This window comes from Eucalyptus grandis, chromosome 10 (genome assembly GCF_016545825.1).
Source record: "Eucalyptus grandis isolate ANBG69807.140 chromosome 10, ASM1654582v1, whole genome shotgun sequence".
Taxonomy (NCBI): Eukaryota; Viridiplantae; Streptophyta; class Magnoliopsida; order Myrtales; family Myrtaceae; genus Eucalyptus; species Eucalyptus grandis.
Genome location: NC_052621.1, coordinates 10296633 through 10368721, shown reverse-complemented (window position 1 = coordinate 10368721; position 72089 = coordinate 10296633). Strand labels below are relative to the sequence as shown.

The following is a 72089-nucleotide window of genomic DNA, read 5'->3' as shown; positions in this document are numbered from 1 at the left end:
ATGGCAAACCCTAACCTTCCTCTCTCACTAAGAGAGGTGCATGATGGATTGTCTTAGCCTGTGTAATCTTCTCCCTTGACAAGTGTAGGTCCTTTGAAAATGAGTGAGGTAAGTCTCGATTGACCTTCATGCTTCATGCAGGGTTAACAGCCATGTATTTTGCAATTCAAGTACAAAAAATTTGACCCGAAAAAAGGTACAAAGAAATGGATTTCCTACAGGTTATCTAAAAAAAAATCAAAAGTGATAAATGATGAAAGACAAGATAAACATTTAATGCTCTCTAGGGTTCTTGTTTGGTTTACATTAGGGTTAAGGGTTGCATTACTGAAATGATCCATCATTTAGATCTACATATTGATTCTACAAATGTTATACAGATTGGAACATCTATCATGTTAAAATATATTTTTGTTGTCTAAGTGTGTGTAGATTTAATTGTTTATACACTTTGTGAAACTAACGAATTATTGTTGATTGAATTTTACATTGTATAATATGTCTGAAATATTCTTAAATCTTTTGTTGACAAATAGCAAATTACATATATATGTATTTATATATGTTTATATCTTTTTTGTATGAATGGGCATGTAGAATAATAAATGTATGGGTACAAGAATATGATTTCGAGGACGACAAAATTTAAATTGCTTATAGGTTTCTAATAAACATTGGAAATAGAGATAACATTGTTCGAGGGTTGAGGGGTTTGGATGTATTGCTTTTTACATAGATCAATGCATGAATAGTTATTTGTTGGACAATAAAACTAACGGGGTTGTATGAAATGGTAAAATCATTATTAACTTTTATAGGTAATCAAACCGTTAATGTTATTATGGTGAGCACTATCAATATGTACAAAATGTTCATTTCTTTGATATCATGAATATAGTTGAAGATCCTATTTGGTGGCATACATGTTTTCTCTTTTTCTAATCAGTTGGAAGCATTTAATGATGAATATGATCGTCTATGTATAATTATTCTCTTTACTCATGTCTTTCCTTCTCTCTCTCTTTCATCTTTGTAGATCAATAGGTCACCCTCAACTCTAGACAACTCTCATGTTTTAACGGCAGTGAATGAACCGTGTGGTTTGAAGAAGCTAGACATTCCTAATGAAGGACATCATGATCGATTGTATACATCACTTAATGCACAAGTAATTGTAAGTTAAGTTGCTATTATGTTTCTTAAGACATATAAAGCCAATACCAGTTTTATGTCATTTGAAACTTGGTGAGGTAGATCATGACATAAACTCAATTTACCATTGTATAGTATAGTTTACATCACTAAGAATGATAGTCAATGTAATGCAAATTAACTCTTTGTCAAGTTTACCTCGATAGATGTAATTGATGTAATTGTTTTGTAATATTTCGTGAGATAGATCATGACATAAATAAAATTTTACCATTATAGATTAATTCACTTTTGTGAGGTTCAACCCTTAGTTTTCGGACTTTGGTATTTTCATGAGAAGATTGATAGAAACACATAAGATGAATGATCCACAAAATTGCATTGTGAGGCACTCGATTTCGTTGTTTCGATTCTTGAAGCATATTTAATAAGCTTGAATGTATATATAAAGTACTACTAAACTTCATCTATAAGGTGTTACACTACACAAGCGATATATAAATAGAATACATATATTCCTAATTCTTTTGATTTTGACAATAATTTAGAATAATCCATGCTTTAATTATAAGGCATATTAGCATTGATAATTTGCGATTGCAAAAACTTTTTTTTCAATTGAGAAAAAGTATTTTAGATCGTATGCTAGACTTGGATCCAATATTATATCGATTACCTCAAAATAATGCAAGGAGAAATGCCTCAAACTTTAAGGTAATATTTTTCAATGATTTATTTGTACACTGTCCATATATGCATTCCGGAAAACATTTCTTGAGTTAAAGTGTATGGTGATTAACAGTCAAAATTTCATATTTTATTCTTATTAATGCATAAATTTTATAAGTAAGAATTTGTAACCAATGCTCACTACAAATGACAAATGATCAAATTTTAAGCAGAGACAAACCCATCTTTATTAGTGGAAGTCAAGACTAAGGGCCAAAACTACACTTCTAGGGGAAGAAACAATATCTTTCGTATTCCCCCAAAATTGTCTAGCAGACTTGGATAATGTGGCTTCTTGAATTTCTTCTTTTTACTTTTATGTTGAATGCAAATAAATATTGCATTATGTACATCTAATTGTCTAATAGTTTTCACTTATATGGTGTGACTATTATTTATTGATTGTAGAACATCCACCATCAATCTTCATTGGAAGAGAGGCTCTGAGGGTAGCATATTGCATGCAAGCAACGTGTAAATAAAAAAATTGGACATGGTAACTGTATATTCAAGAAACTTCATTGCTACTGTTTTCCTTAATAAGATCGACAATTTGAAAGAAGTCATGCAAATTCAACTAATTTGATTTCTATAAATATTACAAGAAGATGAAATGGATCATAGTGATGTATATTAGCCGAAAGGAGTAATAAAAACTTAGTTTCACCTTATTGGCTATTTTATTATTAAGTGCAATGAAATTTTTTTACAACTATGGATGAGTAAAGCTTTGCACATGATTAAAATTGTTAGATGGTAATGAAGACAATCAAAATCTATTATCTTTGCAAAATTATCATCATGGACAGTCAAGAAGGATGTTTCGTTCTACTGTCGAGATTGTTGAGTTTATAATGGAGGTTTTGATTTGGAGTAATTCTCTACATGTAAGTTATAAAAACTCTAAATAAGTAAATGTGAATTAAAGTTATTTTTACTTTGCGCTTAGTGTGTAACTTCATTGGGGTGATAATTTAGGAGTAAGGTCTTGCTACTGCAAAGAAAGGTTCATGGAAAAGAAAGAGATCTTCTAGAAAGAAAGAAACATTTCCTCCATGCAAGTCGTTCAAAATATTTGTTGTAGAGAAAATCGCCATTGAACATTTTTTTGGAGGAATCGTATAACAATCTCAACAATATTTGTGGTAGCGGATGGGTGGCACAAGGTTTTTTCTTTTGAAACAAACTTTATAGCTTAAATATAAACATGAGCTCTTAATATCTAATTTATTTATTTGATTGTCTTTAAAGAAAGTGAAGAACGAAAGAAATATTTGAAGCTAAGTAGTGAGAATGAGGAATCAGACATTAGGCCTTTTTGTCAGCCCAGTAATGAAGAAAGTAGAGAAGTACTATCTTTATTGTTTTTCCTTTTATTGTTGGCAACTTATAAATTTATATGCATGTATATATTTATATGTCTTTTGTGCCTGCACATTTGTTTATAAAAATTCCTTAAAATGGCATGGATCTATGCGGGTTTGTGAAGACTCCTTAAAATGGTATGTTTCCTAAGTGAAAATTCAGCACATAAATTGGTCCATGGTGCGGTGTAGCTAAATATGCATTAACCATGCTAAAATTTGGGCCGAGATAATTTAGGATGACTATGCAACAGAAAAAAAAAAATCAACTCCACCCGTTTTTTAAGCTCGGATTTTATGCGAGGGGAGCCTCAGATTGAATCACAAAAAAACATATACATTCATGTCCTACAAGGGTCAAGTATAAGTGGGAACCCTAATGGAACAGCCCGTCAATACCCTTAGACTAATTAAAGCGATGTGATACATGGATCGGCACATGAGTTATTGGATTTTTAGGTATCTAACTAGATGAGTAAGATTGTTTTGGAAAAAGTTGAAGATTATTTATTCAATCCCCAAAGAGTGATTGAATTGTTAAGCTCTTGATTTAGATATGACAAATCCCGCATTTAGATCATAAGGTCGCATACGTAAAGAAACTTGGGTGCTACACATGTCATTCAATTGATGGAGCCTTACCTGATGTACATGGATATGGTGATTAGCAAACATTTGTAGTAATTAATTTGACTGAAAATGTCCGTATAACAATTTATTTGTTCCTCCTAGGTACATATTAACAGCATGCCTACTTATTAGCATTTCTAGATATGTATATGCCAGATCTTGCAGAAGCAAGCGCCTGTTCCTTTTCTTGCGCTACGGGAGGAGTTATTTGCATTTTATTATAAGATGTTATGGCTAAGTGAATGAAATAATCAAGCTAAATCGATAATTCAATATGGTTAATGTAATCAGGTTGTATTAAATGATGCCTCAAAATAAACAAAACCCATTCAGGGTAGTCTAATACTCAAAATCTGGCATTTAATGCTATAGGGTAATGAGCATTTAATTTTTGGATTGAATTTACCTAAGAGATAAGGATCAATTCATTTCCTAAAACCCATTTATATTTTAATAGGTACATCTATAAAATTGTTAATCCCTTGATTGTTATCCTGTTTATAGTATTTCTAATCACACATCATCCTATTTGACATATAAGTTGTCCGCCTAAATGGTATTGGTGCTAGCTAACATTCCTTAAGTTTGATTGGAATTCATTATTTTCCTTTTTTAGTATAAAAGCAGAATCCTCTACTAGTCTTAGGTAATTGTATATTGCGCAAAAGTGCATCATTTGTTTTTCTAAATTTCACTTGCCACAACTTATTTCAAGTTTCCTTTGTAATATTAACATACCTAAGGTTCAGTACTCAATGATTTTATGGGCTTTTTACATTTATGGAAAAATATATATATTCTAATTGTGTTAGATTCTTTTTAGCTTTTACAAAAAAAATAAAAATGGAAGGCTAATTAGCTCTTTTCATTACCAACCTAGATTATCAAAGTACAAGAGACTTGCAATGATGTACGCGTATCGGTCCAAGACAATAAATGGGCAAAATTATTTGGCTTTATTTCACCGTGTTGTTTCAAATATGCACCATTTTCTTCTCTTTAGACACCATCTTCTCTCTTTCAATTGACATACCACATATCTTTCGGCTTCTAATAAGCGTAAGCTCTCGAAGGGATCTTTGAAGCGGCAAACCCTATGATGCAAACTCTTCCTCCCTCTCCAAAAGAGAAATCGCAGGACGAATCTTCTCAACTTGTGCTGTCATCTCCTTCAACAGGTGCTCCTCCCCCAAAAATGAGTGAGGTAAGTCTCGATCAACCTTCGTGCTGGGTCATTGGCCATATATTTTGTGCTTCAACCACAAAGAAATGGATTTTTTTCTAAGGCATTTTTGCAATAGAAAAATCAAAAGTGATGAATGGTGAAAGATAAAGAATTCCAATGCTCTCTCGGGTTCTCTTTTGGTTTACATTGAGGTTAAGAGTTGAGTTGGTACAAATGATCTATCATCTAGATCTGTGCATTGATTTGACAAATTTTATATAGATTAGGACTTCTGTCATGTTAAAATCTAATTTTCTTATCTAAGGTGTGCAGATCTAATTGTTTGTACACTTAGTGAAACTAACGAGTAATTGTTAGTTGAATTTTACCATGAAAAATGTCTAAACTATTCTAAATATTTTGTTGACAAAGAACGAATTACATTTATAATTATTTCAATATATATGTTAACATTTTTTTTGTATCCATATCTGTTTTATGGGTATACAGATTGTATATGTATGTGTACAAGAATATGATTTTTAAGGATGACAAAATTGAAATTGCCAATAGGTTTTTCTAATATGTATTGGAAGAATAGATAATATATTCGTGGCTGGAAGGTTTGGGTGTATTGCATTTTACATTGATCAATGCATAAATCGTTATTCGTTACACAATAAAACGAATGGTAGTTGTTTGAAATGGCAAAACCGTTATTAACTTTTATAAGTAATCATACCGTTAGTGCTATAACGGTAAACATCATCAATACCTACGGAACTCATTTCCCTTAATTGATATTCATACTATGCAGAGTTCGCTGCTATATTGTAAGTTGATAAGCAATAAATATTGTAGCTGAGACCAAAGAATTGATTGAGAACTTGCACATTCTTTAAGATCAATGATTAAGAAAATCTACCATCATTTGGCATCAAAGAATAATGTGTAGCTAAAGTATAACTATTTAGAGAATGAACAACTTTCCAAATCGAACAAGAGAAGAAGGTGATAAGCTTTTACATATAAAGTGAAATGAGTTTCCACCATTCCAATTCATTTGTTATGCTTTGAAACTGTGGCTCCTTCATATATTTTCCCTTTTCTTGTGCCTGTCATTCTGGAGATGTTGTTTCTCTTCATTTTATGCCACTGTTGTTATTTCTTGAATGAGTTATAGGTACTTGATATTCTCTTTCTCTCTCTTCTTCCTCTCGAAACCTAGAGGTTCCATGGAATCATTTTGGACAAAATCATGCTTTCCACATAATATGATTTGATATTCTTTTTCTTTCAGAATATGGCACTATATCTTTCTACTCATCTAGTCCTTTATCATTTTTACCGTATCTAATGAGTTTGAATTCTTGATAGAAGGAGCGGGTTCTTAAACTTTATCGAATGTGGTTGGTTTAGTGGTTTTACTTTTATTATTGAACTGTCAAGCATGAGTTGCTTAACATCTTGATAATAGTTTAACAAATGTTTGATTTCTTTGACATAATGAATATAGTTGAAGATCCTATTTCATGACATATATGTTTTACCACTTTGAACTGTTAGGCTGCTTTTAATGCTCAGTATAATCGTATATGTTTATTTATTTGCTTTACTCATGCTTTGTCTTTCTCTATCTTTCTCATCCGTGTAGGTCAATAGGTCACTCTCAGCTCCAGATAACGCTCCTATTTCAAAGGGATCGAATGAATCACGTGGTTCGGAAAAGCTTGACATTCCTAATCAAGGACCAAGAGATCAACTATATGCATCACTTAAGGCAGTAGTACATGTAAGTTAACTTTCTATTGAGTTTTTTAACATATAGATATTCAGTGCGAGTTTTATATTGTCCTTTGAAACTTTGTGATGTAGTCCATGACATTAACTCAATTATAAAATTATATAGAATGGTTTACATTAGTAACAATGATAGTGGATGTAATGTAAATTAACTTTTTGTTAAGTCTTTTTGGATACAAGTAGTAGATGTAATTGTTTTGTGATATTTTGGGAGATAGACCATGACATAAACACAATTTTACAATTATAGAGTGTGGTGTTTTCCAATTCACTTCTAAGAGGTTCAACACTTAGCTTTTGAATGCCAATATCTTCATGAAAAGATTGATAGAACACATGAGATAGAATGATCCACAAAATACACTGCAAGGCACTCAAAATTTCTTCATCTTGATTCTTGAAGCATATTTGATAAGCTTGATATAGTTGTGAAGGACACTCCAAAGCTTCATTTGTAAAAAGTTATAGCTACACAAGTTATGTATGAATAGAATACATATATTCCCAATTCTTTGATTTAGACAATAATTCAGAATTGTCCATGCCTTAATGATAAGATATACTAGCATTGATAATTTTTTATTGCAGAAAGTTGTATCTCAATTGAGAAGAAGTATTTTAGATCATTTGCTCAACAAGGATCCAATATCGTATCCATTATCTCAAGATAACATGGGGATAAATGTCTCAACCTTTAAGGTAATATTATTTCAATAATTTCTTTGTACATTGTTCGCATATGCATTCTTGAAGATTTGAAACAAACATTTCTTGAGTTCAAGTGCATGGTGATCAATAATCAATATATCATATTTTACTCATATTAATGCACACTTTTTATTTGTAAGAATTTGTAACCAATGCTCACAACAAATGACAAATGAGTATATCCTAAACACAGACAAATCCATCTTCATCGGAGAAAGCAAGAACTCGAGGCAAAAGCACATTAGTAGGGGAAGAGATAGTATCTTTCTTTCTCCCTCCGGATTGTCTAATTGGCACAGAATTGGACAAGGTGGTTGCTTGAACTTCTTCTTTATGTTTTTGCGTAAATGCATATAAATATCTCAATCTATATATCTAATTGTCTAACTATTTTCATTTTTATGATGCGATTATTATTTATTGATTGCAGAACATCCAACATCGGTCTTCATTTGAAGAGAGGCTGCAAGGTTGGCATATTGCATGCAGACAACGAGTAGATGGAAAATTAGACATGGTAATTATATATTAATAAAAATTCATTGTTACTGCTTTCCTTAATGCATTGATGATTAAAAAGAAGTAACGTGTATTTGATTAATTTATATGTTATCCAAAAGGATTAATAAAAAGTTAGTTTTTACGTTATCGTGCATTTTATTATTGAGTGTATTGAAATCTTTTCACTACCTCTTATGAGTAATAGCTTTGCACACGACTATCTTGAAATTTCTGATGGTAATCAAGATATCTTCAATCTATTATCTTTGTAGAGCTATCGTCATGGACAATTAAAAAGATTGTTCCGCTCAACTGTCGAGGTTGTCCAGTATATAATGGAAGCAATGACAGATAAGAAGACGCCAGGGAGTAATTTTCTACAGGTGAGTTACAAAAACCCTAAATAAATAAAATGCAAAATAAAGTTATATTTACTTAATGCTTAGGGTGTGATTTCATTTGGGTGACAATTTAGGAGCAAGGTCTTGCCACTACAGCGAAAGGTTTTTTGAAGAGAACGAGATCTTCTGATAAGAAAGAAAAATTCCTCCAACCAAGTCATTAAAGATCTCTAGTGCAAAGAAAATTACTCTCGAGCCTATTTCGGAGGAATTGGACAACAACCTAAAGAACATCTGCAGTAGCAGTTCGGAGGCAACAGGTTTTTCCTTCTGAAGCAAATCTTACGGCATAAATATAAACATGAGTTCCTTATATCTGCTTATTTATTTGATTGTCTTTATAGAAAGCGAAGATTGGAAGAAATATTTGAAGTTCAGCAGTGATACCGAGGATGATGCATTTAGCGGTAAAAAGACTCAGTGAAAGTATCCGACAGCCAACTCAAGCATCCATAGTTGAAGAGAAGAGCCTAAAATGACATCCACAAGTTCAGATGTTTCTTTTCGAAGATCTGATTTGATTTCATGTTAGAAATCCAAGAAAGCATACTGAGTTTATTTTCGTTCATTTCATCTGAATCGTTGGGCGATTTCGAAACTTTTGTCGTTTGAACTATGAAACCTCAAGCCTTTTCTTTTTTGGGTCGAACATCAAGGTTTGTTTGCCTGCCGGGAATGGAGAAAGTGGAATGGTACTCGAGCCTTTATTTTCTTTACTTTTGTTACTGGCGACTTTTAATAGGTATTGAGAATAATTATCAGGCATGGTAATCAACGCAGGAGGCGGTGAATCTGACTAAAAATGAATTTATATGATTTCAATATAGTGATATTATAACCGAAGGGTATAAAAGGTTCATGTTTTGCAGAAGCTTTCCAGCAACACTCGATTTTTCGAAACTGAATGACTCGATTGCTGGATATTGTGCCTTTTAACCATCCGACCTTTAGGATGTCAAGAAATTGTGATTTTCTTGGATCAAGCGATAAATTCACTGGGATGTAGTCACAAGCTTTTGGGTACCTTCAGGAACGTATCGATAGAGTTTTAACATGATATTGCAACTTTTCACATCAACTGTTCGTTGGCCCCGATTTGAGGGTAGCAGCGATCCCAACACTTTTATTGAAAATCAGAGTGCATTTTAATGAAGTTCAATTCACGAGCATTTGCAATGATTTAAGGACATTTTTCAATTATTCTCCATTTTTAAGCTCATAGCCTTCACAATAGCTTTATCAATGTCACTTACCAGATAAACGCTCGTTCAAGAAGACTATCTAAGTTTTCAGGAAATGATCAATTTAAACTCTCTAATTGTTTATGCTGGATCAGCATACGAGAATAGGTAGATACAAAGGTTGTGACAAGAAATGCTCATTGTTTGTTAATTATGACATGAGAGATCTCTAGCTTTGCAGCCCGAACATAAAACCGTGCTCACGGTACAGTGCTGCTGGACGTTGAGAAGCCTCGAGGGTTGTTGGTGGCTGAAGTGTTTGAATGCTTTGGTAGGTGTCAATCTCTTGCATTTCATCCATCCAAAAGTCATTGCTCGGTTCCGATGCGCGTGAGGCGTCGGAGGAACATTGCAATGCATATATAAGTTTATCAGCAATGCTAAAAGCAAGATGGGAACACAGATTCCTTTATCTAATCCTTCTATGTCCTCTTGAAGAACTTGTTTTTAGGTGACTGCAAACTAGTTCCACGCGGACTTTCATATAAGAAAATCCGAATGTAACAAAGAAAGAAAATCTGCCTACATCAATTGAGAGGGACCTCAGCAAGTCCACGCTCCATAATGTCTATCATGTTGATGATGAATTGCGTTTCAATATGAATAAAGGATGAAAATCTTCTATTTATTTTAGTTGACTTAAGGGTCAAATTTTTGTTTCTCATAGCTGGCGTCTACCTCAACCAAGTTATGATTTCAGGGTAATTTAAGGTTGCTGCAGAGGGATAGCAACATCGATAGGAACATGATATGTTTAGAAGTCACCGTCAACCATAGCCTCACTTTTTTATGGAATCACGTCATTATGAACAGATTTTTTTTTTTTTTGGTCGAAATTATGAGCAGATTAATATACGTCAAAAGAGAGAAACAAAAGTGCAAAAAGAAATGTTTTTCTGATTGTTCTCGAGTATCCGAGGGAACCGAGAGGATGGTTGCCAATGAAGATGAATAAAATTATTTTGTCCCCTTAAAAGATCAACAAGAGGAATCCCATCATTTTATGTCCCTGTAGCATAGGGTAGTTCCAAATAGACTAAAAACATGCATCCTCAACCTTTAGCAGTAGATAGAACTAGGAAATGCAGGACATGCGAAAAAATCAACTTTTAAACACAAATGAATCATGGAAATGTTAGTGCTGTTCCTTCAGGTCCAGAACACAACTTTTCTCTCAAAGACCAGGCAACTCTTCAACTAAGAATTGTTCCGGCCTGTCATATTTCTCGGTCACTTCCCATTAATTTGAGTTGTCAAACTGTGTTCAAGTGCTACCGGGGGCTCTAGGGAAGTCAGATGTTGGAGATTTTCTATTAGGAAAGTGACACCAGGGGTTGAAAATTATTCAAATCGCCACCCATTGTCCTCATTCTCTAGATATATCAACTTTCCATGAGCAGATGAGTATGTCCAATTGTTATGTAGAAAATCTGCATCTGTATGTAAGAAAAGAGAGAAGAAGGCTCCCTTTTGGAACTGCTCATCAAGTTCTTAAGAAAGCATAAAATACAGTAAGAGAGCTTCAGAATCAAGACTAGACGACACAGCTTTTGCCGATACAGCAATGAGGTGCCCACATGGCTTTCTCTGGAGAAGAACAGGACTTCATGTCTGCTTATTCAATCCGTAGTCGGATAGCATGAGGACAACCTGATGCATTTGAAGATGCAAATCAGAAAGTTCCTTAACACTTTGTTTTCATTCTACTAATTACTCGAGTGACGTCTTTTGGAAATTATGTCCGTTCATGACAAAATCATCATTTGGACGAGAGATCTTTGTAAAGAGTAGTAATTATGAACTATAAAAATCCAAATGAAAGAGCGTAGAGTTCATATGGGTGGGTGAAACAGTGTTGTCTTTTTCTGTATCCTTCACTAGGTTGAAGAAAAATGCCAATACTTTTTTCAAACTCTACCATACTTGTCAACTATGAAGCATAGGGGTAAGCTTGATCCGAATTGGGTCGATCTAGCACTTAACCCAGGGATCAACCCGTATAATATTGGTCCCTAGTTTTTGGGATCAAGAACCGACCCTATTGAGCTTGGGTCCAGTTCCAAGGTCAACTCGAAACTAACCAATTATTTTTTGTTTCATTTTTTGTATTCCTTGAAAGGACAAATGTATTATTGCAAATTACATATTAATTAAAAATACGACATTAAGTAACCAAACTATTAATATCATTACCTATCAAATACAAATATAAGATAAGGTAACAAAAGAAATTTCACATTTGCAAAAAGTAACAAACCATAAAAACGAACACGTGAGGTGAGTGGCAAGGCAAGCGAACTGAGGTGAGCGAGGCCTAGGTAAGTGAAGAGGGTTTTTATTTTTTATTTTGGCCGCATTAGAGCTTAATTTCTTTCTACTTTTTAATTTACACGGCAAATTGAATTGTTAAAAGGAAGTCAAAAATGCAAAATCTGGCATTTAATGCTTTAGTCTAATGAGCATTTGGGGTTTGAATTTGAAATGCATAAGAGATAAGGATCAATGCGTGTCCTGAGACCTCTTTACATTTGACCACTTACATCCCTAAAATTTGGTAATCTCTTAAATGTTAATTATGATTATAGTATTTCTAATCACATCAACTGGTGCTAGTTTACATTCCTAAAATTCCTTTGGCTCTCTCTCTCTCTCTCTCTCTCTCTCGCAAAAGCGCCTAAATAATTTCAAATAATCGTATTTTCCTCTCAATTAAAAGTCACGAAAGTGGATATGTTTTTCCAAGTTTCACTTGCCCCAACTCATTTGAAGTTTCCTTTGTAATAAGCAATACACATAAGTTAGGTAAGTGACCACTTACATCCCTAAAATTTGGTAATCTCTTAAATGTTAATTATGATTATAGTATTTCTAATCACACATCAACTGGTGCTAGTTTACATTCCTAAATTCCTTTCTCTTTCTCTCTCTCTCTCTCTCTCTCTCTCTCTCTCTGTGCCGCAAAAGCGCCTAAATAATTTCAAATAATCGTATTTTCCATAAATCAATTAAAAGTCACGAAAGTGGATATGTTTTTCCAAGTTTCACTTGCCCCAACTCATTTGAAGTTTCCTTTGTAATAAGCAATACACATAAGTTAGGTAAGTGTACCTAATGATTATATTTGGCTTTGCATTTATGAAAAAGGTTATAATTTAGTAGGGTTAGATTCAATTTAGCTTTTATGCGAATATGAGAGGCTAATTAGCTCTTTTTGACTGCCAACTTAAGTAAATTAAATTTCATGAGATTGCATTGATGTCCATGTACTAGTGCAATGTCCATGTACTAGTGTAATAAATAGGCAAAATTGTTTGGCTCTATTTAACTGCGTTCTTTGAAATATTGACCATTTTATTCTCTACATCTATTGTCTCCTCTCTTTCAAATGGAAGACCCTAAAATGCCAACCCCACCTACCTCACCGCAAGAGCAATTCCAAGATGGATTATCTGGGGTATCATCTCCAAAGACAAGTGCAGATCAATCGAAAATGATTGAGGTATGTCTCAATTGACCTTTGTACTAGGTTATTGACCAGGTATTCGTTTTTCAAATACAAAGAAATGGATTTTTTTTTATGGAAAAGTAAACCAAATTTTATGATTGATAATAGATAATAAAAAAATAATTCCTATGCTCTCAAGCAACCTCATTTAGTTTATGATAGAGTTAAGATTTAATTGACCACAACTCCATCATCTAGATCTATGAATTGATTCTATAAACTTAACTTCTATCAAGTTAGAATCTAATTCTATTTTTCAAGTGCATGCAAATCTAAATATTTATTCTAACGATTAATTTTTGGTTGAATTTTATTTTGGAAAATTGTCCAAAAAGTCCTAAACCTATTATATGATGGCTAGTTCAGTTATAAACTTTTCAATTTTTTTCAATTTAGTCCTAAATCTTTTGAGGATTTGCAAGTCCTTCTGGCCAATTTTGGCCGAAAATTGTTTATGTGGATGATTTTTCCTTTTTATTTTAAAATTTCTGAATTTTTTTCTGAAATTTCCTTTGCTTTTTTGTTCTTTTTTTTCTTCCTTCATTGAATTTCTACTTTACGGGGTTGTTAGCCATAGGCAAGGGCATCATGATCCTCGCCTATTTGATGTTGCCGGGCCCCTAATTAGCTAGTGAAGGAAAAAAGAAAAGAAAAGAAAAATGTAGAAATTTTTCAAAAAAAAATTGCAAAAGTTGTTTACGTCAGCATTAGCTGAGTCATGTAGGATGGCGGTGTTTATGTCAGTGATTTCTACCTAAAATTGATTGGAAAAATGACAATAGCATATTGTCAAAATGTTTCTGACTAAATTGGCAAAATTTAAAGGTTTATGATTGAATCGACCGTTGGATTTGAGACTTTTTGGACAATTTTTCAATTTTGTTATTGTATAAACTATCTAAAAAATGTTTAAATCTTTTATTGACAAAAAAAAATTAAATATATATTTATATGTATCAATATGTTCATATGTCTTTGGTGCGTCCATATTTTTTTTTTAATGAGTATGCAGATTTATAAAATGCATGTATACCGGAATATGATTTTGCGGATGATAGAATTAAAATGGCCAATAGGTTGCTTTTGCTTATATACATTGGAAGGATAGATAATCTTGTTCTAGGGTTGGTGGTTTGAATGTACTACCCTTTACCGACCAAAAAAAAAAAAAGAAAAAGAATGTACTACCCTTTAAATAGTTCAATTAATAAATCGTTATCTGTTATTCGTTATTTGTTGGACAATAACAAAAATGACAGTTCTTTGAAATGCCAAATCTTTATTAGATTTTGTAATTAATCACATCGTAAAATTTGTCATGGTAAACATTATTAATATAGAAGGAATAATACCGGTTAAAGGAAATGAGTTCCATAAACATTAATAATGTGTACAGTCAAACCAGCACCTTGAACATTAGTGTCTATTCTTCTAGTGCATAGAAATTTAGTCTCATCATATAGAAAGATATCTAAATGCATAAGTACAATTAGATGATAATGCTCAAATAGTGAGAATCATATATTAGGGTAATATAATGAATATAGTTCAAGATCCTATTTTTTTCCGTTTCGAATCATTGGGTAGCATTTAATGATTAACATAGTTTATATGCTTTGATAATTTTTTTACTCATATCCTATACTTTTCTACCTCTTTCATCCTTGTAGGTTAATTGGTTAGTCTCCACTATAAACAAGTCTCGTGTTATGATTGGATCGAATGAAGCATGTGGTTCAAAGAAACAAGACATTCCGAATCAAGGAGGAGAACCCGACCGAGTGTATACATCACTTAGAGCAATAGTCAATGTAAGTTATAACTTTCTATAAAGTTATTTTTTGGATATGAATATCTTGTAAGGTTTATTTTGTTCTTTGATATTTTGTGAGATAGACTATGACACAAATACAATTTTTTTCTATTATAGAGTATGGCTTTTTCAATTTTTCTTTTATGAGGTTCAATACTTAGTTTTTGAATGCGGAAGTCTTCACAAAAAGATTGACATAGTATAGCATTGTGATGCACATGCCTCCTTCATCTTGATTTTTGAAGTATATTTGATAAACTTGGATGTATATATGAAGTGTGCAACTAGATTTCATTTGGAAAAAGTTACAACTACATGATCTATGTATAAATATAGTGCATATGTTCACAATTGTTTGACTTTGACTATAAGTCATAAATATTCCATTCTCTAATAATAAGGTATAATACTGATGATTCGTGATTGTAGGAAGTTGCTTCACAATTGAGAAAAAATTCAGATGAGGTGCTTGATCCGGATCCGATATCGTATTGTATACCGGAACATTATGGCGGGATAAATGCATCGAATATCGAGGTAATTTTTATTTCGATGATTTTTTTATACATTGTTCACATATGCGTTGTGAAGATTTGAACAACATTTCTGAGTTGGAGTGAATATTGATTGATAAATGACATATGATTAAATCCTAGGCACAATCAAGTCCATCTTCAGCCAAAGCCAAAACTAGGGCTAAAAGCACGCTAGTTGGGGAAGAGATTGTATCTTTTGTACTACCCCTGGATTGTCAAATTGGGACAGACTCGAGCAAGGTGGCTTCTAGAATTTCTTCTCTATGTTTTTACATTTAAATTCACATCAATATCTCAATTTATATATCTATATTTTTTAGAGTTCATTCATTTTTGTGATGTTGCTATTAACTATTGGTTGCAGAATATCCAACATCAATCTTCATGTGAAGAGAGGCTTCAAGAGTGGCATATTGAATGCAGATGACGTGCAAATGGAAAATTAGATTTGGTAATTGCATATTCAAAACTTTTGTTGATTCTGCTTTCCTTAATAGTATCAAAGTTTCGAAAGAAGTACTGTATATTCGAGTGATTTGTTATCTTTTAGACATTGCAAGGAGATCAAATGAATTATCTAGCAATGTATGTTGGCATAAAGGATTGAGAAATATCTTACTTTTACTTTGTCGCGACCAATTTTTTCGGGTGTGAACCACCTAGGGTTTGGCTAATGGATTGTTAAGCCTAGACTTAACTCGGGCTCTCCCAAACCCATACCAATTCGCGACTTTCGGTTCAAGTTCTTAACATGCAAATTTTTTAATTAGGAGTCGCCACTAATCTATTTTTGGTGGGTTGATTAGAAACCCAAGTAAAGTAACGGGAGATTTACTTTACTCCTACGAACCAGAGATTTATGAATTTGGGGACTTGGTTACGCTAGAATTCTCTAACGCCCTTTCGGTACCTTTCTTTTTATTTTGAAAAATGTTTGGCAAGCAGTTTGGATTGATTTTAAATCTATTTCTCTAACATGTGAGGTGATCATACGGGTACGTAAACCACCAATTTAACACCCAAATAAACAATAAATAAATTGCAAAAACTTACCTCCAAGCAACGAAAGCATCTGCAATGTTAAATTAAAATCAACATCAACAACCCTAGATATGGTTTCTAATTAACACGCAATTTTGTTTTGTTTTCACTTAATTAATGAAAATCATGCAATATTAACTAAATGACCTAATTCTAATTACATGTAATTTTTAATTAAATGGGCCTAGCAAAAATACTAAATGACATGCATCTCAATGAATCTAACCCTAATGACGTGCATATGACAATTTTTTCCTAAAAGAATGCATTTTATCCTAAATAATAAAACTAATTTAACCTATGACACTTTTTTTGTATTTTTCAAGAAATTCGAAATTAGGTGAAATGTGAAAATTACCTAATTAGATTAAGATCCTATTTAATTTATATTAGGAATTAGGTTGAGCCAAATCCTAATTTAAACTAAAATATTCTCTTAACCTAGATAATGCTAAAATGCAATCTATTTAATAAAATACCTAAACCTATGGTAAATTAAGAAAAACATCATCTAAAATTAAACTAAATGCAATTTTTCCCTAATATGCTATGACGTGCAAAAGATGCCCTATTTTTACATGACATATGCATAATGACTTTTTTTGTGTTTTTCCCTTTTTCCCCTTTTTTTTAAATTTCGAAATTAATAATTGCCAAATAATTAAACATGCAATCCAAGTTTTAAAGAAAACTAGCAACCTAAATTAATTGATTTGATTTTTTTTTTGAAAATTCGAAATAAAATGCCTATTATGAGCATGCAAACCCTAAAACTACATTTTTTGATTTTTTTTTAAAGAAACTAATTTAAGTAACACCACAGCAAATCAAGCCATATTGATACCCAAATCGATGAACCATATCTCGCGCATGAGATCGGGTTGGCCAATTTCACATAAATCACGAATCGAATCTCAAGCGGGAGATCGGATTGGCAATTTTTTTAAGTAATTGCGAGTCGGATTTCGAGCTTGAAAATCGGACTGACAATCACTAATTTCAAGGCAATTTCATATCATGGAATTTCAATTTCACATTAAAGGAATAATTACACTAAAAAGATAAAATAAAATAGCAAAAATAATAAAACAAAAATAAGATAAAGAAAATACCTAAATTTTCTTTTGCTTTTTTTTTTTTTTTTCTTTTCTTTTTTTTTCTGAAAAAGAAAAAGAAAAATAAATCTGGTGGCTGGTCCGAGGGAGATCGCCGGCTAGGGTTCCGGCGAGGCTCCGGAGGATGGCGTGACGGCGGCGCGGCACTAGGAGCTTCGGGGATCGCGCGGCGGCATCGGGTCCGGGCGGGTGCGGGCGTCGCGGGCGAGGCAGCAGGGAGCGCGCGGGCGGCACGGCGGGATCGGCGAGCAGCGTCGCGGGCGGAGCAGAGGTTCGGATCTCCCGGCGTCGGTCACGAGCGGGACGGGTCAACCCCGGGTCAAGTCGCTGGATCCGTGGTGTCGGGTCAGCATAGCGAAACCGGCGGGCGGCGTCGCGGGTGGAGCAGGGGCGTCGTCGGATCTGAGTGTGGGCGGAAAGGGCCGTGCGGCGAGGAGTTCCGGCGGCGAAGCTCGGGGGTCGGCGCTCGGATCTGGGCCGGCTACCGTCAAGGGCCGCGAGCAGTGAATGAGGAGGCGGGGCCGCGAGCCGACTCGGGATCTCGCTGGGTCACTAGTTGCAGGCGCAGATCGAGGGGGTGAGATCGGCAGCGGAGCAGCAGATCGGGGAGCTGGGGCGCTGCAAATCGGCGACGGCGAAGGTGGTGTCGGGGCGACGCGAGCTTCGAGCATCGGGGCTGCAGAGGCTGAGCGACGACAGCGGGGGCGGGGGCGCCGGCGTTCACGGACGGAGGCCGGCGGCGGTGAGCAGCGCGGCGCCGGCTACTCTTCGGGGAAGATGAACAGTAGCCGATTAGGGTTTCGGCTATTTTTTTTTTTTTTTTTTTTTTTATAGAAAAATCTCTCTCAGCTTTTCGAAATTTCACTCTAAAAAAATCTACCTTTCACCTATTTTGCTCTCAAAATTTGCCCGAAAAATCCCCCTCTTTCCGTACATCATCACACCTTTTATAGGGTGAAAAATTGAATCCTTATTGCATATTTCGTTTCCAATTTTGCTCGTGCAATATTCTCTTTTGCTTTTTCCGCATATTCCATCCAAAAAGTTCCCTTTTTGCACGAAATACACCCCTAGTGTATATTACTTAAAAATATGAAAAGCTTGAACGGAATATGTGAAAAATCTTCCCTTCACCGGCAGCCTAAAATAAAATAAAACAAAAAATGAAAATAAAATGTTTCTAAACTATATGCCATGTGTTTTTTTTTTTTTTATTTAGCAAAAATTAACCCCAAAAATTTAGGTGTCAACATACTTTATCACCTATTTTATTATTAAGTGTACTCAAACGTTCTTTACACCTTTTGATGAGTAATAGCTTTGCCCATGATTTTTGGGAATTTATCCGATAATGAAGCTAACAAAATCTACTATCTTTGCAGTTCTATCATCATGGACAGTCAAGTAGGATGTTTCGCTCAACTATTGAGGTTGTTGAGTTTATAATGGAGGCTTTCATTGCTAAGGAGACATCAGGGAATCATTCTGTACAAGTGAGTTATCAAAACCCTAAATAAGTAAAATGTGAACTAGTTATTTTTTATTTAGTGACACTTCAATTGGGTGCCAATTCAGGAGCAAGGTCCTAGTACTTCATCAAAAGGTTCATCGAAGAGAAATATGTCTTCCAAGAAAGAAGAAATTCCTCCATCCAAGTTATTTAAGATCTTTAATGCAGAGAAGTTTCCGAATGCTCAACTTGACACTAGCAGAAGTGTTGACTATACCAGTGTTGAAAACACAAATTCAGAAACCAACATTAAATGTTTTTTGGAGGAATCGCACAACAACCTCACAAACTTCTTATGTAGTGGATCAGGGGCACAAGGTTATTCCTTTGAAGCAAATCTTACAACTTAAGAGAAAAAATGAGCTCCTTATATATGCTAATTATTTGATTATTTGATTATTTGATTTTTTTTTATAGAAAGCGAACTTGGAGGGGAGAAATCCTTGAAGTCAAGCAGTGAGAACAAAGATGATGCATTTAGTGATGAAGAGACTCCTACAAGAGGCAAATCTGCTTGGGGGGAAGATTGCTTTGATTAGTTGAGAAAGAGAGCCATCACTTTCCACCAGCTCATGCATCCATGATTTAAGGAAGAGCATAAAATGACATGCATTAGTTCGAATGTTTCTTCACAAATATCTGACTTGGTTTATCCAATCGTGCAACCGAGTTTATTTACATTTCATACAGCAAACTTGTTGGATGATATCTGTTCTTGAAACTTTTGTAAATTGAACTATGAATCATGAAGCCTTGTTTGTGAGCCGGGGATAGAGAAAGTGGAATGGGAATAAAGCCTATGTTTTCTTTCCATTTTTTTGGTGGCTTATAATCTTAATTGAGAATAAAGACTCTCTTCAAATTGTTGTCATCAGTATAGGAGCTGGTGAGTCGAAATAACGAAATTGGGAACGTAATGGGGGCATTTATCTCCCACTATTCAAGTATCCGCTGCCATATTTTCCTAGAATTGTCACATTAGAAAACAAACCATTTCTGGATTCATTTTCTGTGACATAGAACTCGGCTAGGTGATTAGGTTGAGTATCTCAAATAACAGCTTAAATTCCCATCGGGTTCTCATTTGGTACGAGACCATGCCCAATAAGAGCCGCGGACATCTCGCTAACCTTGGCATGGAGGCTTAGACCAGCATCATAGGCTATTCTTTTAGGATACTGATCAGAAGAGACAGCCATATGGGTGTCAGTTATCGTGCCAAAGGCACGCTTATTGGCCATTACCAATCGAGCATCCAACACGAGGCTTAAGAAGAGGCCTAACTTACAATATCTTTCTCAAACTGTAGGCACTATTACCAGTTATATTCACTTCTAGGTAATTAATTAGCTTTTGTAATTATTTAGATGGTTGATTCTATATGACTAACATTATCAATGTACAAGGAACTTATTTCTTTTAATTGGTATCGTTACTTTTCGCAGTTCACTATTTCATTATCAAATGATAAACTATAAATATCGTCGTGGATATTTTTTGACTTTTTGGAATTGACATTCGTATGGACAACTTCACGAGTCATTCTTGTTTAATACTTTCTAAAACAACTAAGAATATGCATCTAGCCTTTCCTCATTATAATTATTACCTTTTACCCAAAAAAAAAAAAAAAAAAAAAGAATATAGATATGGCAATATAACTTTCTTTCAAATGAATTGAGAAAGAATGATCATGGGGAGAATTACCAAAAAGTCCTAAATCAATTGCAATTGTGCCAATTTAGTCATAATTTTTTTGGCCAATTTAGTCCTAAACCTTTTATAACCGTGCCAATTCAGTTCATCCGGCCAAAATTGGCCGGTCGGTGCTAACGTGGACGCCGGTGGGGGACAACTAGCCGGCGATCACGAATGTGGCAATTTTTAAATATTTTTAAATATTTTTTTCGAATTTTTTAATATATATTTTTCAATTTTTTAATTCTTTTTTTTTCTTTTTTTCTTTTCTCACCTTCTTCTTCCTTTGGCTGGCCGGCACCAGCCAAAGGCGAGGGCCGGGGAGGCTCGCCCCTGCCGGCCGGAGGCAAGAGCCAACGAGGGCAAGGCCCTGCGAGATCTGGCGAGGGCGAGGCCCCGCTAGATCCGGCGAGCTCAACCCTCGCCAAGGTTGGGCAAGGCTGCCATCGCCAAGGGCTGGCGAGAGGTGGGGAGGGAGAGGATGAGGAGGAGGAGGATGAGGTGGCGGAGTGGCTGCGGAGATGCGAAGAGGGGCGCGCCCCGCTGGATCCGGCGGGCCGAGCCTCACCAGATCCGGCAGGGCCTCACCCAACCATGGCGAGGTCCCTCTTTGCATCTCCGTAGCTGCTCCACCGCCTCCTCCTCCTCCTCCTCCTCCTCCTCATCCTCTCCCTCCATGCCTCCGCCGCAGCCCTTTGCGACAACAGCCTCGCCCAACCTTGGCGAGGGCCAAGCTCATCGAATATGGCGAGGCCTCGCCCTTGCCAGTGGCTGGCGAGGCTGACCTCGCCAGATTTGGCGAGGCCTCACCCTTACTAGTGGCTAGTGAGGTTGACCTCTTCAACCCTCGCCTCCGGCCAGCGGGGGTGAGCCTCGCCGGCCGGCCAGAGGAAGTAGAAGGTCCCCACCTGCTCTAGGCTTTCAACATTTCAAAGGCAAGCATTTGGCCAAGGAGACCTCCAAATGTTGAACCAAACACCAAAATTTTTTCCAAGGGGCTTTGGGGGCTCAAAGCCCCTTAGAAATGCTGAACCAAACAAGGCCTAGGTTTAGGACTTTTTAGACAATTATCCCAATATTAACAAGATACATACTAGCTTTTCAAGCGAACATGTGATCTCCTTCACTCTTATCAAGCCTATAATAAAATTTTATTCCAAACTTGTAGGAGTAAGGGTATGTTCCTTTCGTCGCACCGAAAATGGAGTTCATTTGCTAATAAGATGTGGCTAGATATTTGAAACGATCGGGCTAAATTCATCGTTCATTGTAGTTAACGTGATATGATTACGGTTTTAATGATCCCTATAAAAGGCCAAGGCCATTCATGGAAGTCAAAAATGCAAAATCTGGCATTTAATTCTTTAGTCTAATGAGCATTCGAGGTTTGAATTTCAAATGCATAAGAGATAAGGATCAATGCGTGTCCTGAGACCTCTTTACATTTGACCACTTACATCCATAAAATTTGGTAATCTCTTAAATGTTAATTCTGATTATAGTATTTCTAATCACACATCAACTGGTGCTAGTTTACATTCCTAAAATTCCTTTGGCTCTCTCTCTCTCTCTCTCTCTCTCTCTCTCTCTCTCTCTGCCGCAAAAGCGCCTAAATAATTTCAAATAATCGTATTTTCCATAAATCAATTAAAAGTCACGAAAGTGGATATGTTTTTCCAAGTTTCACTTGCCCCAACTCATTTGAAGTTTCCTTTGTAATAAGCAATACACATAACGTAGGTTCGTGTACCTAATGATTATATTTGGCTTTGCATTTATGAAAAAGGTTATAATTTAGTAGGGTCAGATTCAATTTAGCTTTTATGATCTTTTTGACTGCCAATTTAGGTAAATTAAATTTCATGAGATTGCATTGATGTAAATGTACTAGTTCAACATAATAAATAGGCAAAATTATTTGGCTCTATTTAACTGCGTTCTTTGAAATATTGACCATTTTATTCTCTACATCTACTGTCTCCTCTCTTTCAAATGGAAGACCCTAAAATTTCAACCCCACCTACCTCACCGCAAGAGAAATTCCAAGATGGATTATCTGGGGTATCATCTCCAAAGACAAGTGCAGATCAATCGAAAATGATTGAGGTATGTCCCAATTGACCTTTGTACTAGGTTATTGACCAGGTATTCGTTTTTCAAATACAAAGAAATGGATTTTTTTTTTTATGAAAAATAAACCAAATTTTATGATTGATAATAGATAATAAAAAAATAATTCCTATGCTCTCAAGCAACCTCATTTGGTTTATGATAGAGTTAAGATTTGATTGACCACAACTCCATCATCTAGATCTGTGAATTGATTCTACAAACTTAACTTCTATCAAGTTAGAATCTAATTCTATTTTTAAGTGCATGCAAATCTAAATATTTATTCTAACGATTAATTTTTGGTTGAATTTTATTTTGAAAAATTGTCCAAAAAGTCCTAAACCTATTATATGATGGCTAGTTCAGTTATAAACTTTTCAATTTTTTCAATTTAGTCCTAAATCTTTTGAGGATTTGCAAAATTGTTTATGTGGATGATTTTTCCTTTTCATTTTAAAAATTCTGATTTTTTATTTTATTTTTCCTTTGGTTTTTTGTTCTTTTTTTTTTTCCCTTCATTGAATTTCTACTTGGCGGGTTTGTTAGCCATAGGCAAGGGCATCACGATCCTTGCCTATTTGATGTTGCCGGGGCCCCAATTAGCTAGTGAAGGAAAAAAGAAAAGAAAAGAAAAAAGGAAAAAAAAATTGTAGAAATTTTTTTAAAGAATCGCAAGAGTTGTTTACATCAGTATTGGCTGAGTCACGTAAGATGGCGGTGTCCATGTCTGCGATTTCTACTTAAAATTGATTGGAAAAATTACATTAGCATATTGTCAAAATATTTCTGACTAAATTGGTAAAATTTAAAGGTTTATGATTGAATCGACCATTGGATTTGAGACATTTTGGACAATTTTTCAATTTCGTTATTGTATAAAATGTTTAAATCTTTTATTGACAAAAAAAATTACATATATATTTAAATGTATCAATATCAATATGTTCATATGTCTTTGGTGCGTCCATATTTTTTTTTTATGAGTATGCAGATTTATAAAATGCATGTATACCAGAATATGATTTTGCATATGATAGAATTAAAATGGCCAATAGGTTGCTTTTGCTTATATACATTGGAAGGATAGATAATCTTGTTCTAGGTTTTGGTGGTTTGAATGTACAACCCTTTACATAGTTCGATTAATGAATGTTATTCGTTATTCGTTGGACAATAACACAAATGACAGTTCTTTGAAATGCCAAATCTTTATTAGATTTTGTAATTAATCACACCATAAAATTTTTCATGGTAAACATTATTAATATAGAAGGAATAATACCGGTTAAAGGAAATGAGTTCCATATACATTACTAATGTGTACAGTCAAACTAGAACCTTGAACATTAGTGTCTATTCTTCTAGTGCATAGAAATTTAGTCCCATCATATAGAAAGATATCTAAATGCATAATTACAATTACATGATAATGCTCAAATAGTGAGAATCCTATATTAGGGTAATATAATGAATATAGTTCAAGATCCTATTTTGCAGCATATATTTTTTTCCGTTTTGAATCATTGGGTAGCATTTAATGATTAACATAGTTGTATATGCTTTGATAATTTTTTTACTCATATCCTATACTTTTCTACCTCTTTCATCCTTACAGTTAATTGGTCGGTCTCCACTATAAACAAGTCTCATGTTATGATTGGATCGAATGAAGCATGTGGTTCAAAGAAACAAGAAATTCCAAATCAAGGAGGAGAACATGACCGAGTATATACATCTCTTAGAGCAATAGTCAATGTAAGTTATAACTTTCTATAAAGTTATTTTTTGGATATAAATATCTTGTAAGGTTTATTTTGTTCTTTGATATTTTGTGAGATAGACTATGACACAAATGCAATATTTTTCAATACTTAGTTTTTGAATGCGGAAGTCTTCACAAAAAGATTGACATAGCATAGCATTGTGATGCACATGACTCCATCTTGATTTTTGAAGTATATTTGATAAACCCGGATGTATACATGAAGTGCGCAACTTGATTTCATTTGCAAAAAGTTACAACTACATGATCTATGTATAAATATAGTACATATGTTCACAATTGTTTGACTTTGACTATAAGTCATAAATATTCCATTCTCTGATAATAAGGTATAATACTGATGATTCATGATTGTAGGAAGTTGCTTCACAATTGAGAAAAAGTTCAGATGAGGTGCTTGACCCGGATCCAATATCATATTGTATACCGGAACATTATGGCGGGATAAATGCCTTGAATATCAAGGTAATTTTTATTTCGATGATTTTTTATACATTGTTCACATATGCATTGTGAAGATTTGAACAACATTTCTGAGTTGGAGTGAATATTGATTGATAAATGACATATGATTAAATCCTAGGCACAATCAAATCCATCTTCATCCAAAGCCAAAACTAGGGCTAAAAGCACACTAGTTGGGGAAGAGATTGTATCTTTCGTACTACCCCCAGATTGTCAAATTGGGACAGACTCGAGCAAGGTGTCTTCTAGAATTTCTTCTCTATGTTTTTACATTTAAATTCACATCAATATCTCAATTTATATATCTATAAATCTTTAGAGTTCATTCATATTTGTGATGCCACTATTAACTATTGGTTGGAGAATATCCAACATCAATCTTCATTTGAAGAGAGGCTTCAAGAGTGGCATATTGAATGTAGACGACGTGCAAATGGAAAATTAGATTTGGTAATTGCATATTCAAAACTTTTGTTGATTCTGCTTTCCTTAATAGTATCAAAGTTTCGAAAGAAGTACTGTATATTCGAGGGATTTGTTATCTTTTAGACATTGCAAGGAGATCAAATGAATTATCTAGCAATGTATGTTGGCATAAAGGATTGAAAAAAATCTTATTTTTACTTTATCACCTATTTTATTATTAAGTGTAGTAACTTTCTTTACACCTTTTGATGAGTAATAGCTTTGCAGATGATTTTTGGGAATTTATCCGATGCTAACGAAGCTAACGAAATCTACTATCTTTGCAGTTCTATCGTCATGGACAATTAAATAGGATGTTTCGCTCAACTATTGAGGTTGTTGAGTTTATAATGGAGGCTTTCATTGCTAAGGAGACATCAAGGAATCATTCTGTACAAGTGAGTTATTAAAACCCTAAATAAGTAAAAATGTGAACTAGTTATTTTTTATTTAGTGACACTTCATTTGGGTGCCAATTTAGGAGCAAGGTCCTAGTACTGAAGCAAAAGGTTCATCGAAGAGAAATATGTCTTCCAAGAAAGAAGAAATTCCTCCATCCAAGTTATTTAAGATCTCTAATGCAGAGAAGTTTCCGAATGCTCAACCTGAAATTAGCAGAACTGTTGACTATACCAGTGTTGAAAACGCAAATTTAGAAACCACCATTAAACGTTTTTTGGAGGAATCGCGCAACAACTTCACAAACTTCTTCTGTAGTGGATCAGGGGCACAAGGTTATTCCATTGAAGCAAATCTTACAACTTAAGAGAAAAAATGAGCTCCTTACATATGCTAATTATTTGATTATTTGATTTTTTTTTTATAGAAAGCGAACTTGGAGGGGAGAAATCCTTGCAGTCAAGCAGTGAGAACAAAGATGATGCATTTAGTGAGTGATGAAGAGACTCCTACAAGAGGCAAATCTGTTTGAGGGGAAGATTGCTTTGATTAGTTGATAAAGACAGCTATCACTTTGCACCAATTCATGCATCCATGATTTAACGAAGGGCATAAAATGACATGCATTAGTTCGAATGTTTCTTCACAAATATCTGACTTGGTTTATCCAATCAGTGCAACTGAGTTTATTTACATTTCATACAGCAAACTTGTTGGATGATATCTGTTCTTGAAACTTTTGTAAATTGAACTATGAATCATGAAGCCTTGTTTGTCAGCCGGGGATAGAGAAAGTGGAATGGGAATAAAGCCTATGTTTTGTTTCCATTTGTTTTTGGTGGCTTGTAATCTTTATTGAGAATAAAGACTCTTCAAATTGTTGTCATCAGTATAGGAGCCGGTGAGTCGAGATAACGAAATCGGGAACGTAATGGGGGCATTTGTCTCCCACTATTCAAGTATCTGCTGCCATATTTTCCTGGAATTGTCACATTAGAAAACAAACCATTTCTGGATTCATTTTCTGTGACATAGAACTCGGCTAGGTGATTAGGTTGAGTATCTCAAATAACAACTTAAATTCCCATCAGGTTCTCATTTGGTACGAGACCATGCCCAATTAGAGTCACGGACATATCGCCAACCTTGGCATGGAGGCTTAGACCAGCATCATAGGCTATTCTTTTAGGATACTGATCAGAAGAGACAGCCATATGAGTGTCAGTTATCGTGCCAAAGGCACGCTTATTGGCCATTACCAATCGAGCATCCAACATGAGGCTTAAGAAGAGGCCTAACTTGCAGTATCTTTCTCCAACTGTAGGCACTATTACCAGTTATATTCACTTTTAGGTAATTAATTAGCTTTTTGTAATTATTTAGATGGTTGATTCTGTAATGGTTAACATTATCAAGGTACAAGAACTTATTTCTTTTAATTGGTATCGTTACTATTCGCAGTTCACTATTTCATTATCAAATGATAAACTATAAATATCGTCGTGGATATTTTCTGGCTTTTAGAATTGACATTCGTATGGACGACTCACGAGTAATTCTTGTTTAATACTTTCTAAAACAACTAAGAATATGCATCTGGTAATATAACTATCTTTCAAATGAATCGAGAAAGAATGATCATGTCATCACATCTTATTTATATCTTTGTATATATAGTCAATGATTATTTTGATACATTTTATTTTTGAGTAAAATCCATGGTTTGTTTAATCCTTATGGAAACCACCAAAGAAGACCACGGAAATTAATAGTATCTCCTATACATTTGTATATTCATTAAAGCATGAGAATTTATTCTCTGTTGAGTTGTCAAAAATAGGAAAAAGCTGCTTTTTATTTGTGGACTCATCGATGAATATTTTTCTCTTTATTCTATGCTGTTATTGTTGAGATACATACGTAAGTTGTGTGTTAAAAAATGTCCTAAATTGGAGAATTGGTGTGATGTGATCATGTCATCACATCTTAACTATATCTTTTCATACAAGGTGATTTCTTCATACCTCATAGTGTACTCGAAGCTACCAATAAGTGGAAGATCGTATGACAAGAAATGTTACCCTAGAATCCTAGGAAGCCTTGGAAAATAGCCATCCCGACTTGTTGAGTCGAACCGTCCATAATTCCGAGTGAGGGCTCACCGGCCCCTTGTGAGGGCCGGCATGCGTAGATCTAGACGCCCTCGCCCACGCCAGGGAGGGTCGCCGGCCCTCACCTAGGGACGGCGAGCCCTCGCCCTGGTTGGGGCACGGCTGACGACTGTCACCGACCCCTCCGGCGATGGGCGGCCGGCGAATCCTGCCCTTTTCTTTTTTAAACAGTTTTTTAAAAATTGAATTTTTGTTTTTAAATATTTTTTAATTGAATACAAAATTATTTTTAAAAGCCAGCTGGAAAATAAAAAATAATTTAAAATGCCACGTCAGCATTTTCCGTTAATAAAACTAACGGCATCGATTTTAGGACTCAAATGAAACATGTCACGCCCCGATCCTCAGGCACGCACACATCCCTTACTTTTGGTCGATTTTAAAATGCGATATTCCAGGACTATGTATCGCCGACCCTTTCATTTTTTTTTATGCACATGCGGAAGCAGTTATAATTCCCCAGACAATAAAGCAATGGGATAGAAAAGCAGGCCATACATTTTTCATACTGAAAATTCACAACCACACCTTTTGACATGCATCTCATAGTATTCTACAATACTATATATACGCAACTCTGGTCTAACATCTATTCACATGCACACAAGGTCTGACAAGACAAGACGGGATCTCAGTCCTCATCCGGTTCGTACTCGGGGTTATCCCCGGGGTCCTCCTCCACGTACTCCTCTTCGGGTTCCTCAACAGGGATCTCCTCATCAGATTCATGCTCCTTAGGCTCCTCATCCAAGTCCTGAAATGGTTATTCAATAACCACTGAGACAACGTCTCAGCAAGTTCTACCTCCTAAGACCCGATTAGTAAACTAATACACCTTAGGGCTGCCTACGCACAACATGAGTCAGAGGACTTACCTTAGCCTCAGATTCCACCTGCATATTAGTACATATCGAATAGGCACACAAGCAATCACATCACAGATCGAAACATCGATCTAATCGACTTAGTCGATTTCATATCAGGAAGACCACTCACGGTCATCTCCATTCAATCATTCAATTCACAACATCAAACCAAGGCAATGAATCACATCAAGTCACACTCAGATCGAATCATCGTCCCAGTCGATTACAAGCCGTTGAATCATTTCTAGGTCATTCATCCCACACCAAGCAATTCCTTAGATTTAGTGGCTTTACGGTTCTCAAGATTTAGTGGCTTTACGGTCCCACCCGACCCTCTCAAGATTTAGTGGCTTTACGGTCCCACCCGACCTTTCCAAAATTTAGTGGCTTTATGGTCCCACCCGACCCTCTCATCATCTAGTGGCTTTACGGTCCCACCCGACCTTTCCAAGATTTAGTGGCTTTATGGTCCCACCCGACCCTTTTTACGATGCTATACTCTGTCAGCGAGCCACGTGCATTCTCTCAAAAGACATACCGAGTCTCCGAGCCACGTGCATTCTCTAAGACTACCTTTTCGCCAAGATGACATATCTAATCACCGAGCCACGTGTCTTTCCCGAGTAACATTCCAATTCACTGGGCCACGTGCATCCTCAAGGTGATTTACCAACTCACTTTTGATACTAACAACCGATACCCGACCAATTCTCAATCACAAGGCCAAAATTGCATTATTTAATAACATACTTAAAAATGCACCATTAAATCAATTCGACACGAATTAAAGCTCAAATAAATAAACGGACTGCTCCACGACAATCAGCACGAAATTCCGATCACCGGCCATCCCGGTTGAATTTCCGAAAAATAAATAATTAAATAATTAATTTCGAAAATTAAATAAATAAACATAATAATTCCAATTTAGCACAATATGAAGCTCAATTAAATAAACGGACTGCGCCACGATCATCAGCATAAAATCCCGGTCACTGGCCATCCCAGTTGAATTTCCGGAAAATAAATAATTTAAATAATTAATTTCGAAAATTAATATTTAATTCCTAAACATTCCAATTAGGCCCGAATCGCCTAATTAACACCCGATAAGGGACAGGAAAAATCCCAAGAAGCATCCAATAAATACTACAGGCAATTCTCTATCTGATTACACTAATCACACCACTAATATGCAAAGCAATTAACTAATAATCACTAATCAATTCTAATCTAACAACCTAATTACACTTAATTAACACTAATCAACCTTTAAGTATAATTAGCGCACTAAGAAGGCATTAGTGAGTAAAACTCACTCAAAACGACGGGCTCGACGCGAGGATCAACTTTCCTCAAAGCGGGCCGAGCATCGGGCTTGGGAAGGCGGCCAAAACGGGCCAAATGTCCGCTGCCATACCCATTTTCGAACTCTCTGTGCGCGGCTGGTCGGGGCAGATTCAAGGCCGGTTGAGGCAGCCAAGGGCGGCTGAGGGCGAGGCGGAGCTCTGGCGAGGCTGACGGTGGCCGGAGGAGGTCGGGCGGTGGTCGGAGGCGGCCGAACGAGACCGACCAGAGGCGAAACAGAGGCTGGACAGAGGCGGCAGCTCAACCGGACGGGGGCAGATGGCGTACGGGCTGGCGAGCGCGAGGTGAACGGCGGCAACGGTGCTCCGGCACGATAGCGACGGCAGCTCCTGCGCGACTGCAGCTCCTTTGAGCGCCGCCAGTCGCTGCTTCTACTTCTGATGTTCGGGCTTGCTCGGACCAGAAGAAGGAAGGAGAGAGAGAAAGCGGAGGGTGCGCGGGCGGCCACAGAGCAGCGGCGGCGACTCTAGCTTCGGTGGGCAACGACGGTGGCGAGAGGCGGTGACGACGAGCGGATCTGATCTTCTTCTTCTCTCGGTGCTGCTGTTCTACTTCTGATTCTGACTTTGTTCGAATGGTGAGGGGGAGAGAGAGTTTACCGAGAGAGAGAGAAGAAGAAGAGATAAGAGAGAGAGAGAGAGGATAAGTTTGAAAAGTCAAAAAGGTGGGGAAGCAAAGTTGGAACCGGCAGAGGGAGTCGGTGGGGGGTTTCGCACGAGGGGAAAGAAAAAGAGAGGGGGAGAGAGAGAAAAAGAAAAAGAAAGAAGGAAAGAGAGAGGGAAAAGAGAAAAATGAGTGTTTGGCTAAAAAGGGAAAAGAAATGGGAATATCACAAAAATAAAAGGATTTCCTCAAATAGAAAATCCTAATCCCAATTTCTTTTAAATAAGCTCATAGACTCTCAAAAGGATTTTCCAACTTAGAGTTCTTGATCCCCACTTGCATATCTCGCATCCAATTTCTCTCTTAATTTCTCTCAAATAACTCTCACAAAAATCAATTGATATCTCCATTATCAAATTGATTATTTTCTTCATCCAAGAATCCCTCATGCTTCTCAATTTCACAATCCCCGGCTTCAACTGAACGAAAACGGCCCTATTTATCCAAGTCAAAATTAGAACCCGAAAATCTGGATGTCACAACTCTTCCTCTTATAAAAATTTCGTCCTCGAAATTTAAACCTTTACCAATCCTTATACAAAAGGTGAGGGTATTGTCGTTTCATTGAGTCTCATTACTCCATGCTAATTCTTTGGTCTCGTGGTGTTGTCCGACCATTTTGACTAAGGAGATCATCTTGGTACACAAACTCTACTCCTTCTGAACCAACAACTGAACTGAACTTCTCACATAAGACACTCTGTCATCCACATCTGATCTCTTTTTCTCGACTCCTTAATAAACCTTTGAACCTCAACGATTCAAAATTTCTGACAGTTCTGAGCAGTCTTTACTCTGACACTGATCTGACAACTGCAAACACTGATTACTAAGCTGACTCTAGCCTGAAATCTTTATTCACTTTCTTTTCACCACTGAAATTCTGTACCCCCTGCTTAATAAAGAACCCTTAGAAAACTTTGCCAAATTTATAATCTCAGATCTAGATTTGAAATATAATTCATCCCCAGCACTCCATGCCTACGAGTTATCTGATGCACACACACTTCGGTATACCCATTCTGTGACAAGACAGAATCTTCAATTTCTGAAATCGAACTTAGATTGACAGTTAATTTCACTCTGACACGCTTTTAGTGTGACCTAGGCTACTGGTAGTGTTCAGAGCTTTTTAGGACAAATGACCCGTGGTCGATTTTCTTCGAGCCACAATAAACCCACTCGACCCATTGGTGACTCTCGATTGTCGTGAAAATCTCAAGGATTCAAATACGGACACAGGGCGCCAAAACGATAGAAACATCAAATTAGTGCCGGTCGATGAGAATTTTCCAATTTAGTGGAGTCACCCACGATCGGTCATTCATCTCGCCGAACCGATCTATCTCTCGATTTCAAATCGGTTTTTATACTATGCCGCAATGATCTCTAAAGATGAGCACGCTCGAGAAGTCGATCCCTGGTAGAATTCTCAAGTCTATTTGTCTTAAGGTCCTTAATAACTCACCCAGCTAGTCTAGTTATCTCATGAGTGGCCAACTCAGAGAAAAACACTGTAATCGCGTCGATGAAATGCCCAATTTATCTAATCGAAATCAGAGCCCAAAATCTGGATGTTACACACTCAAAACAAGATCTATTCGTAATGTACCAAAGTGGACCAACTCCATCTATCGATCGACTATTATCTTCAAATGGTATTAGTAATCCCTTGAATCCTTAGTAAGCCTATCACAATGTTCCATTGTGATATATTTCCATTCCCACTTGGGACTCTCAAGTGATGGCAAAAATTCTCCCGGTTCACATTACCGAGCTTCCACTTACTGACACTTCTGACACTTGCAACCTGCTCAGCGGTATCTATCTTCATATCAGTTTACTAATCTCACTGATTCCGATTCTGATTTACTTGCACCATCTGGTCAAAACTACACTACTATAGTGAACTTCCGACAAGATCTTTTTCCGGAGTGCTACACTGTCAAGTGTATTCAATCACTCATGGAACCTGAACTTTCCATTCTCATAAATCTTAAAGTCAGATTCTTTCTTACGTAGGCCGACGTCAGCCGGAGAGGATAAGATCTCAGGCGCCATCAATGCCGAGCACGCTTCGCTGGATAAGCTCGGATGGGACGCCGGTCCAGCCAAGGAGAACCACTCGGCGCGCAAAGGGGACCGGCGGTCGAAGCTCCGTCGACCGGACCTCCTCGCCTATAAATAGCGGAGCACTTCCATGTCGAAGGACACGAGCGAGCTCCGAGATCTTCCCACCGAGAGACTTCGGGGGAGGAATCGAAGAGCGAACGAGAGAGAACTCGGGTCGCGAGCTCGGCTAACCTCCCACCGAGAGACTTCGGGAGGCCGCCGGCGAGCGAGTCCGAGGAGGTTAGATCCGGCCGGTGGAGGCTCGGATCTGGCCGGAGTGAGAGAGATCCGAGCGCGAGGGGTTAGATCTGCGAAGAAGGGGGCTGAGCGAAGGGAAATTAGAAGGGGGAGGCTCGGATTTGTCCACCGCCGTGCCGTGATCCCTCCTCGACGCCGTCGTCATCGCTCGTCGCCACCGACGAAACCACCCGCGTCCACGGCCTCGACGCCGACCAGCAACGCCCCCGCGCCGTACTCCCTCTACAGACAGGTATCAGCCACCGCATGTCGTTGTTTTTCCGCTTGAAACCCTGGTCGCCGTCCCTGCCTATTGCCATAGCTTCGCCGTCACTTCCCTCTCGAGAAACCAGCAGCCGCTCGTCGTCGCCCTAGTCGTCATCGCCGTGGAAGACCGTCATCGCTGCTGTCGTCGACGCAAGCCGCCGCCTCAATTCCTCCATCGGCGCCGCGTCCAAGCAAAAAACGAGGCAGCACCGCGTCAGGTCAGGCTCAGGGCAGTAGCGGGTCGCGGCCGGGTAGGGTTCCGCAAACAGGGTCGCGGCTGTCGGCCGGGTCGGGCTGGATTGGCATCCGGGTAGGGTTTCCCTGGGTTGGGCCTTCACACGTGGACTAAATTCGCACGGGCCTAAGAGAGGTGGGTTTATTTTTGGGCCAGGCTTGTTTTCAAAAAAAAAAAGGGGAAAAACAATAAAAAATCCGAGTCGAGCCCGTCGTGGTCTCGTGGGTTGCGAACCGGGTCGGTCCCAACCCGGAACCCGACCCGGTTCGTTGTTTAAAAAATATATTAATATTTTAATAAATAAAATAAAAAATCAAAAAAATAATTTATTTTCCAAAAAATCAAAAAAATCGAAAATGTCCATATTTTCCCAAAAAAGCCAAAAAAGTCAGAAAAAGCCAAAAAAATGATTTATATTTTCAGAAAAAGATCAAAAATCCAAAAAATGCTTTTTATGTAAAAAAAAAAAAATGAGAAAAAGACCCGAAAAATATTTTTTCTTCACAAAATACATGGAAAAATCCCTTAAACATCCAAAAACCTCAGGGTTTAAACAAGATTAGGTACCGAAAGGGCATTAGTAATTAACTAGTGTAATCAAGTCCCCAATCCTAATTTCTCTGGTTGCGCAGAGTGAGTATTTCTCCCGATACTTCGCTTGGGTTTCTAATCGACCCATCCCAAATCGATTGATTAGTGGCGACTCCGTTTTAAAATTAATTTACAGGTTAAAAATTTAAACCATTAAAGTCGTGAATTGGTGGACTTGGGAGAGTCCGGGCCAACTAAATTCAGCCGAGCCATTAGCCTCCTTAGGCGCCCGTACCCGATTGCGGGCGCCGGAAAAAAGAGGTCGCGACAGCTTGGCGACTCCGCTGGGGACTTTAAGGACTTAGGCCATTTTATCTTTGTTTAAATGCTTTGCTGACTTGGTTTTTTTTTCTTTGTGCAGGGTAATAGCTTAAAGTTTTTTTTATTTATTCTGTGAAAATAAAATGTTTTGTGATGATAAACTGCTGTGCATCCTTAAATGTTTTAGCACTACACATGGCACACATAACCCGGCCGCCGGACCTGGGCCGCCATAGGATTTTTAGGATGGTGTTAAGAAAGATACAACCTCGAACGCGAGACTGCGATGTAGAGGTTGCCTTTCTTTTCCCCGAATTTCTTAGCCGAGGTTAGGAGGGTATACTGCTAACGCGAGACTGCGACGGGCGGATATCCTTTTAATCTCACCAAGCCTTCTCAGTTAGAAATCGAGCCGCACGTCCCATGCGCATGTCTATGTGATTGCCATCAATTTTCTCGTTTGAAGTAGGTTTTTATTTCGTGTACTTTGCAATTTACTTACCTTCCTGTATATATTGAGTAGTCCATGATTAGTGTAGGATCTAATATCGCGGTCATCTAAATTTGAAAGTGATTGTCATAAAGTTTTTTTTTAAAGTTTTAAAAAAAATTTGCAAAAAATTACTTTCAGTTGATGTTTTTATTCTCAAGCATGTTACAAAATTCTTTTCCGCAAGAATTTTCATTTGCCTCAAAAAAGGGGATAGAAACCTTTTTCAAAATTTGTTGCAACTCATGCTTTCTTCGCCTTTCAAATTGAATATCTTTTTAGCTCATGTTAACATGTCACGTGCCCTTTTTCAATCCATGTTTAGGAAATCCTCTACCTTTTCATGAATAAACAAAAATAGTAGGATTAGGTTGTCATCATGGACTGACTCTCTATTTACGCCTTGTATTCACACACGCTTGTTTACTCATGACTAGGTAATCACCGAACGTCAACGTTCGCCGATCCAGACTCGTTCAAAAGCAAGAGCAAGAATGGCCGAAGAAAATGTACCAAGCCGTATTGCGGTCATGGAAAGTGAAATGAAGCAAGTCTTCAATGTGCTTCAACAACTTTCAAAACAGATAGACTCCATCCACGGCAAACTCACTCCCGCCCTAGCCTCGTCGAGGTATTGTTGCCACAATCATCTACTAGGGGTGATCAAAGTGGAGATACCAACGATAACATGCCCGAATTGGAGGATGATCCACACCAAACAGCAATTGAGAAAGCGAAGTTAGACAGTTTGTCTAAAACTGAGCATGACAAACGCCTCGAAAAGCTTGAGGAGAGGCTGAAACAACTGCAAGGCCTCCAAGATCCTATTTTGACGGACCTCTCCATTTATTCCAATGTCAAAATGCCGGAAAAATTCAAAATGCTTGAGTTTGAGAAGTACGATGGCATGACTTGCCCTAGGGCTCATTTGCAAATGTACTTGGTTCGAATGACCCAATACGTTAATAATGCACCATTAATGATCCAGTTGTTCCAATCAAGTCTAATAGGCCCTGCCTTGAGGTGGTACATCACGAAGAACATGAACCTTCTCGAAACATGGAGCGAATTGAGTGAGGCGTTCCTCAAGCAGTATAAGTTCATAATGGATATTACCCCTTCTCGTGAGGATCTTGAGCGTACTGAAAAGAAAAAGCATGAATCGTTCAAAGAATATACTATTAGATGGAGGAATCTGGCTGCCCAAATCAGTCCTGAACCAACCGATTTCGAACTGAGAAAAATGTTTATCAAAACCCTTCCTTACGAGTACCGCAATTGAATGGTAACCACGATCGCCAAATCGTTTAATCAACTCATTCCAGTAGGGGAACAAATCGAGATAGGGTTGAAGGATGGTTGGTTCACTGAACCTGCACCCACGGGCAGGTTCAGCATGAAGAAAGATAAAGAACCCCTAGTAGATGTCAATGCGACCTACAATCATTCTCCAACAATTCAGACAAGTGCAAGACAGCAACAGACCATCAGCCGTCAACCGCCCCAGCACTACAACAACAGGAGACAATTCACTTCACTTCCTAGATCTCCATCACAGGTTTTGGCAATCCTCCGGAATAAGAACCTCCTCTCGACTGAGCCAAAGCGACCAAATGCCGAAAGCTTCTCCAACTATGACCCATCCAAAAAATGCAACTATCACATGGGAGAAGTGGGGCACTCGACTGATGAGTGCTTCGCCCTCAAGAGTCGAATCCAGAACCTGTTAGACACTAAAGCTTTCTCATTCCAGACCAATTCGCTCCCTGATCACACCGACAAAGTAAATGCGGTATTCAGTTCTGAAGACAGTCAGAGCAGAAATGTCGAAGCACGTACCGCTAACATTCATCAAGGGCTGGTGAAGGCCGGGTATTATTCAGGCAATGAAGTGCCACCCTTAGCAACAAAGAAAGAAGAGCCGATGACATGACCACCATGTTTGGAGACCTTTTCATGGACACCATCAATGAAGGACCATAAGGGGAAATGGGTGCAGGCCCGCTCGAGTAGAACCCTTTTTAATTTCCTTTCGTATTCCCCTACGTGGGAACTTGTACCTCTTTCTTAAGTCTGGCTGTTTTTATTTTCAACATCGGTTCCGCTTGAGGAACTAACTTTTGAAAACACTTTTCCAAAATGTAAATCCACCTATTAAATAAAGTTGAAAATATTTTGAGAGCATGAGGCGGTATCCTAAACCAGCCCGGTGATGCTATCCAACCATGAAAAATTATCATCCAAGAAGAATACCGAGGACTGGGCTTCCTCATGCTTTTTCTCCCCCGAATACATATTTTGAAAACAAAAAACACTTCATCACTAAAATCTTTCAAAAATGATGATAAATTTAATCATGTTTGTCTTTCTGACTCACTCACTTCGTGTCTCAGAATATCATCCCCTTTGACTTAGTGTGACCAAGGGACATTTGAACCTGGCACATCATGTGAACTCGCCAAGTTCAAAAGCACTCTTCCAAGAAAGCAGGGGCAAACAGAAAAGATCCCATTTCAAAATGGTAAGTCCTATTCCATGAACATAATGTCGAAAATGACGTCCTCTCTCTTCTATCTACAGGAGACAAAGGATGGGACGTAATAGGCACAGGCATACTATTGAACTTGAAGCATGCATAATATGATAGCTCAAGGCAGGATGATGTGGTTTCATCAATGAGATTTCCAGCTTTGACAAGCCAAGAAGCACAATAAATGGATCTTTTCTCTTTCTTTGAATTGGCTCATCAACAGGAGAAAATCCAAAAGTTGAAACGATCTCTAACCCCTATTCAGACAATGGCTTAGGGCTTAAAAAACTCACTTCGTGCTCCAGATGCATGCTCTCCCAAGAAGTAATTGCCATCAAAGAATTGGAGATTTTGATTGTCTATCTCAGATTCCATAGAAGCTTGAGGTACATGACTTTGCCCAATGGCCATATAGTCAAAGACAAAAGAAAAATTCCAAAGAAGGAAGCCGTTGAAGATAAATCGACAACCATCAATCATGCATACATGGCCATGAGTGAGGAAGGCCAATCGAAAGAAATGTCAAACTATGTCAAGACGAAAAGGCTGTCATCGACATTCAAATATCCCTAGGAATTAGCAAATACAAACTTTGGAGAAGAGTAATTTGGTATCGTTTCCAATACTCCCCACTCTTTGAATTCGCTTTTGACGTATTTTCCCTATTGACAGGAAACATTGGGAATCAAAACCAAACTTGATGGTCAATATTGGCCAAGTGAGGTTCATGAGAATGACCCGTATCGAATTCACCTGACTCCGTGTAAAGAAGGACATGTCATCCAGGAGCCAATTCAGAGAATAATTGACTTAACAAAGCAAGGGACATAGGACTTCGTGTCCCCATCTCACTTCAGGTTCACCCAATCGTCTGCAAACCAGTGAAGGGTAAAGTTGTATCGATTCCAGTTATTCAACTCTTGAAAGAGTTCATGACTAACACATTCCCTCTTGTTTGTTGCAGGATCACCTGATTGTCAAAAGCAAGGATAACAAATCAATGAGAAGCATGTCTTGTTGTAGGATCACTTGACTGTCAAAAACAAGGATAACAAATCAATGAGAGGCATGACAAACTCTCCTAAATGAAATGGCGTCCTGAGTAATCGCCAAAGCAAATGACAGAAAATCTTCAGGCCTCAACTCACATTTGATTTTGGCCAGACTAATTGATCTACTTGTACATCTTCTCTTCTGCAGGGGCAAAAGCAGAGATGCCCGATCAGATTCCCAGCCCCGACTGATCATTCATGTGTGATATTCCTAATCAATAGGGACAATCATCGACACCCCTTTGTGAATAGCCCTTTTGATATCCAAGATTTAACATATTTGGAAACACCATTCTGCTAATCCTTAAAGCTGTCAACAAGGTCTTTTTGAGCAAAAACCATTTTTTTTTTTTAGAGTACAAACTTTCTCATGTTTAAAATGCTGCATGTCTTTTCCAAATGGATTTTGCATGATGATTTTGTCTGTCTAAATCACTGATTCCATTGAGAATTATTAGAATAGACAGCTAAGTGAAGAATACAAGATTAATTGAGCATGCTGGATGAGGCGTGTTAGAATGATGACAGGCAAGCCATATCCTATACACAATCCCTCATCTATACACTTGTGAGATGAGTGCAGAAGATTCCATGGCTGCAGGGTAAAGAGTTCTCTCACAAATGGTACGATAACCAAAATAGTGAGAGGCACTCCATCGCTCACCCCATTGAGCCCCATACATTGGTGAAGCTTCTCTCATACTCCCGTTAAAGAACCACCCCACACTGGGGCAAGTCGAAAGCAAGTCAGCATCACAAGGTGAGAAAGGGGATAGAAATTTTCTTGCTTGCACTTGCATCAATCTTCGAGTGTCTTTATTGCATATGAACACTCGCGTTAATTTAAGTGCCCTAGAGTCATGAAGAGCAATTCTTTCTTTACGCACTTGTATTCATTGTACAACCCAAGTGAGTTTGTAGTTTTACCCTCACATCGAGACAAAGCGAAGTTATTGTCATAGCTCGAGTGCCGGTTGAAGATGAAGACTCAAGAGTCTAATAACGGTGCTTCGATTAAACTTGTCAAGATCAGCTCTCAAGCAACGAGAATAAAAAAAACATGGGCATAAAAAAGCAGTGTACCTAGTAAAAGCAAGGTCAATGCCCATAAATGAAGAACTGGAATAGAAATAGGGGCATGAAAAAGCAGTGTGCCTAGTAAAAGCAAGGCCAATGCCCCCAAGTCAAAAATGCAGCCAAGAAAATGTTGTTGTTGTGGTCCATAGAACCTCCATTTGACAGTGAGAAGAAAGACTGGTGACAAATGCCAAGGCAATCACCAGCTCTCACCCTTTTACACACGAATCAAGCCTACATTGCATCCCATTGTAAAAGTCTCTTTAGACTAGGGGCACTTCAATTAACGTAGGATTTCATATGTGCATATGCATCGCTCGAAGAAGTACGAGCAAGATTACTCCATCTCTTTTCACAGGGTTCTTGACTTGCAATCCCGGAGATGATCGTGCAGCATTTTCGTCCATCGGCTCCGACCTTGATGGTCCCATTTGATGAGCCGCTAACCAAGACTTCATCACAGTTTCAACAAAGACCTCTTACATTGGTAAAGTCGTACTTTTTGCGAGAATACTCGGATCCCTACTGACATGATAACAGTGAGATAGTGTGATCCTTATAAATCCTGCATCAATGGTCAGGATAGCCTTTTCCATGAGAGTGAGCGGAAAGTCCTTTCAGACTGGAAGTCCCTCATCTAGCATCCTCAAAACATCTATATTCCGAATAAAGGCTGTCTTTCAAAATCTTCCCCAATGGGATTCGAATGATACAAAACTGACAAGATTGTCATGCATAAATCACATTTGAACCCATGAATTTACAGCATATACAATCATGTGTGCATATTGTGCAAATAGCATACGTACTCTTAGAGATCAGAGATATTGCCAGGTAAGCATATCTCTATCCTCATTTGAAGCATATCTCTATCCCCATTTGTCTTAAGGTACCTATCACTGTCCAGGTACTCTCTTATTGACACTCAACTTATTTGAGTCGTCCTTTGAGTTTGGGTGCCTACTGCTGTCTAGGTATCCCTATTGTCTTTGAGTACCGACCACCGTTCGGATACTCCCTTTTCCTGACACTTGACCTATTCGAGTTGTCCCCAGAGTATTGATACTTGTGACTGACCAAGTATCCCTTTATCGTTGAATACCTACTGCTGTCTAGGTATCCCCATTGTCTTTGAGTACTGGCCACCGTTCGAATACTCCCTTTTTCTGACACTCGACTTGTTCGAGTTGTCCCCAGAGTATTGATACTTGTGACTAACCAAGTATCTCTTGGAATACCTACTGCTGTCTAGGTATCCCCATATCATCAAGTACCCACCGTTGTCCAAGTACTTCCTTTTCATGACACTCAACTTGCCCAAGTTGTCCCCAAATAATAGCAGCTATTCAAGCATTCCATTGCTTTGTGTGCCTGCGCCTACCCAGGTATGCTTTCTTACACTTGGACCAACTGAGTGGTCCCGGGTTGTATCATTAAATACTTGTGTTCATCCAAGTATTCCAGTACTTTGTACACCTGTGGCTATCCAGGTGTTCCACCCCTTTTAAGTTCCTGCGGCCATCCAAGTAAGCCTCGTGCTACATTCAAGTTTATGTTACCAGGAGGTGAGAGACCTTCATGAATATCCCAGGTACGTCCTCGATATTCCCAATTACCAGGAGGTGAGAGACATTCATGAATATCCAATGTACGTCCTCGATATTCCAACCAGTACTTTGTACACCTGTGGCTATCCAGGTGTTCCACCCCTTTTAAGTGCCTGCGGCCATCCAGGTAAGCCTCGTGCTACATTCAAGTTTATGTTACCAGGAGGTGAGAGACCTTCATGAATATCCTAGGTACGCCCTCGATATTTCCCAATTACCAGGAGGTGAGAGACCTTCACGAATATCACGCCCTCGATATTCCCTACCAGTGAGGTGAGAGATCTTCATGAATATCCCTGTACATCCTCGATATTCCCAATTACCAGGAGGTGAGAGACCTTCATGAATATCCCATGTATGTCCTCGATATTCCCAATTACCAGGAGGCGAGAGACCTTCACGAATATCTCAGGTACGCCCTCGATATTCCCAATTACCAGGAGGTGAGAGACCTTCATGAATATCCCATGTACGTCCTCGACATTCCCAATTACAGGAGGTGAGAGACCTTCATGAATATCCAAGGTACGTCCTCGACATTCCAACTACCCGGAGGTGAGAGACCTTCATGAATATCCTGTACATCCTCGATATTATTACCAGAGGTGAGGAGGAGGTGAGAGACCTTCACGAATATCCCAAGTACGTCCTCGATATTTCCCAATTACCAGGAGGTGAGAGACCTTCACGAATATCCTAGGTATGCCCTCGATATTTCCCAATTGCCAAGAGGTGAGACACCTTCACAAATATCCAAGGTATGTCCTTGATATTTCCCATTATCAAGTACCCCTTCGATGCTTGTCAAGGTCCAAGTATCCCCCAAGAATTCATACTTGTGATCACCCAAGTACCCATTCAATACCTATGATCAGCCAAATACCCATTTTGACGCCTGCAAAGGCCCAAATATCCTTTAGGTTAGTACTTGTGAATATCCAGGTACTTTTTGATATACCTGTAAATGTCCAAGTATCTTCCAGAATCGATGCCCTGAGAAAGGTCGGCGCATCCTCCCGAGAAAGGTCGGGTTCCAACTGGTGTCTCCAACAGAAGTTAGACACCCCACAAATCGATGCCCTGAGAAAGGTCGGCGCATCTCCCGAGAAAGGTCGGGTTCCAACTGGTGTCTCCGACATAAGTCAGACACCCCACAAATCGATGCCCGATAAAGATCGGCGCATCTCCCGAAAAGGTCGGGTACCAACCGGTGTCCTTGATTGAGGTCAGGCACCCCCAACAAATAGATGCCCTGAGAAAGGTCGGAGCATCTCCCATCAAGGCGACCGAAGAAAAGTTTGGGTCCTAGACAAACCTCTGATTGCTCCAACAGGCGACCGAAGAATGGTTCGGGTCCTGGAAGAGCAATTTCCCGTCAAGGCGACTGAAGAAAGGTTAGGGTCCTAGACAAACTATTGATTGCTTTAACAGGCGACCGAAGAAAGGTTCGGGTCCTAGACAAATCATTGATTGTTTTAACAGGCGACCGGAGAATGGTTCGGGTCCTGGAGAAGCAATTTCCCGTCAAGGCGACCGAAGAAATGTTCGGGTCCTAGACAAATCATTGATTGTTTTAGCAGGCGACCGAAGAATAGTTCGAGCCCTGGAAAAGCAACCTCCTCATATCACCAGGTAAGATGACGCCTTGATACTTGCCAAACTCGGGGTTCACACCCTATTTCACTCACTCCCGGTAAGTAACTACAGGTATCTTTTTATCTGTCTTAGTATTGCTCTTTTTCTGCATAGAATAATAGGTCCCAAATAAAGTATAATCTATTGCATATGTGTAGACAAAATTTAGGTATCAGGTTTGTCTTTGAATGCAACCTCTGCGAACTTACCTTCAAAGAGGGGGGCAAAAGGTTGACACCTAAATTTCGATTAAGTTATTAATTAGGCCTTGTTTTCTTTTATTTCTCCTTTTTTTCATATAATAAATAATAAATAACAAAAACAACCAAAAAAGCAGGAAAAAAACAAAAGAAACCAAAAGCCCAGCCCCTCCCCTCTTTTTCTCTCCCTTGCGCGGGCCTAGGGCCCAGCCCTTGTTTTCTTGAATTTTGGCCTGGGCCCCCCTCTCTTCTTCTTCCTCCTGTCTTCTTATTCCTCAATTGCTTGCATCTCACGCGCGATGGCCGACGACGTGCGCGAAGGATGGCCTACAGCCGACGGGAGTAGGCCGACGTCAGCCGGAGAGGATAAGATCTCAGGCGCCATCAATGCCGAGCACACTTCGCTGGATAAGGTCGGATGGGACACCGATCCAGCCAAGGAGAACCGCTCGGCGCGCAAAAGGGACCGGCGGTCGAAGCTCCGTCGACCGGACCTCCTCGCCTATAAATAGCGGAGCACTTCTATCGTCGAAGGACACAAGCGAGCTCCGAGATCTTCCCACTGAGAGACTTCGGGGGAGGAATCGAAGAGCGAGCGAGAGAGAACTCGGGTCGCGAGCTCGGCTGACCTCCCACTGAGAGACTTCGGGGGAGGCCGCCGGCGAGCGAGTCCGAGGAGGTTAGATCCGGCCGGTGGAGGCTCGGATCTGGCCGGAGTGAGAGAGATCCGAGCGCGAGGGGTTAGATCTGCGAAGAAGGGGGCTGAGCGAAGGGAAATTAGAAGGGGGAGGCTCGGATTTGTCCACCGCCGTGCTGTGATCCCTCCTCGACGCCGTCGTCATCGCTCAGTCGCCACCGACGAAAACCGCCGCGCCCACGGCCCCGACGCCGACCAGCAACGCCCCGCGCCGTACTCCCTCTACAAAAGTATCGCCCACCGCATGTCGTTGTTTTTTCGCTTGAAACCCGGGTCGCCGTCCCGCCTATTGCCATAGCTTCGCCGTCACTTCCCTCTCGAGAAACCAGCAGCCGCCGTTGTCGCCGCCCTAGTCGTCGTCGCCGTGGAAGACCGTCATCGCGCTGTCGTCGACGCAAGCCGCCGCCTCGGTTCCTCCATCGGCACCGCGTCCAAGCAAAAACGAGGCGCGCGCGGCGTCGGGTCGAGCTCGGGGTAGTAGCGGGTCGCGGCTGGGTAGGGTTCCGCAAACGAGGTCGCGGCTGTCGGCCAAGTCGGGCTGGATTGGCATCCGGGTAGGGTTTCCCCGGGTTGGGCCTTCACGCGTGGACTAAATTCGCACGGGCCTAAGAGAAGTGGGTTTATTTTTGGGCCAGGCTTGTTTTCTAAAAAAAGGGGGAAAAACAATCAAAAATCCGAGTCGGGCCCGTCAGGGTCTCGTGGGTTGCGAACCGGGTCGGTCCCAACCCGGGAACCCGACCGGGTCATTGTTTAAAAATATATTAATATTTTAATATAAAATAATATTTTAATAAATAAAATCAAAAAAATCAAAAAAATAATTTATTTTCCAAAAATCAAAAAAATCGAAAATGTCCATATTTTCCCAAAAAAGCCAAAAAAAGTCAGAAAAAGCCAAAAAAAATGATTTATATTTTCAGAAAAAGATCAAAAATCCAAAAAATGATTTTTATGTCAAAAAAAATGAGAAAAAGACCCGAAAAATGTTTTTTTCTTCACAAAATACATGGAAAAATCCCTCAAACATCCAAAAACCTCAGGGTTTAAACAAGATTAGGTACCGAAAGGGCATTAGTGATTAACTAGTGTAATCAAGTCCCCGATCCTAATTTCTCTGGTTGCGCAGGAGCGAGTATTTCTCCCGATACTTCGCTTGGGTTTCTAATCGACCCACCCCAAATTGATTAGTGGCGACTCCATTTTAAAATTAATTTACAGGTTAAAAATTTAAACCATTAAAGTCGTGAATTGGTGGACTTGGGAGAGTCTGGGCTAACTAAATTCAGCCGAGCCATTAGCCTCCTTAGGCGCCCGTACCCGATTGCAGGCGCCGGAAAAAAGAGGTCGCGACAATATCTTACTTTTACTTTATCACCTATTTTATTATTAAGTGTACTCAAACTTTCTTTACACCTTTTGATGAGTAATAGCTTTGCCCATGATTTTTGGGAATTTATCCAATAATGAAGCTAACAAAATCTACTATCTTTGCAATTCTATCATCATGGACAGTCAAGTAGGATGTTTCGCTCAACTATTGAGGTTGTTGAGTTTATAATGGAGGCTTTCATTGCTAAGGAGACATCAGGGAATCATTCTGTACAAGTGAGTTATCAAAACCCTAAATAAGTAAAATGTGAACTAGTTATTTTTTATTTAGTGACACTTCATTTGGATACCAATTTAGGAGCAAGGTCCTAGTACTGCATCAAAAGGTTCATCGAAGAGAAATATGTCTTCCAAGAAAGAAGAAATTCCTCCATCCAAGTTATTTAAAATCTTTAATGCAGAGAAGTTTCCGAATGCTCAACTTGACACTAGCAGAAGTGTTGACTATACCGGTGTTGAAAACACAAATTCAGAAACCAACATTAAATGTTTTTTGGAGGAATCGCACAACAACCTCACAAACTTCTTCTGTAGTGGATCAGGGGCACAAGGTTATTCCTTTGAAGCAAATCTTACAACTTAAGAGAAAAATGAGCTCCTTATATATGCTAATTATTTGATTATTTGATTTTTTTTTTTTTTATAGAAAGCGAACTTGAGGGGAGAAATCCTTGAAGTCAAGCAAAGTGAGAACAAAGATGATGCATTTAGTGATGAAGAGACTCCTACAAGAGGCAAATCTGCTTGAGGGGAAGATTGCTTTGATTAGTTGAGAAAGAGAGCCATCACTTTCCACCAGCTCATGCATCCATGATTTAAGGAAGAGCATAAAATGACATGCATTAGTTCGAATGTTTCTTCACAAATATCTGACTTGGTTTATCCAATCGTAACCGAGTTTATTTACATTTCATACAGCAAACTTGTTGGATGATATTTGTTCTTGAAACTTTTGTAAATTGAACTATGAATCATCAAGCCTTGTTTGTCAGCCGGGGATAGAGAAAGTGGAATGGGAATAAAGCCTATGTTTTCTTTCCATTTGTTTTTGGTGGCTTATAATCTTTATTGAGATTAAAGACTCTCTTCAAATTGTTGTCATCAATATAGGAGCTGGTGAGTCGAAATAACGAAATTGGGAACGTAATGGGGGCATTTGTCTCCCACTATTCAAGTATCCGCTGCCATATTTTCCTGGAATTGTCACATTAGAAAACAAACCATTTCTGGATTCATTTTTGTGACATAGAACTGACATAGAACTCGGCTAGGTGATTAGGTTGAGTATCTCAAATAACAGCTTAAATTCCCATCAGGTTCTCATTTGGTACGAGACCATGCCCAATAAGAGCCGCGGACATCTCGCTAACCTTGGCATGGAGGCTTAGACCAGCATCATAGGCTATTCTTTTAGGATACTGATCAGAAGAGACAGCCATATGGGTGTCAGTTATCGTGCCAAAGGCACGCTTATTGGCCATTACCAATCGAGCATCCAACACGAGGCTTAAGAAGAGGCCTAACTTACAATATCTTTCTCCAACTGTAGGCACTATTACCAGTTATATTCACTTCTAGGTAATTAATTAGCTTTTGTAATTATTTAGATGGTTGATTCTGTATGATTAACATTATCAATGTACAAGGAACTTATTTCTTTTAATTGGTATCGTTACTTTTTGCAATTCACTATTTCATTATCAAATGATAAACTATAAATATCGTCGTGGATATTTTTTGACTTTTTGAATTGACATTCGTATGGACAACTTCACGAGTCATTCTTGTTTAATACTTTCTAAAACAACTAAGAATATGCATCTAGCCTTTCCTCATTATAATTATTACCTTTTACCAACAACAAAAAAAAAGAATATAGATATGGCAATATAACTATCTTTCAAATGAATTGAGAAAGAATGATCATGGGGAGAATTACCAAAAGTCCTAAATCAATTGCAATTGTGCCAATTTAGTCATAATTTTTTTTTTTGGCCAATTTAGTCCTAAACCTTTTATAATGTGCCAATTCAGTTCATCCGGTCAAAATTGGCCGGTCGGTGCTAACGTGGACGCCGGTGGGGGACAACTGGTGGCGAACACGAATGTTGCAATTTTTAAATATTTTTAAATATTTTTTTTCAAATTTTTAATATATATTTTCAATTTTTTAATTCTTCTTTTTTCTTTTTCTTTTCTCACCTTCTTCTTCCTCCGCTGGCCGGCACCAGCCAAAGGCGAGGGCCGGCGAGGCTCGCCCCGCCGACCGGGAGGCAAGGGCCAACGAGGGCAAGGCCCCGCCAGATCTGGCGAGGGCGAGGCCCCGCTAGATCCGGCGAGCTCAGCCCTCGCCAAGGTTGGGCAAGGCTGCCATCGCCAAGGGCTGCGACAGAGGTGGGGAGGGAGAGGATGAGGAGGAGGAGGATGAGGTGGCGGAGTGGCTGCGGAGATGCGAAGAGGGGCGCTGCCCTGTTGGATCTGGCGAGGGCCGAGCCTCACCAGATCCGGCGGCAGGCCTCACCCAACCAAGGCGAGGTCCCTCTTTGCATCTCCGTAGCTGCTCCACCGCCTCCTCCTCCTCCTCCTCATCCTCTCCCTCCACGCCTCCGCCGCAGCCCCTTGCATGCCTCACCCAACCTTGGCGAGGGCCTCAAACCGGCGCCTCGCCCGCTGGCTGGCGAGGCCGACCTCGCCAGATTTGGCGAGGCCTCACCCTTGCTAGTGGCCAGTGAGGTTGACCTCTTCGACCTCGCCTCCGGCCAGCGAGGGTGAGCCTCGCCGGCCGGCCAGAGGAAGTAGAAGGTCCCCACCTGCTCTAGGTTTTCAACATTTCAAAGGCAAGCATTTGGCCAAGGAGACCTCCAAATGTTGAACCAAGCACCAAAAATTTTTCCAAGGGGCTTTGGTGGCTCAAAGCCCCTTAGAAATGCTGAACCAAACACGGCCTAGGTTTAGGAATTTTTAGACAATTATCCCAATATTAACAAGATACATACTAGCTTTTCAAGCGAACATGTGATCTCCTTCACTCTTATCAAGCCTATAATAAAATTTTATTCCAAACTTGTAGGAGTAAGGGTATGTTCCTTTCGTCGCACCGAAAATGGAGTTCATTTGCTAATAAGATGTGGCTAGATATTTGAAACGATCGGGCTAAATTCATCGTTCATTGTAGTTAACGTGATCTGATTACGGTTTTAATGATCCCTATAAAAGGCCAAGGCCATTCATGGAAGTCAAAAATGCAAAATCTGGCATTTAATTCTTTAGTCTAATGAGCATTCGAGGTTTGAATTTTGAAATGCATAAGAGATAAGGATCAATGCGTGTCCTGAGACCTCTTTACATTTGACCACTTACATCCATAAAATTTGGTAATCTCTTAAATGTTAATTATGATTATAGTATTTCTAATCACACATCAACTGGTGCTAGTTTACATTCCTAAAATTCCTTTGGCTCTCTCTCTCTCTCTCTCTCTCTCTCTCTCTCTCTCTCTCTCTCTCTCTCTGTGCCGCAAAAGCGCCTAAATAATTTCAAATAATCGTATTTTCCATAAATCAATTAAAAGTCACGAAAGTGGATATGTTTTTCCAAGTTTCACTTGCCCCAACTCATTTGAAGTTTCCTTTGTAATAAGCAATACACATAACGTAGGTTCGTGTACCTAATGATTATATTTGGCTTTGCATTTATGAAAAGGTTATAATTTAGTAGGGTCGATTCAATTTAGCTTTTATGATCTTTTTTGACTGCCAACTTAGGTAAATTAAATTTCATGAGATTTCATTGATGTAAATGTACTAGTGCAACATAATAAATAGGCAAAATTGTTTGGCTCTATTTAACTGCGTTCTTTGAAATATTGACCATTTTATTCTCTACATCTACTGTCTCCTCTCTTTCAAATGGAAGACCCTAAAATTTCAACCCCACCTACCTCACCGCAAGAGAAATTCCAAGATGGATTATCTGGGGTATCATCTCCAAAGACAAGTGCAGATCAATCGAAAATGATTGAGGTATGTCCCAATTGACCTTTGTACTAGGTTATTGACCAGGTATTCGTTTTTCAAATACAAAGAAATGGATTTTTTTCTTTTATGAAAAATAAACCAAATTTTATGATTGATAATAGATAATAAAAAATAATTCCTATGCTCTCAAGCAACCTCATTTGGTTTATGATAGAGTTAAGATTTGATTGACCACAACTCCATCATCTAGATCTCGTGAATTGATTCTACAAACTTAACTTCTATCAAGTTAGAATCTAATTCTATTTTTTAAGCATATTAGGAAGAATTTTGTGAGCCAGGGCCAGCAAAGTTCCTATTAAGAATAATCATGGAGGGAAGTTTTGTATTTATCAGTGCACTGCTATTGACAATTGTAATGGGTAATCAATGCGTAACAAGTACCCTTGAGAAAGAAAGCGCATTAGCAAAAGAGCCTGTCATGAGAAGATATCGAGCAGCTCAGAGCACATAATGTAGTGGGCAGGCCTGGGCTTAAGAAGAGAATGCATAGACGGCTCACCCAATGGGCCACAGGAACCGTGAAAAGTAACGTTAAGAGCTCGATTACACTTTAATCACAAGTTTTAGTAACTTTTGGGATACTTATTTCGCTTGAATGTGACATTTGGAATTCTTAGAATTGACCGAAAACAAGGGCCTGTGTTTAGTTTGGGTCGGTTGGTCCTAGTAATCGATAGCCAGTGTAAATTGATGTAATTGACACGTCTTTGAAGAGATTTTTAGATGTTTTGGAAGGATAACGTTGAAATGCTCTGGCTCTCTGGTAAAGATGTGCCATAAACTCTGGTCTCCTAGGGTTTGGCAAAATTGATAGATGCAGGAGAGAATGATCAATTCAAAGGGGGGCAAGACTCGTCTCCTACGGATTTTGGCCGGGGATGCGAGCCACTCCAATGGACCATAGGCTATGACTTCCTAGTGTGACAAATGGTGTAAGACACTCTTTGTATTCCTAACTACCGGACATCGTGAACGACAATTCATGGCTCCAATCGGTTCCCAAATCTTGATAGCAAAGCAAAGAAGGCTACGATTACCAATGGCGATTCATTGAAGGTCTTTCATTTAAACTTTCTTCATCGACGTCCCTTATTGCCTTTCCTTCGATCATATGTTCTTTTCCTTGGCGCAAAGCAAGAAGGCATTTCAATCATAATTCTTTCCAATGGCCAAAGACAAGTCTCAACTGCCGCCGTTGGAATGTTCAATTTGCAAGTGTCAATGAAGCACCCATCTTTGGGCAAGCCCGTCATTGCAGCCTCACCGTGTGCAACGGCACACCCATCACCCTAACCATATCCTTCGTAGACTAGGGTTCCCAGAGACCAAGAATTTACTGAGAATTGATTATGTGACCACCGACTTACAAACGAAATCTTAAAACACTCGACTAACCACCTGTTTGGTTCAATCATATTCGACTCCTGTAAATTACTGACCAGGATAAACTGTCTCGATTTCTAAATCTGCATAGGCCTATTCTCCAAATGGAACTTACGCGAAAATCCCAGTGTTACTGCAAGTGGCAATTTTCAGAAAGAGAGCAACTGCAAATTCTACCAAAGAATAAGGAGAGAAATCAAGAGAGAGAGGAGAGAGAATCAGTCTATTACAAAGAATCATTCTATCAATGGCTAAGTATGGCAAACTCATCGAGTATCCAGGTTCAGGGATTCAATCAGCTTCGAAGTGCACAGAAACGGTTAAAAGTTTCACGACTTCACAGACTAAGCGCAACCCTTCCCATCTCCCTAAATCAGTACTATTACCTCATCCTACTTATTGCATCCATCTACAGAAAAACCAATTAGCCTGAATATAAAGAACCAAGGAATTGGAGAACAAAACAAGATCCACCTAAACTCAAGAAAAACTGTTCTCCTTTCCAGTCCAAATCGAATCAAACAGGTACACCCCATCAGACATTCTAACCTGAGGGTGCCTCAAGTTGTTCATGGATGCAAACCCAGACTCATGATTTCCATTCTTCCTCATTTCAATTACCTTCCTATGAGAATTAGAATGCAATGACGAGATGAATGTCGGACTTGCTGCTGGACGGTACTCCGGGAAGAGGCGACCGGACCTGTAACGAACCCCACATGCATTGCAAAGGGTCTTGGGCCCCATTGGCCCTTCTCTCCATTGTGGGGTCTTAGTGACCTCGCAATGCATGCATTTCCTGGTTGCACTCGGATTTTGTGAAGCTGAGTTCATCTCTTCTGCTCCAGAGAGCAAATGTAAATTCTTTTCCTTCCCCTTTCTTTTGCCGGAACTTTTTTTAGTATGGCGGCCTTCTGAGGATGACCTGGAAGCTGCCAAAGGATGGTATATACCAGAAGCACTGCTAGCAGAGGAAGCAAAAGGAAAGTTGAACCTAGTCTTTGGCGTCTGTGGGCGTAACCGCTTGCTCCGAGGACGCTTTACAGGGATTAAAGATTTGGAGCTGAAGAGAAGCGAGTTCTCAATTGAACCAGAGCTGCTGTTCTCGAGGCTAGAATCTTTGTCATTAGAAGTCTGATGGTGGCAAATACTTCTGTTTGAGTTTGTCTCAGTATAGCTGGGCGATGCTTTTACTTTAGCTTTATCCTCATTCTAGGCAAAAAGGACAATCACAACGAGGAAAATGTAAACAAAATCATAGATGTTTCTTCAACAGTAGCTTTCTTTTTTGGTTGTTGTAAAGAACGGTGCAACAAAATCACTTTAAGATCCCAGTGTAGCAGGTTTCAGTAGCTCCTTCCTAGTTTAAAGAGAACAGAAGAATCACAGCAGATGGAATTGGAAAGCCTATTGCGCTCTAACAAGTCATGTACACACCTCACCAGTTCAGTGTCCAATTCTCTCTGTCATATACTCCAGGAATATAACTATCAAGTCATTGTTTGGCAAACTGATTGACAGGACATTTTGCACTTTTAAGGTCTAAAAGGCCACTAATGAATTCATTCTGTGACAAACAGTCTAGCTTCCATGGACTATAGATAGTTCTAATTAACTTCATTAAGCATGCGTACCTTAAGGAATCCAAAGCAAGCAAATCAACTGTTTCATGTCATTGGAAATCTCTAATACAGCAATGATCTAGCATATTTTCTCTCCTCGGTAAAGGAAGAAGGGAGAAAGGAGAAAGGAATTGCATTTCTCATTCAATTCTTAGTTGCATCAGCCTGAGTCGAGACATACCAGTCTGGTATGAGTGGGTCCCACGCAAATAGCCAACTGAACCCAACAGCAGTGACAGACTCACATGTGCAGGCATTCTAGACAAATTTAAAAGCAGGAAACAGGGTTCCACTCTGTTTATCATCTTGCTTATGGTTTTGTCTTTTTAATTTAATGGCAAAACTCTTGAAATTATCCAATTATGTAAAATAGAATAATAACATGTTCTTATCCATAGCTGTTTTTAAATGCTTACAAAGCCATTGATATATCAATTTCAGCAGCTACAGCCTCTATGCATCACATCCAAAAAAGTGACAACAAACTCAAACTCATGGCTGAAGGCTGATGCCAAGAGTATAAGTCATCCAATCAGGCTCTACAGCAGGAGTCTCAACATCGATTATTAATTCCAAAAGTGCTATTTGAGTCAAATAGCACTTTGCCTCACTTTGCCCTCCTGTGATTTTGACAACAAAAACGGGCTGGACTCTGAAATGACAAAGTGCGTTCGATCATTGAGGAGAGACACAGTGCATGTGCTCTCTCTCTCTAAAGACATCCTCATGGTAAAATTCGGCACACTTTTAAACTTTTCCATCTAGCATGATGACATTACGGTAGGTATTTACATACTTAAAAAATGTGACATTCTGAATTTATCATCATGAAAGAGACAGCCTAAGAAACTCACCCTTGAAAGGCTTCTGTCCGGTGCAGAAATGTCTTCGCATTTTTTCCCACAATAACTAGATGGAAATCCTTCCAAAACATCCGAAGATGGCAGTTCAAGGAGTTGGAAGCTAGCATCCCAGTCATCTGAGAGAATATTACCTTCTACATCTTCCAATGGGAAATCAATTTGTTTGAGGACATTGTCAAGAAATTCATCGGAGCTACCATTGACATTGTCATCAAATATCCATGAGCCCACAAAGTCAATCTTCTGCAAGGATGCCAATTATAAAAAAGAACAAAATGAAGAAAGAAGATCGCCCAGTTAGCATGATCCTGTTCATCTGAAGGAACTGTAAGTTATTCAAAAGAACCATGGCTACATCCACTTTTCTCTTTCGATAAATAAAATAGGATTTCATTGAGAAAGAAACAGTGGAAATGTACAAGATCAGAGATAGAAAAAGAAACACAAATAAAAACTAAAACAAAACAGAGCCAAAGCAGAATCACCAAAGACAGATAGAAGAGTACGTAACAGTAGCATCAGAAGCTTCATTTCTCTCAGACAATCCTTTGTCACGTTCTCTTCAACTGCCCCACATAAGACAAAGTGATGCAGTGTTCCAAGATTCCTTTGAGATTGAATTACCCAAAAGGACATTTCAATGACTGAATGACTGAATATTCTAGGCATGACCAGAAATAACTTTCCTAAGGAACAGATGTGATTCCATGGTTGAGATGGTATGAAGTGCATTTACCATAGAAGATATCTTTTGGATCGAGAAGAATCGATAGCTCTGATTTTCAGCAAATCAGACAAATTGAGATGCTAGTCAATACGTATATTTGAGCAGTAAATCTCTTAATCAGATATAGTTTGACTTCCATAAGTACAGAAAGCATGCTAATCATAATTATAGAGACCCAACTCACAAGAGAATGACCTTTCAGGGGTTACGAGTAGTTGCAAAATAATTTTGAGGTTGGGTTCACAGACCACAAAACTACTCCGCGTTGCCCATACTGCTAAACCAGATACCCTGTTTATTTCTCTGTGTTTTATGTTCCAGTTTACCTATTCCATTGATTTGGCACAGCATATGTTCTTTTACACTCTAGTTGTTCCTAAAAAGACACTGTAAAAGATGTCAGGCCTTTATCTTGTTCTATTATCATGTCAACTGATCCTACTTCAAGCTGTTTGCTCGTCTTTTTGCAGCTCTTCTATAATCATCCACATGACCCAACAAATGCTTCGTTAATTTGGATCAGTATTTAAGTTCGTGGATTATGCTTGTGTTGTATAGTGTTGGCTGCTTTCTTTTATCTTTTTTTTTTTTTTCGATTTTTTTTTTTTCATACTTGTCTATTCCTGGGAAGTCAAATCTTGACTTCAAAATTGTTTGTTCACTAATTGCTCCTCCAATGGAAGAAAGGGTTAGTTCTGATCCAAAAGTTGTTAGCAAGCAGTTTCTGTACTTTTTTCTAAGCAGGTCAGAGCCATCTATGGCAAAATGCTCATCAAAGGGAAGATTAGTTTAGTATGTGGCTCGTATTCACCGTTCAAGATATGTCTTGGGATCATGGAAATTGGCCAGATATAAGGACTACTATCAAGGCCAAGTAGATGTGCCAAATGTGCCAATTGATTACTCTCTCTCTTGGGGTAAAAGCCCCAGCAAACAGCGAGGGGGCATTTGGCCTCTAGATGATGAAATGTTGGTGCTAACTGAGAAGAGAAAAGTACAATGTTCTTCCCCTTTTTCCGGGCAAAATAGAAAAAAACAAAGTGACAGGATGGCCATTTGAGTTTTGATGAAAGTAGTGTAGAAGAGTTTTGTGCTTGGGTTAATGCAGCATTACTGTTTGTGCCCTGAACTTTGATTTCCTCCTATTGCGAAGCTTGATGCATTCTCTTTGTAGGCTCCACCAAACCAAATTTATCTCGTCTATTCCTTTGTCTCATACAATATTGTTTACCAATAAAAATGATATGGAAGGTATACATATTCATTTTTTCTTCTGTAGCTTCTAACAGTAAAGGTGTTGGTTTTAATACATCTTGCACTAATGGGCACATGATCTTAAAAAGAGAAATTCCTTACGACCCTTCCTGCGCGGAAAGATTAAGATGCAAACACACAGTCATGGTTCCTACATGTAAAGTCGTTCCAAATTTAAGAAGAGAATTTCACAGAAAAGGACTTCTCATCTTACAAGACATATATCTAATTAGCTCCCAGCATTCCACATAAAGACACAAAATCATATTCATTTTAAAACCACGTCCCTTTCAGCAGTTTTGAAAAATCAACACCAGCTTTGTCTTTCTTAACAAACCCTCTTCATATTTAAATTTCAAAATTTCAAACGACGAATCAAAAAAAAAAAAAAAGAAGAAGGTAAAAAGAAAAGAAATGGGCCTAGTGCGATTAACAAATAAAACAGACTCAAATCCCTTTCAAGAGCCAAGGGAAAAAGAAAAAAACCAAGTCCGCATTTCAAGCATTGTGGTCAAGTTCAAGACAAACGCATCAGACCCATCAAGAACCACGACGTCTTATACCTCGGAAAAACCGAAGAAACCACATTGGCCTCCTAATTCGTCAATCTTCAGAACGTCGAAACGAAGAACAGACCGCAACAAGGTAGAAAAATCAAATCTTTCCCCACATTACGCCGCGTACCCAGCGTCCACGTCCTAGCGAACGAACCCCACAATGCAACTCGAGAAACACGACCGTACGGAAAAAATCGACGAACCCACGAAAACTCAGGAGCAATGCGGGCGAAAAACGCAGCAGAGGAATCAATCAAGAAAGGAAAAAGCTCAAGATGCCCCTGAAAACGCAAACGAGAAAGGGGATCGACAAAAGCATGCACCCGCGGCGGGGAGGGGGACCCGAACCTTCTTGGACATGGTCACATGGCTGGACGGGGGCGGAGATCACCGCATCGCCAATGTCGGGAGGTCGGAAGCCGCTGCTACCCCAAAGCCAGATAGAGATAGGGAGGGAGGAAGAGAGAGAAAGACAGGAGAGAGAAAGAGAAAGGGTTAGAGAGAGAGAGAGAGAGATTCAGAGAGGAATCAGCTGGTGTCTGCAAATGGGGATTTAGGTTTTTTTTGTAACAGGAAGAGGGAGAGAGAGAGTGGTCGTACGAAGAGGGCGAGCTCACCGGATCTTACCGTGCGCGCGCGCCTCATCGCTGTCGGTTCGACATTTACAGATACCGCGCATCGCGTGCCGCACGAGGCTGCCCCGATCTGGTCGCGGTCAACGCCTTTTGAGGGGTCGGTCTAAATTCACGTGATCTCTCTCTTTTTCTCTTTATCTCTCTTTTTTTTTTTTTTCTCAAATTCCTTGAGAAAAATAATTAGATTATTATTATTTTTTAATTTTCCAGATCTGTTTGACGCGACGAGGGCCATGTTTCGGGCACGTTACATGGTATTCATTTGAGGCTGGATGGTGGGATTTCTAAATTCGTTGAATTCGAATCTCGAATCGATCAAAAAGATCGTGCACCCAATAATTTTCCGTGCCTACAGTGCATGAATTCTGGTCCAGACCCTGATATTTCGGGCAAATCGCTTGCGCACCTTCAAATTCATCTCCCATTCACACACGTGCATGCGCGCACACTCTCTTTTCTTTCCATGACTTTAATTGGGATTAAAAGGGACTTAATTGATTTGATGTGACTAATCAATTGTTTAAAGAAATCCAATAAATAGATCATATTCCGATAAATAGATCATTAATGAATGAATAAGTGGCGATCATAAATGATGCATGAGTCGAGACTTTAGTGATGGCTTAAACGTGAATAATTCATGAGTTAAGATTGGAATAGTTGGTCAAACATAGGATTCGTAATTTCGTTTAGGAGCATGGAGAATGAATGTATATATCTATGAGGTTGTTGCTCGGACCACAAAGTCGATTCCCGCTAATAATGAGACAAACGTTTCGGATTGGCCCTTCTAGGGTTGATTTCAAGATGTACCCTGGAAATTGATTCACTTTATTTGTGTGCATCACTATTCTTCACAATGACTTGATTGAGATTTTGAAATGCCCTTTTAAGTTAAACTTTTTTAAGTGTACATAATATGAATGTAAATCAAGCTAACTAAATTTGAACCTTTCTTGAAATAAAGAGAGAAATGAGGATTTTCTTTTACAAATTTCTGAAAAACCTTAAAATTTTAACAATGACAATTTAACTATAGGAGATGTCATTTTGGGGAGGATTTTGTCAAAAGGCACATCTAAAAAATACTTGTAAAACAACTACCAAACCTAGAAAAAGAGTAATTTCCTATATACTGGCTTTTTCTCCAAATGCATGTAATCAAAACTTGAAAATCAAATATTCTTCCATTAAACATACTTAACAAATGCCTGGAATTAGTTGTTAATGCAACTCGTTTATATTGTACCTATTATCGGTATGAAACTATTACCGATATTAACGGAGGGCAAATGTAACTACATTATTGTATGATTGATGCTGGAGTTAATAAGGTAGACGAACATTTTTCCCAAACGTAAATTGATAACAGACGACTGTTTCGAGTTCAAGACTATTTTTCATCTACTTGATACTTTGAAAATGACTAATCAAACGATATGGAAATGGGTTTGGTCGGATACTACCGAAACTGCAACTAATTCGCGCGCTAATCATCGTTTGTTATCGAATTAACCGATCAACTCGACTTTGATCTTTCTTTCAATCCTTATTGAACTGAAATCTGATCCCCTTTCAGCCCTGCTTTGTTTATCGAAGGAATTTGAGCTGTAATCTGACCTCACCAGATGGATCTTTGGAAGAAACACCTCAACCGATTCCAAGATTTGCAGACAAAGAGGAATGAGAATGAAGAACGACGGTGGAGAATATGATTGCAATTCACAGTTCACAAATCCATCCCTCTCTCCTTTTTTCGACATAAGAAACTCCAGCAGGTGTACCGTCTCTTCCTCCATGTTAGAGAGGAAGAGAGGATCTGCCTCTCGAGTCGGAAGTGTTCAGAATTTCAAAGTTAGATTCCACAGCCCAGTTAGTAAAACGAACAAAGAGGAGGAGTGGGAGACGCGTTGTCGGGCCTTTCTCATCTGGAGATGTCGCATTTTGGGGTGTGTCCCAGTTGTTCAGTCTCCCAGTTCAGCTTGGAAGCCACCCTTTCATGGCGTGGAAAGTACTCCTGAAACAGAATCCCCCGAACGGATATGAAAAAACGAACAAGAAGAGCATGCCCCCTTGTTCACGAGAAAGAGAAGGAGGGGGGGATGCAGGTAATACCTCCATCTTCTTGACCAAGTCCTTAGCCGAAGGAGAAGAGACGATGATGTGGCGAGCGCTGGGGTTGATGAAGCCTTCCTCCACCGCCTTGTCTATGAACGACAGCAAGGAGTTGTAGTACCCGTCCACGTTCAGCAATCCCACCTGCAATGATGATTATCTCATCGACCGCCATAGAAACAGAGCAAAACCCAACGGAGGGAGAGAGAGAGAGAGAGAGAGAGAGATTCGAAGCGTTACGGGCTTGTCGTGGATGCCGAGTTGAGCCCACGTTATCACTTCCAGAAGCTCTTCCAGAGTCCCGTACCCACCTTCACAGACAGAGAGAAACAGCAAAAACAGAGCCGGGCTCTGTAAGTAAGTCGGACCATCGTTAGGTTCTGTGCTTTTTTCTTTGCTGGTCATGCTAGTTTTCGGGCCATTATTTTGTGATATTGGGCTTAGCCTCTTCTTGGTCATTGTTCAACCTCTTTCGATTCCTTTTTCTTTTAAGTACTCGACTTCCCTCCAATTCGTTGGCGTTTCATTACGTGCAATTTCACTCCTCCAGGATTTTTGCAATTGCTGCGTGTCATCTCTAATTGGGACTACTTGCTTTCATGATTGATCTACGCTTCTTTTTAGGAAAAGGAAAAAAAAAGTTGATTTAGGAGTGTAAAAGGTTCGATCGAGTGGGATCGCCTACTCCAACCCCATCTGTTTTTTCAGATAAATTTTGCTGGTTGGATGCACCTGGTTTACTTGAGACCAGTAGAACATGGAGATCTTTTTGCGCATCGGTTTGCTTCTCGAAGTAAATCATCTTCCAGAAGAAAACCTAGAGAGAAAGAGAGTGTCCGGACCTTGCATTGCCACTACTTATGTTTGTCGCTCTTTCTAGTTCGGCTTAGACAAGGGTTACATAATTGAATGTTCTCAAATCCGAGTGCAAAGTCGAATCACAGCAGACATGAGTTTGGTACTTTAGCATGTGGCGAAAGATAGGAACAAACCGGGCAAGGCAATGAAAGCATCTGAATGTCTAGCCATCTCTGCTTTCCTCTGGTGCATGTTCGCCACTGGCTTCACTTCCCCCACCGTCTCTCCAGTAAGCTGCCAATTCATCACGCCAAAAACACTCAATTCCACAACAACACACTGAGGAGAGCTGTCTGAAAGTGTCTTGACAAGGAGGGAGAGAGCAATGATGAGATTGAACCTGTGGTGGGCTCAAACTAGCGTCTAATTTGTCTGATCAGTACTTGAGAGCCCGAGACCAAAAAGGGCATGACAAGAGAAAAGGAAAGCACGAGAGAGAGAGAGAGAACGTACAAAAGCTGAGATGGACTCGCAAAAGGAATGTTGGACACTGTGTGCAATGAAGAATCTAAACAAGTGGGTATAAAAGAACCATCGGAGACGGACAAACCGAGCAAGAGAACCGAACAAAACTCAGAAGCCCCCCCAAGGTCAGGTCTGGTTGAAGTTTCACTAGGATTCCAAAAAGACCACATTTTTCAGAGCCAATCAGAGGCCCTTTGGAAGCCTTCTGATGAAGCTGTACGAGAGAAACAGCTTTGATGCAATGGCATAACGCAAGAAACATCAAAAGAGACAAGTGAGCAAAGTTCCGGTTTTAGGGATAACAAAGGTGAGGCTGGAAATTCATGTAACAACTGGTGTAGCTGCCCACAAGTTGACGAGGACTTGGACTAAACCATCTCGAAAAACAGACCGTATGAAAAAGAGAGGCAGATAATGCCGTGGTCTCTGTCTGTCTCTCTGTCTCTCTGTTTCTGATCTGTTTGGTCGCTTTCATCTAATTGTTTCATTCGTCGGTAAAAAAAAGGTGGAGATAAAATCACGATGGTAGTAGCAGATGATACCTCTCTCGGCATGAGGGTCTTGGGAATCACTCTGCAGTCAGGAAAACGACAACGAAACACAGAGAGAGAGAGAGAGAGAGAGAGAGAGAGAGAGAGCGAGGGAGAGAGAAAAATGTCAGCGAACCCTGAACTTCAAATTAACACGTCGGAAAGAAGAAATCTTTAGAGTGGTGGAAAGCGAGAACTAGAAGCAGATGATCAATTACCCAATGACATGTCGACCGCCATTGTAGACGGCTCTAGAAACAAGGCCCATCAGACCGATGCTCCCGCCGCCGTACACCAGGTCAATGTTCCTCGACACCTTTAACATGCATCACCCGAAATAGAAACCTCATTAACGTTTGCAACAGAAGGATTCTTGTTTTTCCACCGATCACACAAACAGGAAATTCAAGAATCTGCTCTCAGCCTCTCGGCCTGGGAAGCAACCGCGCGTACACATTATTAACTTTCTACTTGGACGAGCTATGCTGGCGTGTGTGCAGAAACAGAGACTTTCTATGATATGATAAAAGAGTCCCGTTTATTAGCTGAGTCGCCTAAGGCTATGCAATTAAGATGGAGGGGGGCCATCAGTGCCATTAAGAGAACTCCATCCGGCATTCTAGTGAAGCGCAATTTGAGCCATCATCATATCAGAACGTCACTTCCATCAAATCAATGAGAACCTAAACGAATGCGACGGAGACGAAAAGAATAAAGGGTACAGGAATTTGAGGACGAAGAAGCGACAGAGACAATAAACGGAAGGGACTACCGATATGAGCTCGAGTGGTGGAATCACAGGGACAAAAGAATTACAGAGAAAGAGAGAGAGAGAGAGAGAGAGAGAGAGGCGTTTGCATTACCAGCTCCCTTCCAAGTTCTAAGGCGGCATCTGTGTAACTGCTCTTCTTGCCTTGGCTACTCCCGCAAAACACGCAAATCCTTTTGAATTTCGATTGTTTCGTCTCCTTCTCCATCTCTCAACTTTCCTCTCTCTCTCTCTCTCTCTCTCTCTGTGTTTGTGTTTTTGGTGACCCCAGGTTTGATAGTTCGAATGTGGATGATGGGTGGTGGAGTGTATATATAACGGGCCCAAGCGTAAGTTCGCTCTACCATCGTCTGCAACTTTCACATGTAACAGTGACAGAGGCACGGCCTTTTCACATTACTTTATTTTTCTTCAAAACACGCTCGCACCGGCTCTCGTACCGTCGCATGTTTTCTACTTAGGGTGTCCACTGTGTCATGGCGCTAGAACGGTCCAAACTAACGGAAGCATAGTCGGATAAGCATCTCACATGTCGTCTGCAAAATGCATATTCGACCCCCCGGGGTTGACGTTATAAATACATACTCCAAAATTGAGTAGATATGATTGGCTTGAAGTTGTGAGTTTTTCTTCATTCCGCGTCCATACTCAAAACAATATTTCTTTCACCAAAAGAAATTTAGATGGTATGAGTTATCGTACTTTAAAAGGGCGAATAAGAAAATTATGTTAACCATTATATTTTCGCATGGTCTTTTCATATGGAATATTTTTCAATTTACTCGAGTTTGGACCCCAAATCGAGCATTCATTTAAGGTCACTTTTCCTAGATTGGCCAGACCAAGTCAAGTCAAGATGCTCGCTTAAACATAACAACCCTGATGTCCATAGTCTTTCCTCATCTCAAGAAACATGTTAGTTGAGCTCTCTTTTCTTACCAACTCCTTGCTTTGTTATGAACAGCACAATTCACTACGACGACGAACAGTGCATTCCTGCGCCCTTTCTTGTCCAACATGGCTCTAGTCAAGTCCCATGAAGCAGTTTATCTGAAATTCCCTGGCAATATATGTTGGCAAGGCATTGACACTTCATAAGAGAGACTCACACGGTATTCGGGTTATCATACATTAATTGTGAAATGGGTAGGTTGTCAATATATAAGTGTGAGGAAAAATCTCACATTTTGAACTAACTTTAGGGGTGAGAGATGGTTAAGACCACCCAACACTGATATTGAAAAAGATTGTTGCAGCTCTGACTCAACTTCGATGCATGAGGGTGAGATTGTTGCACGTCGATTGAAGCCCGATGTATGAAGATAAGATTGTTGGGATTATCCCATTAGGACCAGTTTATAAGCGTGAGAGAACACCTTACCTTTTAAACTAGCTTTTAAGGCGAGAGATATCTAAGACCGACCAATACATCATCGTCGACGTAACTAATGATATTTGCTTTTTAAGAGGTAGACAACAAGCATTGCCACTATCGGACGATATGCCCCGGCACAAAACAAGGTCAACTTGCACATCTGGTGCAACCGCAATTTACGTCATCATGAATAGCGTGTGTTTGGCTGGAACACACTAATCACTTGCTTCTATTATTGTTCTAGCTAGGTATAACTTGAGGCTCTCTTATCTCTTTGACTCAGATCACCGCACGCATGCATATTCCATTTGTGGTCTAGAGGCTTTTAATGGAAGAGAATATGGGATCTTCTTTTAATTAATCTCAAGGAAAAAGCCGATTTCGGGAAAAATATCAAATGGTTTCTTCTCATCGGATCATCGCCTCATGAGACATGCATTTTTCTTATATCTAATTATCGCTTGACTTGTACTCCGATGTGGAATAAAGAAAATTGAAAATTTGCTCCGACCGACATCTTTTGGTTCATCCTCCTCCATAGCCATTAGCCACCTCTAAGCTTGAACTCCGCACCTCCCCCATCGTCGTCAGCGCCACATCCAGGCCAACACAGCCTCATCTTTCTCTATGCGTCTGCTTGTCTTTGGCTCTGTGCATCTCTTCGTCTTCGGCGGCTTCATCTTCCTCTATTGGTCTTCGGCTTCCTTTTCCTAAGCCTTACGGGTCCATGGCCGACCTCCACGCGATTTATGAACAAGCCACCATTGATGGGGCCTGCACAAGCGGTGGAGCATGTGGTTTAATTCAATGCAAAGCGAAGAACCTTAATTTGTGGCAATCATGGAGCAGCTGCGGCCACGGATTGGGTCTTGCCAAAAATGAAGGGCTAAACCTCTGAGATCAAATGAGGAAGAAAACTACCCACATAAAAACTTAAAAAACTTGTTGGGGTAGTCTTCTTCTTCGTGGGTCACTACAGGACCCACCTCTCTCTTGTCTCTCCCTTTCACCATTCATCTCCAATCCCTAGGAAGAATCGTAATAAAATTGGATGATGATGCTCTCCATTTCACCGTTCATCCAACTCCGAAAATCAACCTACAAAAACTCCTAGAAAAAAAAAGATTAATACCAGGAAAAATTCAAATTAATATACTTGTAATAAATTTATCCCAAATTAATCTTTTAACCATAACAAAACCTCAAATCAGTACGTTTGTGATAAATGTGACGTTTGTTAGTTTTTTTTTATTAAATTAGATTAATACTACGAAAAATCTCAAATAGGTAGATCTGTGACAAACGAAAAGTAAAAATCAAAACTTAGTTTTTATTAAATTGGATTAATATTACAAAAAATCTCAAATAGGTAGACTGTGACAAATGAAGGTAAAACTTAAAACTGATGCATATGTCAACTGTTATGTGTCATCGAACTCAATAATTTGATGATAAAATTTGATAGAAACTAATAAAGGGTAAATTTATTATAAACATATCAGTTTAGGGTAAATTTATTACAAATGTACCAATTTAGAGATTTCAATGGTATTAATCTAGGAAAAAATTGGTCTCCTTTGTCAATCTCTTCCACAATCAAAGAAGCCCTAGACGATCGACCAAAAAAAGCCACGGAAGAGAACTGGAAGACAATGTAGGAGGGGGTGACCAAAAAAAGAAACACAAAAATCGACCAAAAAATTGCTCCTTTTGTCCATGGTGGGGTGGAGGGCTCATGGACGGAGGTTGTGGCGGGCGGTGGCTGTGATCGATGAGTGGTCAGAGAAGTGGCTACGACGGAAGAGGAGGAAAGAAAAAGTCAGATTTTTTATTTGTTTTAGTTGATTCCACATCAAAACACGTGTCGAGTGATAATTGGATGAAATCAGAAAAATGCATGCCATGTAAGATGATGGCTTGGTGGAAATAAACCACAAAACATTTTCTCCCAATTTGGGGAATTGGTTTTTATACTAATTTTGAAGTTTCTATCGGGGTTAAGAGGCGACGATGTGGAGTCTAGCTAGTTTGATGTATGGGTGGTGATTAATTTCGAGTTCAATCACAATTTGAAACAAGTACTTCTGTTCTTTTGTGTAAAGAATTTGAAGTATGCTAACTTGCCCCCATTTGACATTCAAATTTGATAAATTTAGTGTGACTAACTTTGTGTATTCATCATGATATTATGTGATTGAATTTGTGCTTTCCTTTACTCAAATGTGCATGATTATGTTGGATATTTTAACATCTTTGAAATATTTTGGAAAGTTCTTTGACATATCTTTGAAAGTTAACGGTTGTATAGTGATTTTGTAAATGCTTATGTAACATTTGATTTATTTCTTCACAAACTCTCCATTATTTTATGCCCACTTCACAACGGTCATCATTTTAATAATTACTAGACTCTCTCTCTCTCCCTCCCTCTTGTTTGAATATAAAAATTAAATTTCAATCCAAAAAGAGAATTTTTGTTTCCTTCTCATATTTTCTTTACTGGATTATACTCATATTCCTTTTCTTATCTTATGAGGAATAAAGAAGAATGTCTGTTATATCTTGAGAAAATAGCTGCTAGAGCTTATTGCATTGAGTTTAGTTCTTCGAGGGGTAGAATTATCTTAACGATAGCATTTGCATGTCTCAGACAATTAATCTTATTTTTACATCTTTTTCAATAAATTTCCAACTATTCTTATTATTCATATTATCTAATTTTTTCCAACTATGTATTGCATTGTTATGCCCTCACTCAACCGCCCTTGTCTCTCACTCTGCGGTCATAGTCAGAGACCCATGTTGGATGAATAGGGAACGTCTGGTATATAACCTGAGAAAAGAATAGGAAACAATTGGTGTTATTTTATATTTTATACACCTATTGGTAGCATGAAAGGACAAAGAGGTCCTCTCCATCTCTCTCCACATTCTCGTTCTCTCTCGGTTGGACCAAACCATGTTGTTCCCCATCCCCACTCTCTGATGCTTTGCCTTCTCTTCCGACAACGCTTGGTTCTTCTTCTTCTTCTTTTCTCCCTCATTTTTTCTTAATTTAAATGAAGGATTGACCAAAATGTTGTAGCTTAGAGCCTTGCAAGAGGCTAAACTCATCCCATGCTTCAATTCCAAATCCTTTCGTCGGTCCTTTGGTCAAAGTTTTCCATTCGATGTACTTAACTTTTTGATATAACGCATGTTTTGGACTACATGTCCGCCTGCATAAATCTCTCTCTCTCTCTCTCTCTCTCTCTCTCTCTCTGAGTTTATATAAATGATACAGGTAATATATCCTGCATGAGTATATATATTGCAGTATATTGCTTACTTGGCTTCACTATCCTCCCGCCGAATGCTGTCTCCGTTACCTTATCTACAATCCTTTCCTTGTCTGCGTGCGCCCCTGTAACATCCCATGTCGGACGTAGTGGGCGATGGCGTTGCACTGTGTAAATTTGTTTCTTTATGCTGAATTCTCCCAAAGTGATGGATACCATATTGGATGGTCTTGGCATCTGCTACAGTCACCTTATCTATGCTCAGCTACTGTGAGATTAAACATCGAACATAACATCATAAGTTTAACGTGGGTTCGGAATCCTCTTCAGTTAGGGATGACCTAACTGCTCCAAATTGACTAAAGTATCTCCACGCTTCATCGGAATTCACACACCATACCAAAAAACCTTTTGAAAGTATCTCTCTCTCTCTCTCTCTCTCTCTCTCTGAGGATGTTGGCCCTGAAGATCATGATTGGGACTGCGATAAGAGGGTAGACAAAGGGGATGGAGGAGTGGTGGAGTGATGACAGAGCAACGACAGAAGGCGTGACAGTGTCGTGGTGATCGCCATCGGGGATCACGCCGCTCGGGAATAAGAAAGGGACAAAGAAATAAAAAAGAAAGAGAGAGTACGATATCATTGCACCTCTCGAATGTAGAGGAGCCCGACATTTCAGAGGGAGGCAATTCTACGTATGATCTATGCATCTGCTTTATCTTTATTAACATGATGTTAAAGTCACGGACATTATCTTCGTAGATCATGCAATGAACCATTGAGTTTTTGCTTCCCGTTTGAACAACTACTTTTAATTTGCATCTAACTTGGCGAAAATTCTAGTTTTTATTAGTTGTTTTGGATGTGCAACAAATACCATAGAAACTTGTCACATCACTGCCAAAATGTCGTAAACGTTAGAGGAAGGCATGTGGCAAAACATTTTGATGAAGAAGTGGTTTAGTGCCTAAATATAGGGGGTGCGAAGTCCATATCTTAAATGGCTTAATTCACTTTTTTTTAAAGTTCAATTGGCTATAATACCCATTGAAGATAACTATCTATCTAAAACCCTCTCTCCTATCTACTTTTCTTTCTAATCAGTCAATCTTGACCTAGTCCGCTCCATCTTTCTACACAAGATGGTTTAGAATTAGTACCGCCCCTAAAAGTTCAAGAACATCGAGATAGTTAATGATGTAAGGACACGAGACAGATGATGCAACATGCACATCGATTCCTCTAGAATCGGAGAGCTTGATGCGGTAAGATTTCATTTTCTTTGCATGTGTACTCTTTCTCTTTGTTAACTAACATAAAATAATTATAAGATATTATATACACGTGGTCTCTCAGCTATTTATCATACTTGTGTTTGGCTCCCATCCCAACCTCATATTCAAATCGAGTTATAGGTACAATTTTTTCTTTTTGGGTGTCAGATGGTGCTAGCCTACTAGGTACTTGAGAGTTGTCGTTCACAAGTACAGAAAAAAAAAAAAACAAAAATCTTCTAAGTTTTAGGGTCTCAGATCATGTCTGTTATGCATATGCTAATTGTCGGTGGGAGAATTGAGATGACATTGTCACTCCTTGCTTTTGACACGTGCCTTCTATCCTCCATGGAAAGTAAGGTCAAGCCATTTACATTGGTCTAGTCTCCACTCATCGTGTAACTGGCGACAATCGAAAAAGTACATGGTGTAAAAGTCACATTTGATTAAAACGCAAATGCCGGGATGGTACGTGAAAATCAAATTATTGGCATCACTTCTGGTTAAAGAAAAAATCGATTTGATATTCCAAAAATGGAAAAAGCTGTCGGCACGCATGTCAAAATGCGGTTGAGCAGATTATTTATTTAACTAGATGCCAACTAGACTCCCCTACTCGAAACTCACCTTTGGTTTGCTCGAGTATTGATTGCCTCCTCAACCTTGACTAGAATATAGAATTATGATATTTATGCTTTATTTATTTCAAGAAAAATGAATGATAAAAATGATCTTTTAAATTATTTGAAATAATTAATCAATGAAAAATATTATCATTATGGACAATTATTTACATTTATTTTTTATGAACAAAGCAAACATTTTTCATCTATCCACCTTTGTAATATTCATCTTTGAAAGCAACGTGAACGATAATTTTTAGGAGAATATTTTTCAATTTATTTATTTTTCATGAAATAAATGCATGCTCAAAATTTGATTACAATCGACTTGTAAATGGAATTGGATCAAGCTTAGAAAGCTCAAATCTTTTTCTTGCATTTGCCTATAGATAGGTATCTTTGTGTAATCGCCAAGCATTTCATGCCTGTTTTTAAAATTATGAAATATAATGATAAATCTCGACTAGGCATGTGAACATTTTGAGTTTGAGTATTGACAAATTGGGGCTCGACATGCTCAGCTCGACTAGAGAAGATATACTCGAGTAACGGGGAAAAGACACCTGCCCACACTGGCCAATGGGGAAAAGACACCTGCCTACAACAGTAGCCCAAACAGGCTAAGTTCAAATGCTGAAACAATGATGGGTTCTTCCACTACAATCCCTTTGCAAATACACGGGATTGTGTTGCAGAAAGCAGAGAAGTATCAAGAAAGAGGAGGGATAGCCAAAAACATCAAAAGAGAGAGCCATTTAATGCAAGAGAAGGGCTTTTTTGCCTCCCCTTATCGTGACATGCATGGTCAGACAATCTGAGAGCCCCCTTTAATTTATTTGGGGAGATCAAGGTCGGTCATTTTGGCACCATTCACTTTTGGGTCTTTGTGATTTTCTCTCCCCACTTTTCCTTTTGGCAGACGATAATGAAGGCATAAATTAGGGAGAACATGATGCGAAATTTGAAGTTTTAGATGCATGTTTTAGGTATCAACCAATTCAAAAGCAGCCAATCTAATAACTAGATACACTTCTACTTTCAACTTTTTATCTTTTTGTGAATATCATGAAACTCACTCTTCAAATTTTGTTTAGCATAGAATATTTGGATCTTTTTGACATATTCAAATATTGATAAAAAGGATCGTATAATTTTTGCTCATAAGTTGTTGCGGACGAATGTTTTTTTGATATTACAATACATTAGTCAAACTACACACTATTTTCACTTAATTTAATCATAGGTTTTGAGTTACTATGCAGAAGATTGAATGGATTTTTGACATACATTAGTGTACCACATAAATTCAACTCTCAGTACTGCTAAGTACAAACAATTTCGTATACGAGCGATCGACCATTAGGATTTTGATTCCCATATAACACAATTCATGAGATTGCAAATGAGGCATTTCATCGGTTTTGTCTCTACCTATTTAAGGTGAACTCCCTTGCCCTAATGTACATATAGATGCCCGAAGTCAGATTACTCCGGAGTTAATCCCTTTGTATTTACTTAAATTAGTGTCCACGTGGGAAAGTGGATTCCTACGCAGAAAACTATATTGAAGTGCTTCTTTTATTATTTCTTTTCTTCATCATTATACTTTTGAATTCAATTTGCTGGGGTTGGCGTTCCATTTCATGATGCATGGTGGGAGATTAGTGCTATCAGTGATTATAATTTTCGGTTATCAACTCGTCAGATTTCCAACCAGAAAAAAAAAGACCCGGGTCATGACATGAGACGTATGGTGCTCGTTTTAATTAAAACCTCGTGATGCTCAATGCTTAAACACGGGGTTTTAAGATACTCATTTAAAAAATTAAATTTGTGGACTAATCTTAATAAAGGTTATGTTATTCATATTCAAACATGTTTGCTATACCAAGGTACATTATATATCCACCAACTCATAAATTGGCAAAGTATTTACATATAAGATATAGATCACTTAGGATATCCGCGGACCTTTAATTAATGAGATTTAGTGTGATGATTTTTCAGAAAATACCAATATCTTCAAGTCCAATCCTTGGTTTGAGGCGTCACGAAAAGAAAAAGAAAAAAGAAAAAGAAAGAAAAAGACTGGCTTGGAAATGGATCTAGACCTCCTTGTCGATAAGGTAGACATCCTTTGCCCTAAAAAAAAGAAAAAAGATAAGGTCGACATCCCTTTCATCCATCAATCCCATCACCAATCTGTGTCCAAGTACGATGACCATCCATGTGAGAATTATTAGGTCATCTCCAACGTAGAAATCTTCCAATTGTAAAAAGACCATTTTATCGCCAATATATATTTTTAGATGATCTCCAACTCTTAAAATTGAAATTTCTCAATGCCTTGACCAACCGCGTCAACCTTGAAGCTTTTTCTCTTTATGTTTGATACTAAACTATATCATAATTATATGGCAACATTGAGTATTCCAATATGAAATTCAATTCTATAGTTAGAAAGCATCACTTCTTTTCCTTTTTACTTCTCAAATGTTAACATAGTTACATCATAGGAAATTACACAATCAACCTGCCGATCTTAAAGGATGAGAATATCAAGCATACTCATTGAGATCCCTCAAATATGTATTGCCAACACAAGAAAGTGTCGAAACTTATTACTAACCAAGGAAAGTTGCAATAATGAATCGTCATTTTCTGTCACCAAAAGTGACTTTGAAGGAAATTCCCTTTCTCCACTCCTCCTTCACTTGCATTAATCGAAATGGACATGCTGTGCTTCATTCTCAATCATTTATCAATGAAGGGTCACCAGCAACTTTCGACTCATATGACGCGTTTGACGCGCATTCCCGGCCAAAAAGAACAGCACAAAAGAACAACAGCCGCGGCACCGACTTCTGCTTTGTCCACCGAAAATTTATGTCACGTACTTGTCTCGCGCCACCAGTCTTTTGTTCTCCCCCCATGAATCGACGTCAACGAACAATACGACGTTCGGATTGAATCGGAAAGAGAATTGAAAGACGCAAATCTGCCCACGTCAAATGTACTTTGCGCGTCTCTATTGACGTTCCCTCACCCAAGATTTGTCAAATGGTCGCCCCAGAATCAGCATATACCTTAGGATCCTCACACTAGTTTGAGTCCTAAGTATCAAGTTGAAATGGAAGTGATAACACCGAGGAGAGTTATGATAATTTGCTATTACTATAGCTTATATCCACGTCATACGTTGTGAACTGTATGACCTTAGTACCGACTTTTTCACATGCAGTTTTTGCGTTAAAATATTCCAAGACAAGTACTTCCAACTAAACAATTAAGAAAGAAGAGACAAAAGCCAGGGGAGAAAGGAAGAAGGTAAGGATATAGAGTTTTTTTCTTGGGGCCTAAAAGATACATAAAGAGTTTTTCTCTTGAGGCCTAAAAGATAAAAGATTGCCAGTTACTTTTTGACACCTGCCCTCAATGCTAGAAATCTCATTTTCATTGTGAAAGGGGCTGATAGACAATTTATAATTGTGAGGGAAAACTTCATCCTTTAAATTAGCTCTTGAGATGAAAGAAAGTTGAGACCACCAAACACTACAGTCATGACAAACACCACGACCAGCTCTAATTTGGGTTCATGACCGTGGATGTGATTGTCTCCATGTTTGCCTCACATTATTGAGCATGCTTTTTTTTTTTTTTGGGTTAAATTTTGTTTAGTTAAGTATTTAAGCATGGTTAAATATCTAAGCATACATAGTCTATGATGAAAAGCTTTTAAATCTAAATTATGCCTTTTGCTGCTGTCGAGTCTATACAACGGAATGAGGTCGACACAATCTAGTGTAACGTGGAGAAACAAATACCCCAAGAGGACTTTCCCTGGATTTAATAACTTAATATGAGATTTTCCACCGAGCTTATTCACATTTGGTATAGTTGAATATGATTTTTTTTTTTTTACTTTATATTCTAATCTCCAGAAAAAACAATGTCTAATGCGACGAAAATGAAATTATTTCCTTGGCATGTCAAACGTGAAAACTAAAAACCTAACGCGACAAAAATTTCCCATCGGCATTATATTTTTTTATCGCCTTGTCAATTTGACCTAAATATTAACTTAAGGCGACAGATGTTATCGTCGTAGGCTTGACAAACATGATGAGATTTTGTCT

The 72089-nt window shown here is 38.9% G+C and overlaps 3 protein-coding genes across 3 annotated transcripts; 1 reads left to right on the top strand and 2 right to left on the bottom strand.

The window, feature by feature from the left end:
* Positions 1 to 14778: 14778 nt before the first annotated feature.
* On the top strand, positions 14779 to 15975 carry LOC120288702. Its single transcript, XM_039302799.1, has 4 exons — positions 14779 to 15010; positions 15442 to 15549; positions 15669 to 15788; positions 15913 to 15975. The coding sequence occupies exons 1-4, from the start codon at positions 14909 to 14911 to the stop codon at positions 15973 to 15975; spliced, it is 393 nt and encodes a 130-aa protein (XP_039158733.1). The 5' UTR covers positions 14779 to 14908.
* Positions 15976 to 51327: 35352 nt separating this feature from the next.
* Positions 51328 to 56637, bottom strand: LOC104421655 (GATA transcription factor 10). The gene is made up of 3 exons (XM_010033681.3): positions 56379 to 56637; positions 53484 to 53735; positions 51328 to 52219 (listed from the first exon to the last, which is right to left on the bottom strand). Exons 1-3 carry the CDS (start codon positions 56388 to 56390, stop codon positions 51488 to 51490), a joined length of 996 nt encoding a protein of 331 aa, XP_010031983.2. The 5' UTR covers positions 56391 to 56637; the 3' UTR covers positions 51328 to 51487.
* Positions 56638 to 58349: 1712 nt separating this feature from the next.
* LOC104421654 (cytokinin riboside 5'-monophosphate phosphoribohydrolase LOG1) lies at positions 58350 to 61743 on the bottom strand. The gene is made up of 7 exons (XM_010033680.3): positions 61497 to 61743; positions 60852 to 60949; positions 60646 to 60676; positions 59773 to 59872; positions 59021 to 59091; positions 58781 to 58924; positions 58350 to 58682 (listed from the first exon to the last, which is right to left on the bottom strand). The coding sequence occupies exons 1-7, from the start codon at positions 61608 to 61610 to the stop codon at positions 58590 to 58592; spliced, it is 651 nt and encodes a 216-aa protein (XP_010031982.1). The 5' UTR covers positions 61611 to 61743; the 3' UTR covers positions 58350 to 58589.
* Positions 61744 to 72089: the final 10346 nt, after the last annotated feature.

Coding starts and splice junctions, on each gene's coding strand:
- LOC120288702 (XM_039302799.1), top strand. CDS start 14,909: ATGATTGGATCGAATGAAGCATGTGGTTCAAAGAAACAAGACATTCCG. Junction 15,011..15,441: donor CACTTAGAGCAATAGTCAAT/GTAAGTTATAAC, acceptor TCGTGATTGTAG/GAAGTTGCTTCACAATTGAG. Junction 15,550..15,668: donor TAAATGCATCGAATATCGAG/GTAATTTTTATT, acceptor ATTAAATCCTAG/GCACAATCAAGTCCATCTTC.
- LOC104421654 (XM_010033680.3), bottom strand. CDS start 61,610: ATGGAGAAGGAGACGAAACAATCGAAATTCAAAAGGATTTGCGTGTTT. Junction 60,677..60,851: donor GGCGGTCGACATGTCATTGG/GTAATTGATCAT, acceptor TCCTGACTGCAG/AGTGATTCCCAAGACCCTCA. Junction 58,683..58,780: donor ACTTGGTCAAGAAGATGGAG/GTATTACCTGCA, acceptor ATTCTGTTTCAG/GAGTACTTTCCACGCCATGA.
- LOC104421655 (XM_010033681.3), bottom strand. Junction 52,220..53,483: donor CGGACAGAAGCCTTTCAAGG/GTGAGTTTCTTA, acceptor CTTTTTGCCTAG/AATGAGGATAAAGCTAAAGT.